Source organism: Pinus tabuliformis, chromosome 2_2, assembly GCF_031772625.1.
Source record: "Pinus tabuliformis cultivar Carrire ecotype Pingquan chromosome 2_2, CPIR1, whole genome shotgun sequence".
NCBI classification, from domain to species: Eukaryota; Viridiplantae; Streptophyta; class Pinopsida; order Pinales; family Pinaceae; genus Pinus; species Pinus tabuliformis.
In genome coordinates this window covers 277,061,733-277,133,821 of record NC_142300.1, presented here as the reverse complement: position 1 = coordinate 277,133,821, position 72,089 = coordinate 277,061,733, and the positions used below count along the sequence as shown (strand labels likewise).

The 72,089-nt window shown below is 39.4% G+C and overlaps 1 pseudogene; it reads right to left on the bottom strand.

The window, feature by feature from the left end:
• Positions 1 to 27,795: 27,795 nt before the first annotated feature.
• On the bottom strand, positions 27,796 to 63,185 carry LOC149192376 (WAT1-related protein At5g07050-like; annotated as a pseudogene).
• Positions 63,186 to 72,089: the final 8,904 nt, after the last annotated feature.

Sequence of the window (72,089 nt, the reverse complement as noted above, 5' to 3'; positions counted from 1 at the left end):
GGATCTAGTTCTGAGCTTTTAAGGGAGCTATAGCTCTCAGGTTAGGGCCCAACCTGAGAGCAATAGACCTCCTCTTCTTTGTAGTGTTATTTGCCTTTCTTTTCAACACTTTGTTTCTTTGTTTTGACATGCATTTCAAGAACACAGTCTGTTGATTTGATTCCTTTAATGAGATTGAGTAGGATTAGCTTATGGTTAAATCGCTTTCAGTTGCTTAGATTAGAATAGGAGGATTGTAATTCATTGGAGCTCCAAGAAAAGGTTGATAGTGCCTTCACTGCCATCTCTGTTTAGAGATTGGGGTGCAGTCTGTACCAACCACCAAAAAAAAACGCAGTCTTTTTCTACTTTTATGCAAGCTACAACACAGTCATTTTAATCATAGAACCATCCATGCACTTTGATCTTGAGCCATACTTCTTCATTACAACTCCATGCACGACTTCTCTTCACGATTTACATTGATGTTCATCGGTTTAATAGCACAGGTAGCATAGGTTAATGGATTCTCGTTTTTGGTGCAAGACATAAGCAATTTGTTTTATTTACACTGCTCAGTATCATTCCACTTCCTTTAACTTCTTCTTAACCACGCCTAAAGTCACCTACTCGACCTCTGTTCAGCTCGTTTACCTTCCAACTCTTCCATTGCCCACATAGCTCCATTTTCTTGACCTTTCGTTGCTTCCATCCTTCTATCCACCAACCAACTCCGTGCACTCTTTCTCCATCTTATTTCTCTACCCCTGAGCCATCACAAGCTCCATCTCCATCTTACCTATCCACCCATACTGCTCCATCACTTCACCATCACCCAAAACTCCCACGGTAGAACATCCTGTAGAAGTTAGCAGACTTCCTGTAGAATCCCTGAGTTTCCTGTAGGATCCCCTGCAGACATCCTGTAGAAGCCTGCAAACTTGGTTGCCGAGCACCTGAACGTTGTGGACTTCTGTGGACTGATGCTAGGGATCCTCTGGGACCTCTCCTAGCCCTCCTGACCTTTCCCAAGCTTTCTCTCCCTTCGCACCACCTCTGCACAGCCAAACCCTAATAAGAAACAAAACCATAATCACTCCAACCACTTAAGCAAAAATACAAAAACAATGTTCTTTTTAATGGAAGTAGTTTGAGTTCATGCATTTCACATCACTAGAAGTAATGGCATCATAGACGTTAAACTAGTCAGATTAGGGTTTACTAGGGTTTCCATGTTTTGGTTGGCTTTCAGTTCATTTTTGCAAAGTAGATTACTTTCCGTTGAGATAGCCTTCGTCCATCATTTAGAAAGCTTCTTCTGAGAACATATAGAAGTTGGCTTGAGCCCTAGTGGACTTGTGCCAGCTGACCAAGTGACAGTTGCGACAAGAGCTAGTACTTGTGCATACAGCACCGTCGCTTCCAAGTTTGTACGAACTACCGGGTTGATAAAATTAGAGATAGGAAGCCCCAGGAGTTGTAGCATTATTGCTACAATACTGGAGCCCACCATATACCTCATCCAATATCATTATTAGTCTCTCTAAATCATGATTATCAGTATCAGTTTCAACATAGTTTCTAGAAATCCTGATTTTAATTTTATAAAATACAGAATCACAAACTTGTTGGATGTCTCAATCAAAATCAACATCAGTTTTTAGATGCCTCAATCAATATCGATATCCACTTTCCATTTTTTCAGTTTTTCTTGCTCCGCCATGAGAATTTATTTCCCTGCTCCATTTGATGTAGGGAAAAATAGTTCATGATTTTTTTCCCCAAATTTTCTATTCCTTCAGTGTATCTTTGCACCTTTAGGGGAAATTGTTAGTATAATATTCTTTTGGGAGGTGTTTGAACTATTTTGTCATCTTAATGTCGACTAGAAATATTATTTTATTATTTTTGTTAGGGTTGATTAAGGGGTTAGGTAGAGTTAGGGGTTAATTAATTTATGGGCTTAGGGATAAGGAGTTATTAATGTTTAAGGGTTTAGGTGTTAGGGGTTAGGGTTTTAAGGGCTTAGGGGAATGGGGTTAAGGTGTTAGGGGTTTAGTGTATGTTTAAGGGGTTAATTTGGACCTAGAGGATTTAGAGGTTAATCATGGGTTTTTATGGAGCATTATTAATAAATTTTTAAAGTATATTATGCAAAATATGACATTAAGAAAGAATATGACATTATAATGATGAATGCAAAATAAGATCAATATGTTTTTTATTATGGTTGTGATTATATATCTTAGAAAGTGTCTCACATCCTACATGTCAACAAAAGTAACATCTTTCTTATATTTTTTCAACATATTCTTAAATATATTGATAAATTTCACAAGCATCATCATTGATTTTTTGTCTTTGTTTCTTGGTCTCACCTAATTAGTTGTCTTTCTCTTTGTCTTTGTTGTCTTTGTTTTCCTTATATATTATATTTGTAAATTGTTGTTATATCAACGTTTCAATATTTTTTATATATACTAATATTACTTTATTGATTGTAATTGTATAATATCATCCCCCTAGGCCATTGCTTGACAAGGAAGAGGTGGTTGTAGTACAAGCACCTGTTCAAGAACATGGAATGATTAATATTGAGGATCAAGCTAATGATCCTAGGGAATAATATAATTATGTTGATAACATAGTTGAAGAAGATGAAACAAATAGATTGATACAATATACATTTAATAATGTTGGAATGATTTATGATGACAATTAGTATGATGATCGCGCTTTTGATTTACCTGTACTTGAGATGGAAACTAAACCTTTTTATGCAGGCTCAAAAACATATCTTCTCTATGTTGTATTATTGTTGGTCAACTTAAAGGTGGTGGATGGTTTTTCAAACACATGTGTGACACAAATCCTAAGGTATGTAATATATTTTGTGACATTTAGTACTATATACATGATAAAGCAATTATATTTTTCATTGTTTTTAATGTTAGTACATTCATCTGCATCATTTCATGAATTTATAACATTTGGATGAATATGTATGACTAATTTTGTTGAGTACATTAACCAATAATATTTTTTTATGTTATAGATTGTTAGGAAAAAAAAAATTGCCAACGTCAAATGTTTTACCTCGTACATACTGAGATTTAAATGTTATTATAAAAGATATTGGAATGGAGTATCAAGCTACTCATGCATTCCTTAATGATGATATTCACTATTATAAAGAACATGTTTTGAAAGAAAAATTCCCAAAATGTGATGAGAGTATATATCAAACCGATAAAGTAACAAAAATTGGTGCCTTGCAAGGTTCTTCGTTATATTCCCATAATTTCACACCTGCGGCAATTGTTCACGTGAAAAAGCATAGCAAAACTTATGGACCTCCATGCAAGGAATAGAAGTGAATATGGTGTTATTCAAATGCGTGTAGATGGATATGCATTTATGAATATAGAGGAAAAGTGGCCATATCTTAAAAGAGAACCTCATAATCTTAGGCTTTCATTAGCAGCTAACCAGGTTGATCCATTTGGAGAGGCCAGATCTACTTACTTGGTGTGACCCATTTTTGTTATCAAAAATATCATTCCTCCATGGAATTCAATAAAGAGGGAGAACATAATGTTGACAATGATTGTTCCAGGTATTAATTTGTTAAGAATAATTTTTTTTACCACATTAACATCTCATTTATCTTGTTTGTTTCATAATTATGTCCTACTTTTTTTGTTAAGTTAGTCATATATGTTCAATTATGCCTTATAATTACATCTTATAAATTGTTTTATTTACTCATATATGTATTTATTATGTATTTCATGTTCAATCAATTAGGTAAGTACCAAGTCAAATATATGAATGTATATATCAAGCCTCTTATCTATGAGTTAGTAGAGTTAAGGAATGGTGTCACTATGTATGATGTCTCTAGACTAGTAGTTACACAAAGGTAATTTGAATTCTTGTATGGACAATTCAATATGCCCCAAGGCTAACACATTTTTGTGGTATGTTATAACGTTACACTGCACTTTAATAGTGTTTAATTTTATGAAGTTCATTTCAAGTATTTTTTTAAATAGTTCGACCTTCATTGTACATACTTAAAATAATTGATATAAAAATTATTCCATTTCTTGCAAGTCTTCAAACAAAGGGTAAATTTGCTTGCCCAGTTTGCAGTCCTAAGATGAAATCTCGTCATTCCAGAAGCTTAGGAAATGAGGTGTTTGATGAGTACATGCATTTTTTTTTCTAAGAACCATAGGTACCAAAGTACTGAAAAAACATATTTTCAACGGGAAAGAAGAGACTAGATTAATACCACGGAGAATGACACTTCGTGCATGGAAGTTGCATTATAATACGGTTTCTCAAGGTATGGATGGAATTGTCTATGTATCAATATACATGATATGATTGGATTATTTTATCTTTTTATGGAATTTTCTTCACTGTACTAATTGACAGGTTATATTGTTGTTATAATATATTTAACTATGATTCGCATTGTAGGTCATGGAGGCATTAATAATAGGTAACGTCCATGAGGAATGAAAAATTATCATGGGTAATTCAATAGACTCCCATACTATGAGAACCTAGAAAATGTTCATTTGTTTGATACAATGCACATCAGGAAGAATTTAACAGAGATTTTAGGGTGAATCTTGGATGGTAGGAGAGATAAGGAAAAATTGTCAAGATTTGTAATGACATTATGGAGGTTGGCCATGCATTGCAAAGTTTGATTCATTCAAATAGCAATGGAGATGGCCAAAATATAAGCACCCTTCCATGGTTATTGATAGAGCAGCAAAGCAAGCATGTTAAAGAGGTTATTGAAAAAAATAAATTTCCAATTGGATTTTCTTCAAACATAAAGAATATACTAACAAGAAAAGGTGAATTAGGTGGGGTAAAAACTCATGATTGGCATACGTTCATTAAGGTAATTATTTTGGTGTATATATATTTTATACATTGGTAAAACATCTTGTTAATTAGTGTTTTTTTTTCCTACTAATTTGGGAAAAATAATGATCAATCATTATTTTTGTTACAATATGTTCTACCTTTATCTCTCCTAGAAAACTTTGACAACAATGTCAAACAAGTTATATATGATCTTGGAAAATACATGAGGTAAGTGGAGATTTATGTGCAAAGTGTAATTTGTTCAATAAGTTGTTGTGTCACATATTTTTCACTGCATGTATTTTTCTTTTCATCATGTACTATATTTTTCTTTTGTTGAAACATGTGATTTGCTTGCTTCATTTGTAGATGGTTTTCATCTAAAGAAATTGATAAAGAATATATAAAGTATTGGAGAAAACAAATTCCTCATCTAATGTGTGAAATTCAAAAGTATCTACCTTCGACATTTTTCAATGCACAAGAACACTACCTCATACACCAAGTTGAGGAGATTGAAAAACTTGTACACACAAGATCAATGTGGATGGTTGAGAGGCACTTGAAATAACTGAAGGCTTTGGTCAGACGGAGAGCACGCCTTGAAGATTCTATTGTAGAGGGATATATGGTATATCAAACCATGGTTTATGTTAGTAAATATAGTGATGAAATAGGAAAAAGTATTAATGTATTGGATCACATTTGGGATGTCAACTCCATCGACAATTTTTAAGGGGAGCACCTATTGGGGAAAGTTAAAATGAGAGAATTGAGATGTAAGTAGATAATGGAGATTTATAGCACAATTGAATTTTTTGTCTTTATGTATATCGTACTTATTTAATTTTTAGTCTTCCTGCATAATCCATTATTATGAAATTTTAACATGGTAACTATATATATGTGGGTGTGACTGTGGCTATGGGTGTGGGTGTGTGTGTGGGTGTGTGTGTGTGTGTAAATTGTTTTATTTTAATATAGTTGGTCAAGAGTGGGATGCAATACATTATACATTACTAGCAATAAAGATTAGATGAAGGTATGGATTTAACGATGCAAACAAGCTAATAATGGCAGGTTATCATGGTTTGGTGTGTCTTCATTAGTCAAATAAGCTCAACGTAGTGTAGATACCAATTTTACATAGAGGGAAATTGATTTATCATATGGTTTAAAAGATCATCAAGCCAGCATATTCACCCATACTATTTATTTTTTACAATTATATTGATGCATATGGCATGTTTTTTTCTTAATTTTCAAGTTTTTCAAGTATAAATATGCATGATTATCAATTGATAATGCATATTTTATGTTTTTGATGTATTGTAGTTATAACACCACAACAAAATTTGGTGAAATGGTCACACATTTCTCATCAAAAGGTTGGATGAAAATATGAGAACTTTTGATAGTGGAATAACTATAGTATTTCAAGTTATCAATGTTTCCTCTAGAGGTGACAGATATCCAAACCTCTCTGAGAATTGATCTTATGGGAATTTTCATGATATACTTGAGTGTGACTTTGAATCCTTCAAAATAGTTGTGTTTGATGTCAAATGGTTTAGGCTATGAATCCATGAACATGACCCTGATTGAACTATTATTTAGTATGCTAATGGAGTTACCATGGTTGATACAAGGAATCTTGAGCCTAGATCTAATCGATATGTTCTTCCAAGCCAATGTGAATAGGTTTTTTATGTAGACACTCTAGGTAAAGAAAGTTGGTTATATGTTGCTATATATGATCCCAGAGGAAGGCCTGTAAAGTATAATGTAGTGGACGAATATGATGTAGATGATAAGGGGGTTCATGCACTGTCAGACAAAGATGTCGAAGAAGTTCAAGGAATATATGTTAATCGATAAAATGTTAATTTGGATGAACTATATGATATTGACATTGTGTCAAACGAAGAAGTTGAAGAAGTTGAACCAAATGTAGAAGAGCATGTTCCAAATGATGATATAGATGATGATGATGATGATGTTGATATGGTGAATCCTTTATACATGAATTTTGAACTAGATGATACAGATGATGAGATGGATGAGGAAGAAGATTAATGATATCAAAATGTTGAAAAGTACGAGGTATGTATTTATATGTTTTCAGTTGGTTTGTTCTCTTTCGTTCACCTTAAATTTTTATTTTCCTAGTTTTTATGTTTGAATGTTACTATGTTTCTTTCAAATATATTATAGTAGATATTGGTATCAGGAAGATGTGTGAAGTAATTTTATACCATGACTTCCCATGAACTTAGTTCCCACCATGGTGTCTCATAATGATTTTTAGAAATTTGACTAAACTAATGTTTAGTTGTTAAAATTTGATTTATAAGTGATTGATTATGCGACATGTACATACTAACAAATGCTAATATTTTGTTGGCATTGATGAGGTAATGATTTTTTTTCAATGATTTTCATAGCAGGGCGAATGTATGTGCCTTAGGCACGCCCGCATGAAGGCAGGCCCCCTACACGAAGGTGGGGCACCCGCCTGGCAGGGGCAGTCATGTGACAAGTTGGTGAGTTGACCCGACTTGGAAAGGGGCGCCCACACAAAAGAAGTAATGTCAGCCTATGACTTCCCATGAAATAAGTTCCCACAAGGGGGTCTCATAATGATATTTAGAAAATTAACTAAATTAATGTTTAGGTGTTAAAATTTGGTTTATAATTGATTGATTATGCAGCATGGTTCTAACAAATGATAATAATTTGTTGTGATCGTTGATGAGCTAATGATTTTTGTTCATTGATTTGCATAGTAGGGTGAATTCCCATGCCTTGGGTGTGCCCAAATTAAGGCGAGGCACCTGGATTCACATTAGGGCCTTACATGCTAGGCACACCAGGGAGCCATCTCGGAAAGGGCGTCCGAGCAATGAGTTGGTGGGTCGACCCAACCTAGCAAGAGGTGCCTGCGCAGAAGAAGTAATTTCAGCCCATGACTTCCCATGAACAGAGTTCCCACAAGGGGGTCTCATAATGATTTTTAGAAAATTAACTAAATTATTGTTTGGGTGTTAAAATTTGGTTTATGATTGATTGATCATGCAGTGTGGAAACAAAAATCATAATATGTTTTTGTCATTGATAAGCTAATGATTTGTGTTCACTAATTTTCATAACAAGGAAAACGTTCGCGCCCACAAGAAGGTTGGGCACCCGGGCACCCGCCTTATAGGGGCACCCATGCAACGAGTTGGTGGGTCGACCCAGCTTGGCAAGGGGCATGCACTCAAATGAAGAAATTTCGGCCCAAAACTACCCATGAACTGAGTTCCCACAAGGGGTCTCATAATCATTTTTAGAAAATTAACTAAATTAATGTTTAAGTGTTAAAAGTCGACATATAATTAATGATTGATTATGCAGCATGGTACTAAAAAATGATAATATTTTTTTGTGATCATTGATGATCTAATGAATTATGTTCATTTATTTGCGCATTAGAGTGAATTTCCATGCCCTGGGAGTGCCCATGGGGGCGTCACATATTGGGCACGCTAGGGCACCCACCCAACAGGGGCACTCATGTGACGAGTTGGTGGGTTTGTAAAAATTAGCAAGGGATGCCCACACAGAAGAAGTAATTTCAACCCATGACTGCCCATGCACAGAGTTCCCATAAGGGGGTCTCATAATGATTTTAAAAAAATTGACTAAATTATTGTTTGGGTGTTGAAAGTCAGTTTATAATTGATTGATCATGCAGCATGGAAATAACAAGTGATAGTATTTCGTTGTAATTGACGATCTAATGATTTTTGTTCACTATTTTGCACATCATGTTGAACACCCACGCCCTGGGCACACCCACACAAAGGCAGGGTGCCCGGGTGCCCATGGAAGCATCACGTGTTGGGCACACCAAGGCACCCGCCCAAGAGGGGCACCCATGTGACGAGTTGGTGGGTAATCCCTACTCAGCAAGGAGCGCCCACATAGAAAAATTAATTTTGGCCCATGACTGCCTATGAATAGAGTTCCCATAAGGGGGTCTCATACTGATTTTTAGAAAACTAACTAAATTAATGTTTGGGTGTTAAAATTTGGTTTATAACTGATTGATGATTATGCATGGAAATAACAAATGATAATATTTTGTTGTCACTGATGAGCTAACAATTTGTGTTCACTGATTTGCATAACAGGGCGAATGTCTGTGCCCTTCATGCGCCTGCACGAAGGCAGGGTGCTCTAGCTCCCATGGGTGTGTCACATGCTAGGCATGCAGCAAGGGCACTCATAGGATGAGTTGGTAGTTCGAACAGGTTGGAAAGGGGCACCCAAACAAAAGAAGTAATGTCAACCCATAACTTCCCATGAACTGAGTTCCCACGAGGGAGTCTCAAAATTATTTTTAGAAAATTGACTAAATTAATGCTTAGGTGTTAAAAGTCAGTTTCTAATCGTTTGATTATGCAGCATGGTACTAACAAATGATAATATTTTCATGTGATCATTTATGAGCTAATGATTTGTGTTCACTAATTTGCACAGTAGGGTGAATTCATGCACCCTAGGTGCACTCACATGAGGGCGAGGCACCGGGGCACGCATGGGGGCGTTGCATGCTTGGCACTCTAAGTGCCAACTGAGTAGGGGCACTCGTGCGATGAATTAGTGGGTCACCCAAACTTGGCAAGGGACATCCACACCAAATAAGTAATGTCAGGCCATGAATTCCCATGAACAAAGTTTCCATAAGGGGATCTCATAATGATTTTTAGAAATTTTACTAAATTAATGTTTGGGTGTTAAAATTTTGTTTATAATTGATTGATCATGAAGCATGGAAATAAAAAATGATAATATTTTTTTGTCATTGATGAGTTAATGATTTTTTTCACATATTTGCACAACGGTGTGAACGTGTGCACCCTGGGCGTGCCTGCACAAAGGTGGGGTGCTTGGGTTCCCATTATGGCATCGCGTGCTAGGCATGCAGCCAAGGCGCCCATCCGGCAAGGGTGCCCATGCTACAAGTTAGTGGGTCAACCCAACTTGGAAAGGCGTGCCCACTCAAAAGAAGTAATGTTGGCCCATGACTGCCCATGAACTGAGTTCCCACAATGGGGTCTCATAATGATTTTTAGAAAAATAATTAAATTAATGTTTAGGTGTTAAAAGCCAATTTATAATTGACTGATTATGCGGCATGGTACTTGTTGTAACATAAATGGTTCTGATAAGTTAGATATTTATAAAAGAGGGTATAAAAAAAAAGAAAAAAAAATAGATTGAAAGAATGAAAATATGAAAAATGTTGAAAAATTAATGAAAAGAACCCCATGCAAAGAAAAACAAGTGTATAAGTGAGCAAGCTCAAATGCCACTAGAAATAATTATTGTTTGAATCATATAATATAATCTTGATCAAACATGTTTAAATTTATGTTTTTAGAATAGGAAATAATTCAACCAAACTATTTAATCTTGGTTGAAATTAGTAGATAGTATAGATTAGAGAAAATATGACCAACAAATTTAAACTTCGTCAATTGCATTTTAGGCATTAGAATAGGGTTAAAAGTAACTTTAGGAGATAAAAAGAGGGTCTACTAGATTAAATGCGCCCTTAGGAATTTAAATCATGCTTTAGATAGATTAATTTTGGTTAAATGATGAACTAATCATGTCATTTAAACATGATTAACAATTTGTAATAAGCATTAAGCATTGAGGTTCTATTATAAGATTGAGAGACGACAAGATGTTTTGTTGGCTTCTGATATCGCAAAGGCACTTTTCAATGGCCATGATTTTCCCCACCTGGATCAATGGTGGGGAAACAACTTTGCACCCCCTCATCCTATTTCTCGTTAACATCAAGGGGGGGGGGGGGGGGGGGGGGGGGGGTAAAAAATGCGGTATTTATTTTCTCGAGCCCCACGCAACGTGGCGCTTCCTTGCGACTTCGTACCCCCTCGTCCAAAACCATATACCATCACACCTCCCCCTCCAAAATACGCCTATCACTCATCTACTCCCCGACATGGTGCCAATCTAATGTTGTCCTCTGAGATAATTCTAGGTTAATTAATTATGCCAAAGCATCTAAAATGTTTTGTTGTTTTAAAAGTTTTTGGAAGACCAGGTCAGAGTTAGAGTGAATTCAAATTGTAGATAGGATAGAGACTATCCTAGAAATCAAGAAGGTATTGTAGAAAAGGAATTTAATGACTTAGTTGGAGACTAAGTGTCAAGCTCTAGAAAATTTTGTCCAAAGATTTCATACTAAATTTAATTTGCTGAATCAAAGAGGATTTCCAGGGTTAGTAGCACCAAATAACAGATTAATCAGCTTGGAAGATTATTGTGAGACACTTTACACTATTGCAACAGATTGTAGAAATTTTGAATAATAAACACTTATTCACGGAGATTATCCTGATTATACACTATTGCGGAATACATGCATAATACATAACCTCCTCTACGTTGATCATCAATTTAGCAGCATTAAAAACAATGAAACATCAATCACATGTGCACATTAACACAGTATGTAACCCGGGGAAAGCATACAGCTGAAAACCCCACACTATCTGTATATTATAATGATTGAGAACATGTAACAATACATAGTACAATACTCCTCACAAGTACTCAGTACTATCTCCACCTGTTACACAAAATACAGCTCAGATCTGATCATCAAATCTCCCTCGCTGCTTTGCCTGCCTCCACTGCACAATCCTGCAAGAGAATGAATGAATCCAGACTCGTTCCAAGTTATATTTACCTGGAGAATCACTCACATTGGAAATCACATGAGCACAGGCTATATCACTGGGCATATGATGTACAATCCTCATGGGCATACTCAATACATTGCTTGTGCAAAGTCTCATGCACAACTATAGTCACAACTGATAGCAATCTCAACCTCTAACACCTGTCTCCACTGAACTGTACATGCAACTAAGTTAACTGATGTATTCTTCAGTTGCATTATGAGTTAATAATTAGCGAATTAATTAATAACTAATTCACACAACTCATCACTTAGTCTATTGGCCAGTTAGACTAAATACAACTAGTTCAACTAAGTCAAACTGAACACAACTCCATTAACTGCTCATCCAACTCCACAGAACTCAACCACATGAGTTCTAACTGATGTCCTACATGCAATAGCTCAATTGACCCACAAAGAAAGCATATTTCCTTCTGACAGTTACATGTGCCACATATGTAGCTCAAACTGAAGTGCTCCAAGAGGATAAGATAAAGTTTATAGTCTAAATATTATTATGAGACAATAATATTTGACTTTTCTATTTTTGACTAGCAGTCTAAAAATAGACTTTGATCACTTCTGCTGTGATCCATAAATAGAAGTCCATCTATTTTTCCCAACATGACCAATCATCCATAAATAGAAAACTGCAACTCATAGACCATGATCCATATGTCTAAAAATAGACTTTGCGCCAAAACTTACTTGCGAGACCACTTAGTGAAGGTGATTCCTTTCCACTAAGCTCCATCATCTTGTTGCATTCTCAAAAAGCATTTCTTGTTGCACACTTTTCAACACAGATACATCCAAGTTTGCAGGTATTAAAGGACATGTCACTGGTAAAGCTTTTATAGAAGCCTTGGTGTTTGATTTAACTATCAAACATGAAATCAAGCACATTTTCATCAACAAGCCCACTTTCGTGAAATATACTAAAGTAGATGAAGTCTATAGAAAGATAATAAATCTTTCTATACCCAAATATGAAAGGTGGGATCAGTTGTGTGATATTATTGAGTAAAAAGTTTGATCTCCAACATACAAACAACAAGCAACACATTTTGGGGCCAATTCATCAGCAATTTCCTCGAAGATAGTGCCAGCAACCTCAACAGTTTAAGCATTCCTACATTTGTGTACTATTTTTGTAATCAGTTAGATGTTTCTAGAATCCAAATATTTTTGTATAAATAAGTAGAAATTCAATGCATTAAGGGTTGAACCCTTAGATGATTTTTCTAAAGCATAAATGTGTCAAATAGAAATGGCTTCATATTAATGAAAGGATTCTAGATTTGCTTCAAGCAGCTTGTCACTTTGTGAGTTTTTCTTATGTTTTCACGTCATTTTGTTGTTCTACATGTCTTTAAGTTTTTATGAAGAAATTTGGGTAAGAGAAAACTGAATATCAATCTATCTTAAACCCCCTCTAAAGTGATAATATATTTTAGAGATTATTTTATTGGATTGTTTTTCTTTATAAGCTCCTCTACATTTATAAAATGTCAACCATCTTCATAAGATTAAATATATTTTGTTGGGCTGTAAACATTCTTTACTTGCATGCTTTCTTATGATTAACTAAAGATTCAGTTTGAATATTTACGAAATCATAGCCTCTTACATTTCTTCCTTTCCACACACTTTTTGATCCAGGTGGATATTGGTGGCCACCTGCCAAGTCCACTTGGACCCCCACCATTGTTTCTCTCAGCATTTTCAGTTTCCTTAATTGTAGCACAATTTACTATTTTTAGCAGTTTTTCGGGTCCTGAACTTCTGGAGCCATTTTGAGGCCCTAAACGACGTTTTTTGGGAAATCTAGGGGCAACATGGGTCCATGGACTGATATTGCCCTTCCCAAAGTTATAGTTCTCGGATAGATATTTCAAACGAGCTATTGTATGCATCAAACGGAGATTGGGTGCCAAAGTTACGACCCCGGGAAATCGATGTACCAATTTACCTAAACGGGGCCCACAATTTGGCGTCTCATCTTCTAGGGTTAGGTTTTGGGATGTTAAGGGTTTTCCATTATTTCTCAACAATAAATAGGTCTTCGAGCCTCATTGTAAGACAATGCAGAGGCATGTAGTTGCCACATCTCTTCTCAGAGATAAGCTAACATCACCCTAGCTGGTTTATTTCCACTACTATTTGTAAGCATATTTCAATATTTTACATTAATGAAATGAAGTATTATTTCCATTGCATATCTGTGTTTATGGTTATCTCTGTAATTCGTTGCATTCCTGTTTAAATCCGGATCAGTGGTATCAGAGCGGTCTACTTTTTTCTCTGTTTTTCTTTTCATGTCCCCAACGACGTCGGGATATAAGGAGTTAGGGCTTGAACTGGTCGAACCTTTGCAAGACCAGCCTCGCAAATCCCGACGGCCTCCCATGGTGGATGAGAAGAAAGACGAGGGGGCAGGAGATCATATCAAAATCTTGCTCAAAGAAGCCCTCGAGGGACAAAGGAACGCGATGATGAACAACTTTGCCCAGATCCTTCAGCGGCTACCCAGAAGCGACGCATCAACTTCCAGCAGCTACTCTAGAAATGCCACGCCCTTTAAGGTACAAGTTAATTTTGAAATCCCCATATTCGAGGGTCAGATAGACACAGATGCCGTAGATAAATGGTTAAATCTACTAGAGGGTTATTTTTCTATTCATGAATTTTCAATTCGGGAAAAGATTGTTTTCGCTCTTCTCAAAGCAGCCCCCCACGTCAAGGACTGGTGGGAAACCTACTGTGAGCAGAAGGATGAAAATACCGGCTCACTATTTTTAGCCACACCCACCTGGAATTCATTCTAGGATGCCATCAAGGAGCAGTACTACCCTATCGGAAGCTATGAGGATCAATACATAAACTATACCACGCTACGGCAGGGAAGGGACCAAGACGTGTAGGAGTTTACCAATCTTTTCCATACCCTTTGCACAAAGTTGGGTTTCAAGGATTCAGAGCAAAATTTGATACTCAAATACCACGACTGCCTGCACAAGTACATCCAGGAAGAAATAGAATTCCTGAACATCTCCTCACTCAATACAGCATACCGATATGCCGTCAAAGTCGAGCAGAAGTTTAAACAGAAGAAGCGAGATTTTGGATCTGCGAATCAGAAGCATGGGAAAGGTGCCCCTAAACCAGAGAACAAAGGACAAAGCCAAGGTGGGGCAGCCCAAGTGGTGGGCTCCAGTATTGTAGCAATAATGCTACAACTCCTGGAGCTTCCTTCTCTAATTTTATCAACCCGATAGTTCGTAACAAACTTGGAAGCGACGGTGCTGTATGCACAAGTACTAGCTCTTGCCGCAGCTGTCACTTGGTCAGCTGACACAAGTCCACTAGGAGCTTAAGCCAACTTCTATGAGCTCTTAGAAGAAGCTTTTTAATTGATGGATGAAAGCTAACTCGAAGGAAGCTAATCTAATCGCAAAAAGAAACTGAAAGCCAAAAAGAAACGCAAACCCTAATTCTACCAGCTAGTCCTACTGACGCAAAGGAGAGCATGCAAACTACTAAAAGAGATTCCATTACTTCTATGAAGGTAAAATACATGTGTCTAGACTACCTTTATCTAAAGAAAAAATCTTTTTGTATTTTTGTTTAAGTTGTTGGAATTATCATGCATGTGCTTCTAACTATTTTTTACTGTGCATAGGTGGATCAAGGAGGAGAAATGCTTGGGAAAGGTTGGGAAGGTTCAGAGAGGGTCTAAGGGGTCCCTAACACCCTTCCAGAGAGTCTCACAAAGTTTGGCTGCCAACAAACCATGTTTATGAGCTTCTACAGGAAGTCTGCAGGGGTTCTACAGGATGTTCAAGATTTCTACAGGATGTTCTGTAATTCTTCTACAGGATGTTTCGAAATGGGATTTTGGAGCATGGATGGAGGGAAAAAGATGGAGGAATGAGTATGGAGGTGAAATAGGGGTGTGAAGAGGTCTAGGACTTGGTGGATGAGGCTAAGGAGCGATTGGATTTGTTCAAGGATGGAGGAAGCGATGATGCACAAGAATGTAGGAATTAAGGCAAGGTGGGGAAAGTATGGCAAATGAAGGGTACGAATCATGGACTAAGGGTTGGAGCAGATTATCTGATGGATTATAGGTAGATAGAGAAGGATAACAAGTGCTCTGCAAGTTATTTTTCAGATTTAACAAAAGAAGACTTGGAAAATCAAGAACCTAATTACCTTGACCTAATCTGACCTAGATAATAGCAAAAGAAATGGAACAGAAGTTTATTTGCACAAAATCATATGAACTAACTATGCAACTAAGCAATCATAACCCTAATCATGCAGTCAAAACTGATATCAAGTTTGACAACTAAGAATCCAACATTAATACTTGCATGGTGAAGCAAAACAGCGTTTTTGTGGGCAGCAAGGTCACCTTTGTCCCAACTCACGATCCCACTGAGGGAGAGGTAAGATCAGAGGTGCTTGAGCCCCTTTTTCCAAGGATCCTTTATGTTATTATTCTATCCAAATCAATCTGAACATGAAAATCTACTTTAATCATCAGAAGCAACCTAAATAACACAACAAGTTTTAAATCTAAATAGCAGATTTTACTCTAAGAATGCAGCAAAGACACATGAAAGTAAACAAAGGAGGTACTGGGCGCTTGAGATGGGCCCAACCCCAAGAGCTACGGCCTCCTAAGAGAGATTTAAAGCTGGTGCAAAGCTGGATTCATATTTATTGATCAAGAAATGAAGAGTTACATCAAAACTGTCCACAAGGAGAACTTGAAAATGAGTTGAAAGCAAAGCTAATCTACTGCCTAAAAATCGAACTACAAAATGACTACAACAAGACTATGAAATGACTAACTACCAGCTAACAAAAATGACTAACTGAAATGAGGCCCTAAGCCCTCTTATTTATACAAATTGAGGACCCCAACAGTCCTCCTAAACTTTAGGGACTCGGCTGCCCAAAACTTGCAGTTAACAGCAGTCCTACTTGACTTGCTTGGCTTCCCTTGTGCTGATTGATTTGGTGGCCCTTGAACTCCGAGCTGATGGTGGAGAATTCGAGGTAAGGGCCCATAAATGAGGGGAACACCTTCCTAAAAATACTCTCCACGAATTTGAACAATGTAAACTTTGAAACGGGAACTATAAACTCAAAACGAGAACTCTGGCCCAAAAACCCCAAAAAAACCACAAAAACAGTGCTCAAAACGAAAAGTGTGTACACTGGAACGATGTTTTTTTTTTTAGGTGTCAATTTTGCGGTTGTTTTAAAAATGGCAGCGACTACGAAATTTTCTACGAAATTTTCCTGCAAAATATAGCTTCAGAACGAAAGTGTTGATATTGGAATAATGATTTTTTTTTTTAGGGTCAATTTTAATACTTTTTAAACAATGCTAATAAAACCAATTTTTTATGTCTCAAACAAAGTTAACTTTTAAGGAAAAACACATTAATGTTTCTGGTAGAATATCATTTTTCTTTCCTAAGTATAAATTTAACATGTTTTCAACCACAAAACTAAAAAAACATGACATTATGAACAAATTATATCACTGAATGAATTCAAAAGTCTTTATTTGTACATTGAATAAAAGAGACATTATATCTCTAATTTGATATTGCATTGTAGATATTTAAACAATAAAATTTATCATACTTAAGACATAATCCAACAACATAAAAATGCTTCATAACTTCTCATTTAACAAAATATGGAAAACATTAATTTTATTTGAAGATACGATGCATACATCAGTTATATAAACTGTCTTAAACAATTATTCAAAATCACTCATATTTTCTTGCACACCATCAGAATTCACATCTTCAGATGAGTGACTGGATGCTGACGAAGATGTTCCATATTCTTCTCTGTCATCAACTAGTGCCCCATCTGAGTCCACATGCATGCCCAAGATTCTAGGTTTCAAAAGTCTTCTAGATCTACGACTGGTTTCAGCAGAGTCCCATGTCAACACTGTTCCTTCTGGTAACAACCTTTTCATAATCTCTGTCGTCTTGAAGCGAAGAGTTCCTCTCTTTGTTAAATTGAAGTCATAAACAAGTATGTCAACATCCTTCAATTGTAATATGTCTGTGCGGCGGCGATTTATATTTGTACCCTTTCTTTTTCTTTTTCCACCATTTTTTTTGTCAACTACCATCTCTGGCTTATACACACCATTGAATGGGTGTGTATTTGTGGCATACCAATGTACTTCAACACCTGTAACATCCTCATTTTCTGTAAAGACCTTTAAAACTTTAGCAACCCAAAATGGATAGCCATTGGGATCTCCATCTGCTAGCACTGCAATCATGCAACCCTCCTTAATATCCTGTACTGAACCCCTATAAAGGTCTTCCATGGCTTCACGTTGTGCACGAGATCTTCTGGAACCTATATACATCTCTCTTTCCTCTGCCTGTGAAGAATTAATAATACCTTGAGATTGTTGTTGTTCAACAATGTTTACTTCCTCATGTTCATTTGACACATTTTGTGGCCAAATAAATGGATTTTTCAAAGGTATATCTTCATTTATTGTTGTCGAAATGAGATCACTTTGATTATTGAAAAACGACTCCCACCAAACTGAATCAGCAATGTCAAAGTACTCATATGTATATCTAATACATTTTTTAATTTCTTCCAGGCAATCAGAATAATTTATAGCCCTGTTCTGTCTACGTGCATTCTGAACTTCACCAACTGATTGTAATGACAATATTTTTGATGCAAATATTGGATGATCTAGAATGAACTTCAAAAATTGCAATCCTGATGACGGTGCCCACTCTGTAGTAGTTGAATACTTCTTGCCCCATATTAGTGTTTTCCCATCAATTTTTTTGATACGAAATTGATGTTGGAAGCTAATGTCATTAAGTTGTTCAATGCATTTCCCCTCACCATATGATCCCAGAATAAACCTTCGCATGTTAACAGTTTCTTCCAACACTTCAAAAGCAGGCTCTGGCATGTATGATTTCTTAATACATTCAATTAGTGATGGCAAGCTCCCAACTTCCTTCCTCCTCAATGTGACTGAAAAACGACTGAACATCTGATCAATATGGTCATGAGTGTGCCCAACAAGAAGGAAACCAACCTTTACCTTTTGAAAAATTCTCAATTCAACAAGCATGTTCAGATACCCAAAAACAATCTGATTTTTGTTTTCACGGCAAGTGTTGTCCAATTGTAGATACAAAACTTCAGGAAGATTACCAGACCAATGAGAAATCACATCATGAATTATGGTTATGGTCATATTTGCATCATTATGAATATTTGGAGCTGTGAAGTACACCCTTGGCAACATTTTCCCATTGAAGACCATACAACCGACCAAGTGAAACTGAATAAAATTTTCCTCTTGTAGATTTTTGGGTGTGCGAACAAAATATGGTAAAAGTGTTTTCTTCTGGTCCATACCATCAATTATCAAACCCAAATATTTATTTGGATTATCATAACACTTCTTTCGATGCTTGTACAACTTCTTCCTTTCATTTGTTTGTTGTTCGCGATGCTCCTGAAGTTCTTTGACAATTAAATCTACACAACATAAAAGAAATTCATTAAGAAATATGTTTTCATAGTTGATGACTATACAATTTTAAAAGTAAAAGTTATGAACACTTACCTCTTTCTGAGCCTTCACATTTGTCCCTTTTTGATTTAAGAGAAGCACATGTACTGCAAATCCCCATCCTTGTCTTCTTAGGAATACGAACATTTTTGAATTCTTTCTTCCATATCTTCACAAAATATTGATATGTAATAAAGTGGCCCTGTCCCTCAGCACTTTCTGCATATTCTTTGTATAAGTTGTAGATTTCTCGTCTTGAAAAATTATCTGGAATATGTATTGTCTCTCTATTTGGCATACACTCTCCATGCTTTGAAAATAAATCTTTCATCCATGACATTGCAGTATTTGATAATGGCCCAAACTGTCTTTTATAACGTACTTCTGAATAAAATGTGGGATCCTTTTCCAAATTTTCTTGAATTCTCGAGAGACGAAAATTCCCAATTGAATGAAACATTTTGAAAGCTTTTCTACACAATAAAAAATTCCTAATATGATAATCATAACCTGACAATGTAGATTGCATGCAGCCAACTAAATATGAGTTTTGCATGCTTTTATTCATTGACAAATATCTCTTCCTGCTTTCTAATGCAAATGTGAAATCCATACGTTTCAAGCAATTTTTTTGGCAACATTCACTTGAAATGAGAGCGCTGATATAACTTCTTCTCGTCAGATATTCTTCTCTACCCCTTGTATAACTAGAATAGCTTGCATCGATACGAAAAGGTCTACTCCTACTCCTCGATACAATATTTCTTGGCAACATCTCCATCATTGGATCATCATTTTTATAAGGACTTTCATCATCATTAAGAGGAACGTTATCCACACTATGATCTGCTCTAATTTTCAAATTTTGACTGAGAGGATACCCTTCATCTTCCCCTTCTTCAGTGCTACTATCATAGTCCTTAGAATTCAGACTAAATGGAAAATCTGACTCGATGTTTAATGGATATTCTTCCTCATGTACATTGTCAGTGCTACTCTCATAGTCCATAGAATTAGGACTATGTTGAAAATGTGGCTGTTTACTTATTGAAGATGCTACATCCTGTCCTTTGTCACTGCTACCTTTATACTGATTAGAATTAGGACTAACTGCATCATCCTGTTCTTCATCACTGTTGCTCTCATAGTCCTTAGAATCAGGACTAAGAGGACATTGTGATACTCCATGTTTTGAAAATCATCATCTCGCGCTTCATCACCGCTGCTCTCATAGTCCTTAGAATCAGGACTAAGAGGACATTGTGATACTCCAATCTTTTGAAAATCATCATCCCGTGCTTCATCACCGCTGCTCTCATAGTCCTTAGAATTAGGACTAAGAGGACATTGTGATACTCCAATCTTTTGAAAATCATCATCCCGCGCTTCATCACCGCTGCTCTCATAGTCCTTAGAATTAGGACTAAGAGGACATTGTGATACTCCAATCTTGTGAAAATCATCATCCCACGCTTCATCACCGCTGCTCTCATAGTCCTTAGAATCAGGACTAAGAGGACATTGTGATACTCCAATCTTTTGAAAATCATCATCCCGCGCTTCATCACCGCTGCTCTCATAGTCCTTAGAATTAGGACTAAGAGGACATTGTGATACTCCAATCTTTTGAAAATCATCATCCTGCGCTTCATCACCGCTGCTCTCATAGTCCTTAGAATCAGGACTAACTGGACACTGTGACACTCCATACTTTTGAAATTCACCATCATGCTCTTCATCACTGCTGCTCTCATAGTCCTTAGAATTAGGACTAAGTGGACACTTTGACACTCCATTTTTTTGAAATTCATTATCACATTCATCATCACTGCTGCTCTCATAGTCCTTAGAATTAGGACTAAGTGGACACTTTGACACTCCATTATTTTGAAATTTTCCATCATGCACGTCAAAACTGCTGCTCTCATAGTCTTCAAAATTAGGACTAAGTGGACATCGTGACCCTCCATTCTTTTGAACTTCACCATCACATTCTTCAAAACTGCTACTCTCATAGTCCTCAGAATTAGGACTAAGTGGACATTGTGACACCCCATTCTTTTGAACTTCACCATCATGCTCTTCATCACCGCTGCTTTCATAGTCCTTAGAATTTGGACTAAGTGGAATCTGTGACTCTTTATTAATTTGAAATTCTCCATCCCCTCTTTCATCAGTGTTGCTCTCGTAGTCTTTAGAATCGGGACTAAGTGGAAGAATTGACTTTCTATTCATAGTGGAAGAATTCCCGCTATATTCATCAATATGAATAGAGTTGTTACGCGATGAAGATGTTGATGGTGTATAAACCGAAACTTCACCATCAGAGCAATCCATCACTTTCAAATAGAAAATGTTGAATGATACAAATGGAGTCTCCTAAGAATATTATATAGCTTAAAGAATGAAATATTCCCTCCAAAGTTATTCCCTCCAAAAATTTTCGCGAAAATATTTCCCTCCAAAAGTTTGTTAGAGTTATTTACCTTTATTATTTTATTCTACAATTGATTGAAAAACGTAAACTAATTTATTTTTATGAAATAAATCACTAAAATTCAAATTGTAAATCACAACTTGTACATTAATTATTCTAATAGTTAAAGTATATAATATTTACTTAACAATTATTTTTTTCTAATTTTTATAATATATTCTCAAAAAAATTAATCCCACATTCAATCCGTTGTAAAACAACTCTACAATATTCTCTCTATAATAATGTAAAACAAACTATCCCACATTAATCGTATGGAAAAACATCTTCGTAATTTCACTTATATAATAAATTTCGCTATCACTATTACTCTCCTCACATCTAGGTTTTCTGAAGTCCCTTGAAAGACTCGTGAATTTGTGGAGCAGCGATATTGCTATCAACAATATATACAACAAAGAATTGTCGCAATTGAAAGGTAAGTACAATTATTTTTTCGAAATTTTCATATTAAATTACTTTAATGAAAAATATATTTTTTTTTTAAATTAAAAAAATTTCCAAGCCAATTTTTTTTTTTTTTTATACCACATGGTGAATCGGTAACTGTCTAGCCTAATCTTGCTATTTACCCCGCCCCGCCCGCCACACCTCCCCCCTTCTCCAACCCCTGCCCCCCTAACTCCCTTCCCCCCCCCCCATATTTTTTTTCAAATTAGAAAATTTTCCAGCCCACCCCACCCCGGGCCCACCTGGCACCCGTCGCCACCCCAGCCCCCTGCCCATCCCACACCCCACCCCGGGCCCACCCGGCACCCGGCCCCCCTGCCCATCCCACCCGCCCCTCCTCCCTCCCCGGCACCCCCGCCTACCCCACCCCCACCCGGGTCACGGCCCAACCCCGCCCGCCCCTCCCCGGCACCCCCGCCTACCCCACCCCCACCCGGCGCACGGCCCAACCCCGCCCGCCCTCCCCCTCCCCGGCACCCCCGCCCCCGCCCCCTCCCCGGCACCCCTGCCCGCCCATCCTCCACCTGGCGCACGGCCCACCTGGCGCCCACCCCCGCCCCGGCCCACCGGGCCGCCCCAGCCCCCACCCCCAGCCGGGCCGGCCACCCCCGCCCGAACCGCACCACCCCCCTCCCCTCCCCCTCCATCCCCCCCCCGGCCCTCCCCCGCCCGGGCCACCCCACCCCCCTCCCCCTCCCTCCCCCGCCCGACCACCCCCGCCCCCCTCCGGCACCCCCCCCCCCCGCCGGAGCCGCCCCACCCCCCCCCCCTCCCTCCCCCGCCCAGCCACCCCCGCCCGGGCCGCCCCCCGACCCGGGCCGCCCCACCCACCTCCCCCTCCCCCTCCCTCCCCCGCCCGGCCACCCCCGCCCGGGCCGCCCCCGCCGCCCCCCCCCCCCCCCCCCCCCCGCGCCCGGGCCGCCCCACCCCTCCCGCCCCTCCCCCTCCCCGGCCCCGCCCGCCCCTCCCCCCGGCCCGGGCCGCCCCACCCGCCTCCCCCTCCCCCTCCCTCCCCCGCCCGGCCACCCCGGCCCGGGCCGCCCCCTTCCCCCCCCCCCGCCCGGGCCGCCCTACCCACCTCCCCCTCCCTCCCCCGCCCGGGCCGCCCCACCCCTCCTGCCCCTCCCCCTCCCGCGCCCCCTCCCCGGCCCTGCCCGCCCCTCCCCGGCCCCGCCGCCCACCCCGCCCGCCCCCTCCGCCCGCACAGGGCCACCCCCGGGTCGCCCCGCCCTCGAGCGGGGCTGGGCGGCCCGGGGGTGGCCCTGTGCGGGCGGAGGGGGCGGGCGGGGTGCGGCGGCCTGGGCGGGGGTGGCCGGGCGGGGGAGGGAGGGGGAGGGGGAGGCGGGTGGGGCGGCCCGGGGGTGGGGGCGGGGGAGGGAGGGGGAGGGGTGTGGGGCGGCCGGGCGGGGGTGGCCGGGCGGGGGAGGGAGGGGGAGGGGGGTGGGGCGGCCCGGGCGGAGGGGGGCTGGGGCCGAGTTAGGGGGCGGCCCGGGCGGGGGAGGGAGGGGGAGGGGGGTGGGGCGGCCCGGGCGGAGGGGGGCTGGGGCCGAGTTAGGGGGCGGCCCGGGCGGGGGGGGGGGGGGGGGGGGGGCGGGGGGGTTGAGGGGGCGGCCCGTGCGGGGGTGGCCGGGCGGGGGAGGGAGGGGGAGGGGGAGGCGGGTGGGGCGGCCCGGGCCGAGGGGGGGGGGGGGGGGGGGGCGGCCCGGGCGGGGGTGGCCGGGTGGGGAAGGGAGGGGGAGGGGCAGGGCGGTGGGGCGGCCCGGGCAGGGGAGGGAGGGGGAGGGGGAGGGGGGGTGTGGCGGCCCGGGCGGGGGGCCGGGGGGTGGAGGGGGTGGCCCGGGCGGGGGTGGCCGGGGGAGGTGGGCGGGGCCGGCCCGGGTGAGGGGGGGGCCGGCCCGGCCGGGGGAGGGAGGGGGAAGGGGGTGGGGCGACCCGGGCGGGGGGCCGGGGGGTGGAGTGGCCGGCCCGGCCGGGGGAGGGAGGGGGAGGGGGGTGGGGCGGCCCGGCCGGGGGAGGGAGGGGAAGGGGGTGGAGGTGGGGTGTGGGAGGGGGCGGCCCGGGGGGGAGGGAGGGGGAGGCGGTGGGGCGGCCGGGGGGGCGGAGGGGCAGGGAGGGGGGGGCGGCCCGGGCGGGGGGAAGGGGGCCGGGGCGGCCCGGGGGCCGGAGGGGGAGGGGGGCGGGGCAGCCGGGCGGGGGGCCTAGGGGTGGGCTGGCGAGCGGGTCGGGGGAGGGGGAGGGCAATTTTGATTATACAAATAAAAAATTTATGGTATATTTTTGTTGTTAATTTAAGTTAATATGTTTTTTTATTTACTAATTTATGTGTTTTTTTTTTAGGAAAATGGCATCAAGGAAAATTTCTGCGAATCTTTCTGGAGCAAGGAGTCTTAAAGGTGTATCTTCAAAAAACGTTGGTGAACGAACTCCACCTGAGCTCATACCTACAAGTATGTCAACTGCTTTAAGTGATAAGAAGCTAATCTCAGATTGGAAAAGTTCAAAAGAGGTGAAATTTCCATCAAGAGCCTGGTATGTGAAAGAAAGAGAGAGCACAACTGTGAATATATATCTATACATTGATACACGCAATAATAATGAAAATTTGGAGGTGATGGGAAAAGTCATAGATATGTGTTCGGTACCAAACACTGAAGTTGTTTACGTACTTACAAAAGCTGCCAAGTCACATGAAAGGATTAAATACCAACTATCATATTCATTATATGACAGGAGAGAGGTATCTACAAAGTTGTGTAAACAAATCGTAAATGATATGACAGAAAACACGGTAAGTATTGTTATTTGTATTTTTATTTTGCGTTTTGAAAATGTCTCGCTATATTTTTTAACTTTGATTATATTAACATATGATATTTTGTTTGGCAGAATTTTGTTGAAAGCTGTTCAATTATGTTGGGAGGCATTCATTACATAGAGCATGATATCATGAAAGTTGTCAGCCATTTTTACTCAGTGTCAGAAGAAGATATGCAAAACATGGAAAATGTAGTAATTGATGATGCTACAAAACTACATCCAAAGAATCAGAAAAAAAGGCCTCTGGTGGATAAATCTAGCAAGGGTAAACAAGTTACTTTTGAGGACGATGAAGTTGAAATTGACAATGAAGCATATGTTGCCATTACTGAAGATGACATTGAAATTGTGGAAGGTCGTAAAAGACCAAAAGTAACAATGCCCAAGAATAGATCTCTTGAGAATGTTAAGACGAAAAAAGGTAGAGTTGAAGATCTTGAAGTAGTCATTACCAGTAGTCAAGAACCTAGTGAAACTTCAAAAGAAAGCAGATAAATCATTACACCAGGAGCTGATTTAGGTGATGGAATTATCAAAACAAAACAAAATGCCATTCGACAGAATTTGACAAAGAGAAACTTAGTTGATGGTGGTCATACATTTCAGTTAAATGTCACACAAACCTATAAGGCAAGTGAAGGACAATGCCAATATCAAGTCAGAAAGCCACATCATCTGCATGTTCACAACTTGAAGACATTGATGAGGTACAATCCATATGCTCATGTGGTTAGTTATGTGCTTCTTGTTGATCCACTTCAAGTTCCCAACAAAGAAGCATTTGATAAGTCAAAATGTTTTGAATACAATTATTATGTGCTTGGGGGGAACCATTCTGTTGAAGCTCAAAGACAATTGATGGAGGAATATCCTAATAACCCACGTTTTGAAACGATGAAATGTATCATTTATGCTGGTTTAAATGAAACAGAAGCAAAGTTAGTGGCATGGGATCATAATTTAGATAATGAATATAGGATGTCTATGACTTTGATCCAAAAGGTTAGATTTATTCATAGTGAATTCCTAGAAAAATCTGGTGGGGATAAGATCAATATTACTACATATTTCCGAAAGGAATGTTGTATGGAAATAGGCTATCAAATTGAAGATAAAGGCAATTCAAAAAATGGAAAAGACAACAGATCTAGCGATTTATTCAGAGGTGTTGATAACATTTTCCAATTGGCATTTAGAACTGGAGATATTTGGAATTTGATTGATGACATTTTTAGCATGTGGGAAGACATTCGCATTAAAAACCAGAGGGTCAGAAAGTCTAAGCCATTGATATGTAGCAACAATAAATCAGCGCCTGAACTGAAGCAACTTCCAGACGATATGACCATCACGCCTTGGAGGGCGATGCAAGGAGTGAAAGATGAAAAAAATTTCAAAACAATATTATCTCGTGTGAAGTTGGGGGAATTATCATTGGAAGAAATGTCTGAAGAATTTCAAAAGTAAGTTTGCTGAATTATTTTTACTTATTTCCAGGATTATAGTTATCTTTTAACTAAAACATGTTGTTATTGGTAGTATTTGTTATACATATCAGTATATTAACTTTTTCTTACTTTATCTATGCAGTCACAAAGTTTACATGAAAATTCAGGAACAAATGGTTAAATTGTTGAATGAAGATAGTTGGGATGATGTTGTATGCAACTATCCAGATTCAAGTTCTACATCAACATTGAAAGCTTTTTATCTTGCATTTAAAAAGGTAACTTGATTTATACATTCAGTTTTAATCATCTGTGTACTATTTTTAATTTAAAACTTACACATACATTTGTTTGTTTGGTAAAAGATGAAGAAAGAAGATAATGGAGCACCAGACAGTTTCAAGACTTTTATTGAAAAAATAAAGATTGAAAGACTGAGAAAGCAACGTATTAAGAATGTTGAACTTGATCCAACTCTTAATCATTTCATTTGGAATGGGCTAGACACTATTCAATATCAAGTAATACAAGGCGACTGTGAAGACATTGCGAAACTCGTACCAAAAAGGGATTATGCCCTAGTTATTGCCGATATTCCCCATGGTTTCAATATTCCAAACATTTGCTATGATATTGACCCTTATACTTATCAAGCTTTTAATAAAGTGGTGGCAGGATTTAAGGAAGTGACGTCATCACCATTATGGAGATTTGTGACATTTCATTCAGACACACAATTGGCAATGTTATTGTCAAGCTTCAAGGGGAAAACAAATTCAAGGATGCAGCTTACATGGTAAGATGTTTAAAGGTATATTTGATTAATGTTGAAAAATTAATTTATGTACAAGTTAATTGAACTTTTACTATTTTATGTTACAGGCAAAAGTCAAATCTTCTTGACAATGAAGATCAACAATTTATAAATGACTGTGAGTTCATTCATATTGATAGTTGGGCAAAAGATGATAGCCATATGTCTATGATTTTTAATCGGGTGGACAAAAAGAGTCATAGCCAAATACTGACTTATGATGTTGTTGTGAGAAAACTAACATATGAAGACAAAGAAATGAAAGGAGAGATAGTTAACATTTATCAGAAACCACAATTATTGATTAACTATCTTATAGACATATGTTCAAATGAAGGAGATTGGGTTCTGGATTTATTTTCTGGCTCAGGTACGTTTTGCCACATGGAATTGAATTTCAATATGTTCTTTTTTTTAATTAATATGTCATTGTACTAATTTACTTCATTATTTTTTTGTGCTTGATAATTAGGTACAACACTAGCATGTTGCCTTCAAAAAGGAAGAAATTGCATTGCAATTGAGAAAGATCCATTACAATGCAATTTCATTCAGCAAAGAATTAATGCTCTTCAATTTCTTCCAGATGCAATGCAAGAAATTGGGTTGAAGAAAGGGGACTTTAGTGAATCACGTGTGGCAAAAAAGGCAAAGGAACCCCAACCACCATTACATGGAATGTATGGAAAGACACATATTGGGGGATTTGCAGACATGAAAGACCCATTAGAAGAGGAAAATGAGCAAAATGAGCAAAATGAAACAGAAAATATTGTGGAAGAGGACAATGATGAAACTCTAGAGGACGAAGAGTTTGGATTACGTGACATTCTTGATTAAATTTAAGTTATGCTTGTAACTCAAGCTTTGCAATGTTTTGACTTTGACATTTTATGAGAAGAATAAACACTCAATTAGGGTTGTTATACGTTCAATATTGGTAATATGTGATTTTTGCATTGATTTTTAAGTTAATCATTTTTTTTTTTTAAAAAGTAGTTATTATTATCTTTTTGACATGAAATTCATAAAAAAAACTATTATTTGACCATTTTTAGTTAATATTTTTGTATAAAAATTGTGATTTTGACATGTTAATTCTAGCAAAAAATTATCAAAACGTTTAGTTTTTTTGTTATATTTATGTTAAAAATGGTTATTTTTTATGTCCATTGTTAAAAAATGTTGTTTTTTAGAAACAATTATTTCATGTGGATTGAAAAATTAATTAAGGATGTCTAAATATGTAGATTATCTAAAATTCAAACTATCGACTTTCTAATTTAAAAACGCAAAACAATAAAAACCCCACTAAAAAAAAAAAAAATTAAGATAGAGAACAAGAAAATATGAATACAATGACGACTTCAAAAACTATCAAATTTAGAAAATAATTTTTTACATTTCACACACGAGAAAATTTAAAGTCAAAAAATAGGTCTTTTAAAAAAGGGTGTGACGCAGAATACTCACTTTTTAAAATCAGGATGAAAATCACTACCATTCACTACCATTCTAAAACTTAATGCACATGAAAAAAATTAAAGTTCCAAAAACCATGTTCTTAAAAAAACATGTGTATTCTGCATCAACACTTTTGAAAATCGGATCATTTTTTTGCCACCTCTACAAAACGGGTAATAGTATCAGTTCCCGTTTCAAAGTTTACATTGTTTTTGGCTGCCAAGTGCTCATTTCAACCATTGACTTTGTCTCCAAATTGACCAAAAAGGCTACCCAAAGCACACATTAGACTTGTTGGCATAATGACTAACCCAATTCACTCTATTAGCATAAATATAATAAAAAACATGCAATAAACTAATGAGAATGGTGGATTAAGTCGAATTAGGAGGTTGAATGAGCCCAAATAATTATCCATTTTTGGGGCTCATCATCACCCCCTACTGAAAGTGTTGCTCATCCTCTGAGCAACCAATCTATCTCCTCATCTTTGATGGCCCTGGTGGCCTCCCTGTCATGCTAAGCTTCTGAAGTGATGTCCTCTTCTCTGTCATGAAACCATGCTTCTTTGCTTCTTCCCACTACTTGCTCCTTTTCCTAAAGAATTCTCAGCTTTGGTATGATTGTGCAAGTATATTCAATCTGATGGCAGCAATGGTGGCGAAAGGAGATGAAACCAGTGGAGGATGGAAGAAAAGAGTGGTTGCATGTCTCCTCAACAGTCTTCAAGCTTCAAATCCCTCTCCATAATTGATTCTAGCCTACCCAAAGGCTTCTACAGGATGTTTCTGGTAAAAATACAGAACTTCTTGTAGAAAGTCCTGTAGCTGAGTTCTGGCTTCCTGTAGAAACAGACAGCACCACTGTATCCTGCTTGGCTGTGGGTGATTTTCCTTTCAGCTTGGCTGTGGCTACCTTAGAGGTGCCCTCACTGACGTGGACTTTTTCTGTCCTTTCCATTCTACTCTGTAGTCTTTTCTCCCTTGGTGTTAGTGTGGTTTTGTCCCCCTCTGTTTTGGCAGCTTGGTTTAATGCCAATGTTCCAATCACTGATGTTGTTGGATACATCTGCAGGGTTGTGATTTTCTGGGCTTGTCACCAACTTGTCATCATTTGCCTTGCCCCATAGTACAATATACAGTCCTGTTATTACTAGAATTGCTCCCCAGCAGACTTCCCAGATAATATTTCACATGAAGGATTAGATGTTCCAACACTGCAACAATTATGGTTGAAGTTGGATTGAACATTTCAGCAAAGACAGGTCCCTTCAGACGGATACAGTAAGTCTGTTCAAAGAAGGCAAATGCAAAGCATAATACTCCCTGCATATTATGGGCCAATATGATCAATGACGATGTTAAGAATTTCTGCACATTATTAAAGCGAAGATGCGGTGCTCACAGAGTATATGATGCTGAGAAGCTGAATGTCCCACTTTAGCCTCCAAGCAGAGGCCTTTGGCTCAAAAATTAAAGCCACCACAGTGCACTGTAGAGTTCCTTGCAGCATCGTGAGAGCTGTTAATGAAATTTCTGCTGGATATTTCTTAACAACTGGAGCCTGAAAGGTAAGCCATCCAGACCAAAATAAACAGCCGGCAAACAGCATCGGTGCTCCAAGCAGCCATGTGTTATGAAGAACCCTATTGAGCCTAATGAGAACAGGGCCCTTGTAGAAGGTCATAATCATTGCACCACCCACACATATAATGGTTCCTACAACTTTGGCTTGGCCATATTTACTCCTGATATCAACTTTCTCCAGTCTAAAAGCTGTGGCCATCCCAAACGTGACAACAGGAACCAGGTTTGATGTTGTAGAAGCAAATGTAGCGGAGGTGTAATCTAGGCCAGCAAAGTAGAAATTCTAAAATAGAGTGGTCTTACCCAGCCAGTGCAAGCACAAAGATCTGCCAGAAAATGGCACAGGTCTTTGCAGGGCGTTGGTTTCTTTCAAGAAAAAAACAAAAGGAGAAATAACTACTATAGCAACAGCCAGGATATAAGCTACGAAAATAAAATGACTCGTTCCTTCATCCAGAGAAATTCTGGTAATGATATTCATGCCGGCCAGGCAGACTTGAACTGCAATCTCAGCTAAGAATGTTGCAAATGCAAATTAATCAGCGAATGGTGAGAGCATTTCAAGGATGAGTTCGATTGGCTGTTTATGGAGGCTTCCACTGATGGAGGGTGAGCTGGCTAAGTGCACGTTGGCCCCATGCAAACCATTGGTCCCCACTATAGTGTAATTATGAACTGTAGTTCTCTGCCTGTATTCACTTCCATCAATTACGTTGGATTTTAAACAACCACCACTACCTGTTTTCAATTTTCTTCTTGAGATGGCTGAGCACACGTGTTGATTTCCCCCACCGAGCGCTGTTCGAACTGGACGAGGGTGGCCAGTTAGCTGGCCACCGATTTTTTTAATCCCAACCATCTCATTGCTCATGCTGTTTACGAGTTACATTCATGCAAATAGAGGAACGAGTTTAGTTACGTACCTGCAAGTCGTGTGTGGTTGTTGTGAAGTGCTGAGATCCTTCATTTGCTGCATGCATTTGTTTTTGTGATTGCATGTGGCTTGGCTACTGATCTTTTGTTTTTTTTTTCTTGTGCAGGTGTCCTCTCGCCAGATCTAAGCTCTAGGCATTTGTTTCCACGTTCAAATCTGCACGTTCAAGCTGCTGCTGCTGAATTTTCACAAGATCAGAACTTGTTTTCGCCATTGCTCCCAAACGGTAAACCGGATCGATCTGAAACTTGTTGAGCACGTTCCTATCATCATTATGCATCTCCCATAGCAAAATCGTGATCAATGGATGCACATATTTCGAGAAAATTAGAAAATGGCTGAATATTTCAGAGATCAATTTCTCGAAAACCGTGCACCGGAATTGGCTGAAACTACTCGAGCATGTTTCCATCATCCCTATACAACTCTCTGTATAACAGTTTTTCAAATGGATGCATGGTTTTCAAGTTATGGCAAAAGCAAATTTTGTTCTATGTATTTTCTCTTCAAAGCATTTTGCAAGTTTTTGCATGGAAAGAAAAACTGAGCTTGGGCTGTGATGCAGGTATGGAGATGATGGAGGAGGAGTTTGAAGATTGCAGGAGGACTTCTGAACCCTTGAGGAAGCTACCATGTTCGCCAAACCACCTTTTTGAAATCCATTTCTAGCTTCCTACAATTTCTACAAGAACTTCCTATAGAAGCACATTGAAGAAGCACAATGAGGTGGAAAAGATGATGGAAAAGGGTGAGGAATGGGAACATGGATGCTTGCAGGCATAACCAATGGATTCCAAGCTTTAGATCCCCTTCCAAAATCGAATCTGGCTCGCTTGAAGGTTCTACAGGATGTTTCCTATAGAAATATAGAACCTCCTCTAGAAGGCACAAAAACTCCTTTGTCTTTGTTTTGAGTGATCCTCCTGACCTGCAATGTCATTGCTGCAACCTGAAATTATTCAATGGGAATTAGATTTATTTTTCTTTTTCTTTTTCTCTTTTTTTTTTTTTTGAAAAACAACTAGGGCACCTCATGGAGGTTTTCACCCTAATTGCCTGCCCTGGGCGCCTCCAAGGGAGGTTTTCACCCAGAGACCTTATTCTCTTTTCTCTTTTTTTTTCCAACCCATTGACCACCTCATGGAGGTTTTCAATCAATGAGCCAATCTAAGGCACCTCCGAGGAGGTTTGCACCTTAGATTTCTATTTTCCTCTTTTTTCATTTTTTTCTTTTTCTTTTTTCTCTTTTTTTCTTTTTTTTTTTTCTTTTTTCTACCCTACCCTACTTGAAAAACAAAATCGTTCTCAAGTATAAGAATACTTCCAATGGAGCCATGTGCACATCAAGATTAGAGATAAACTGATGTGGAGGCTTGAAATGCATGCTTTGACAACTACCCGGGTCTCAGAAACCAAATGATTTGACTTTGAAGGGATCAAACATAGCTGAAGAAGGGTGTACTGCTGCAACTTAGTGACCTTCTGAAACCATATCTCAATATAGCTCTGATATCCTTGGTCCTTTTGCTGATCTGGGTCATGTTTCATGTCACTTTCTACTATGACTTCCTCATCTTCCTCTTTTTGCTGATCTTTCTCTTGAATACATGGAAGATTTGATGGTAACCATGAAGGATATTTCTTTATCTCTGCTTCTGATGTCTTCTCTTCATCAAGTACAACCCATGGTTCTCTGATCTTTTCTTTTGAATCTTCTTCTGCTGGATTTGGTCCTTCAATGCTTGCAATATAGTTTCTTTTTTTCAATACTCTTCATGAGCTATGGTGAAGATCATTGAGCTCAAGAGGAGTTGTTCAGACATGTTGTGCCTCAACTTTGCAATTAGGTTGAGCTATTCCAATGTGCGGGTTTGGAAATGGTGGTATGGGTAGCTGAGTGGGGGTGTATATTTGAGATGGATGTGGATGGGATTGTGGTTGGGTAGGAATTTGGGGCTGCCTTGGTGGAGCAAGAGGTGATGGTTGTGGATGAGCAGGTGGTGGAGGAAAATGAGTAGGATCAGAGTTGTACTGGGGCCTCCACCCCTGATAAGGTGCATTCCACTGAGGTTGTGGCTGAGCATAAGAGTGAAACGAATGAGCAGCTAGTTGGGCATAATATGGATCTGTGAAGGAACAAGGAGGAGGTGTGAACCAGGAAGGATGAGTAGGGGGACCCCAAGAAGGCATGAAAGTGGCTTGATAAGGGTCATAATAGGTCTCGGATGTCCCTTGCAGTTCCTACTGGTAAGATCTAGGTCCATGTGGCCTCCTTTGGTTCATATAATAGAGTGATTCAGTGGCTCCTTTGGCTCTCTGATAGGCAGCTTTGATTCTGGGTAAGGAAGGGCACTGATCTGTAGGATGGTACTCTTCACATACAAAACACACTTCTATGGAGTACAATGGACATTCGTTCCTAGGATGCTTTCTAGTGCACCTAGGACAAAAAATGGCCAAAGCCCTCTTGGCTTATTCTTGCTTCTTTTGGATTCGCAAGGTATCCAGTTGCATGGCAAGAAACTGCCTCATATCACTCTTGAAATCTTCGATCTGATTTTCAAATTCGTCTTTGGACAAGGTGTTGCTCCCAACATTTCTGCTTGTAGCCATTTGCTCCAGAGGAATGGTTTCTTCTTCTTCTTCCCTTGAGGTTCTTCAAATATGTCTTGTTGTCCACCTAAGGGTTCTTTAATCACAACCATCGAAGAAGAGAGAATGTTGGCTGTGTGAAGCAGTGGGGGTGTTGTGCAATCATTTTTCTAACTTATCTCTACTCCTACAAGGCATGAAATGAAATCTTTTTGGTTGATTTTTTCTTTTTTCTACTTCTACTTGCAAAACTGAAATAGATTGAACTGCAACTAACTATCTTGCTAAAATGAAAATGCAGAATTGAAATGAAAGCAGGAAAGGACTAATCTATTTTGCTCAAATGAAATTGCAGGAATGAAATTCTAGTCTACGCTTGCGGAATTGAAATGCTAATCTACGCTTGCAGAAATGAAATTGCGGAATTGAAATGCTAATCTATGAAAGCGGGAAATGCTAATCTACTTTTGCATAAACGAAATTGCATAATGGAAATGAAATAAACTACTTAGCAAAAGATTGTAGTGGAAAATAGAAGAAAAGCAGCAATCACCAATACTCTGACACTTCCCTAGCAACGGCACCAAAAAGATGGTGGGCTCCAGTATTGTAGCAATAATGCTACAACTCCTGGAGCTTCCTTCTCTAATTTTATCAACCCGGTAGTTCGTAACAAACTTGGAAGCGACGGTGCTGTTTGCACAAGTACTAGCTCTTGCCGCAGCTGTCACTTGGTCAGCTGGCACAAGTCCACTAGGAGCTTAAGCCAACTTCTATGAGCTCTTAGAAGAAGCTTTTTAATTGATGGATGAAAGCTAACTCGAAGGAAGCTAATCTAATCGCAAAAAGAAACTGAAAGCCAAAAAGAAACGCAAACCCTAGCAAACCCTAATTCTACCAGCTAGTCCTACTGATGCAAAGGAGAGCATGAAAACTACTAAAAGAGATGCCATTACTTCTATGAAGGTAAAATACATGTGTATAGACTACCTTTATCTGAAGCAAAAATCTTTTTGTATTTTTGTTTAAGTTGTTGGAATTATCGTGCATGTGCTTCTAACTATTTTTTACTGTGCAGAGGTGGATCAAGGAGGAGAAATGCTTGGGAAAGGTTGGGAAGGTTCAGAGAGGGTCTAAGGGGTCCCTAACACCCTTCCAGAGAGTCTCACAAAGTTTGGCTGCCAAGAAACTGTGTTTATGAGCTTCTACAGGAAGTCTGCAGGGGTTCTACAGGATGTTCAGGATTTCTACAGGATGTTCTGTAATTCTTCTACAGGATGTTTCGAAATGGGATTTTGGAGCATGGATGAAGGGAAAAAGATGGAGGAATGAGTATGGAGGTGAAATAGGGGTGTGAAGAGGTCTAGGACTTGGTGGATGAGGCTAAGGAGCGATTGGATTTGTTCAAGGATGGAGGAAGCGATGATGCAAAAGAATGTAGGAATTAAGGCAAGGTGGGGAAAGTATGGCAAATGAAGGGTACGAATCATGGACTAAGGGTTGGAGCAGATTATCTGATGGATTATAGGTAGATAGAGAAGGATAACAGGTGCTCTGCAAGTTATTTTTCGGATTTAACAAAAGAAGACTTGGAAAATCAAGAACCTAATTACCTTGACCTAATCTGACCTAGATAATAGCAAAAGAAATGGAACAGAAGTTTATTTGCACAAAATCATATGAACTAACTATGCAACTAAGCAATCATAACCCTAATCATGCAGTCAAAACTGATATCAAGTTTGACAACTAAGAATCCAACACTAATACTTGCATGGTGAAGCAAAACAACGTTTTTGTGGGCAGCAAGGTCACCTTTGTCCCAACTCACGATCCCACTGAGGGAGAGGTAAGATCAGAGGTGCTTGAGCCCCTTTTTCCAAGGATCCTTTATGTTATTATTCTATCCAAATCAATCTGAACATGAAAATCTACTTTAATCATCAGAAGCAACCTAAATAACACAACAAGTTTTAAATCTAAATAGCAGATTTTACTCTAAGAATGCAGCAAAGACACATGAAAGTAAACAAAGGAGGTATTGGGCGCTTGAGATGGGCCCAACCCCAAGAGCTACAGCCTCCTAAGAGAGATTTAGAGCTGGTGCAAAGCTCGATTCATCTTTATTGATCAAGAAATGAAGAGTTACATCAAAATTGTCCACAAGGAGAACTTGAAAATGAGTTGACAGCAAAGCTAATCTACTGCCTAAAAATCGAACTACAAAATGACTACAACAAGACTATGAAATGACTAACTACCAGCTAACAAAAATGACTAACTAAAATGAGGCCCTAAGCCCTCTTATTTATACAAATTGAGGACCCCAACAGTCCTCCTAAACTTTAGGGACTCGGCTGCCCAAAACTTGCAGTTAATAGCAGTCCTACTTGACTTGCTTGGCTGCCCTTGTGCTGATTGATTTGGTGGCCCTTGAACTCCGAGCTGATGGTGGAGAATTCTAGGTAAGGGCCCATAAATGAGGGGAACACCTTCCTAAAAATACTCTCCACGAATTTGGCTGCCAAGTGCTCATTTCAACCATTGACTTTGTCTCCAAATTGACCAAAAAGGCTACACAAAGCACACATTAGACTTATTGGCATAATGACTAACCCAATTCACTCTATTAGCATAAATATAATCAAAAACATGCAATAAACTAATGAGAATGGTGGATTAAGTTGAATTAGGAGGTTGAATGAGCCCAAATAATTATCCATTTTTGGGGCTCATCACCAAGACAACCCGCCAAAGTTGCAAGCAAAGAACAGCGCCACGAAGCCAAAAAAGGACACATGAAAATGGTGTGAGTTCCATAAGAGCTCCACTCACAACACAAGTGAGTGTCGGGCCAAGCAATCACTGGTCGCTGAGCTAAAGGTTTCAGAATCAGATGCATGTTCGGACTCTGAGTCAAAACCTGACAAGGGGAATGACAAAGGGAAGCAAATTATCGATGTGAAGCCCAATGCCACCATTACCACCACGAAGATACAGAAGGAGGAACTCGAAGATCCAGAGGAGGAGGAGAGTCTCTTCCACTCCCAGATGTGGGTAAAGGGCTCCCCGCTACAGTTCATTGTTGATAGCGAGAGCCAAAAGAACCTCATTTCGGTAGAGGTCGTGAAGCGGTTGGGCTTACTGACCACAGCACATCCACAATCGTACACCATCAGGTGGCTTCACCAAGGACGGGATCTTCGCGTGAGCCAACAGTGTCACCTTCCATACAACATCAAGCCCTTCATGGATAAGGTATTGTGTGACATTTCTCCCCTTGAAGTTTGTGATGTATTATTTGGACAACCATACTTGTGGAAGCGACATGCTATGTATGAATCAAGGCCCCATGTTGTTATTGTTACACTGGGAAATAAGTTGTACAGGATACCAGATATAGCACCACCTACTGCCATATCTTTGGTTATTGCAAAACAATGCAGTAAGCTCATTTCCAAAACCGAGAAATTTGTTTTCCTGATGATACGCCCTCAAGGAAAGAAGAAGACGATGGCCACGACCTCCAAACAAGGCCCCTCCACACGACAACTACAGATGGACAAGGTCATGGAGGAGTATGAGGACATCTTCACCTCCCCCGCAAGGGTTCCTCTATACTGTCAAGTCAATCACTCCATCGATCTAACCCCAGGTGTTCCACTACCCAATGGACCAATCTATCGGCACTCTGTTCTGGAGAACGATGAAATCAAGAGGCAAATTCAGGAGCTACTACAGAAAGGTCACATCCGTCCGAGTTCATCGCCTTGTGGGAGCTCGATCGTGTTGGTACAGAAGAAGGATGGGACTTGGAGACTCTGTATTGACTATCAGGCACTGAACAAGATCACGGTCCGTAATAGGTACCCGATCTCGCGGATTGATGACCTCCTAGACCAACTAAAGGGGGAAAAATATTTCAGCAAGATCGATCTAAAGTTAGGATATCACCAAGTACCAATCCAACCCTCTGATGTGTGGAAGACTGCCTTCAAAGCCAAGGAGGGCCTTTTCGAATGGTTGGTTATGCCTTTCAGATTGATGAATTCTCCTGCAACCTTCATGAGGCTAATGGATGACATCTTGTGGCCATTCACCAACTCATTTGTAGTGGTATACTTGGATGACATTCTGGTCTTCAGCCAGAGTTGGGAAGAGCACCTCCACCACATTCGACAGGTTCTCCAAACACTGCAGCAACACAAGCTATGTGCCAATTTGGAGAAATGCGCTTTTAGCATGAACCAGGTTCAGTATCTGGGATACATTATTGATGAACAGGGGTGCTTGTGGATCTAGCCAAGATCCAAGTCATTCGAGATTAGCCATCTCCAACCACTTTGACAGAGCTTCGCAGCTTTCTAGGTCTTGCCAACTTCTACTGCAAGTTCGTGTTAGGGTTTTCTCATATCACTTGGCCCTTGAGTCAAGTCACCAAGGGAGGAGCGAAATCAAAATTATTTTGGTCTAAATCTCAACAGAAGGAATTCACAGAGTTGAAATATCGCCTCTGCACAGCACCAATGCTCGCGTTACCAGATTTGCAACAACCATTTGAGGTCGAGACAGATGCCTCTGACTATGCTATTGGTGCAGTCCTTACTCAACACGGGCATCCAGTGGCATATCACAGTGAGACACTTTCAGACATAGTCTGGAAGTATCCCACTTATGACAAAGAGATGTATTCCATTGTGCAGGCCTGCCGACAATGGAAGCATTACATTTTGTGAAAGGAAATGGTCATCCACACAGACCATCGACCCTTGCAGTTCATACAGACCCAAGGGAAATTGCAGAATGATCGCCATTAGAAGTGGTCTACATACCTGCAACAGTTCCATTTGAATATCAAGTATAAGAAGGGCAACACCAATAATGTTGCAGATTGCCTCAGTTGACCACCGATCATGGCGTTAACCACCATGCTCAACTCTTGTGGGCACGAGACTTCTGATTGGCCACTTCTCTACAAAAGTGACCCAAAATTCGGCCACACATACCAGACACTCTTGGAGGGTCGGCATGTTCTAGATTTTCACCTCCAAGATGCCTTGTTATGCCACATGGGTCACCTTTGTTTTCCTTCAAGTGAGCATGCCAAGATGATTTGGGAACCACACTACATTCGGACTGGTGGGCATTTTGGGGTCGAGAAAACAGTGGCAATACTGCAAAATTATTTCTATTGTCCAAATCTCCTACAAGATGTCGGGAAGTACATCAGATCATGTACTACCTGCGCCATTGCCAAACCGACCATCAAGAAGCAAGGCCTCTATACCCCACTGCCTACCCCTAGTCAACCTTGGGAATCCATCTCCATGGATTACATGTCAGGCCTTCCTTCCACTAAGCATGGAAATGACTATGTTTTTGTGGTCGTCGACAGGTTCTCGAAGATGGCCATTATGGCGGCCTGTAAGAAGCATATCACAGCAGAAGCCACTGCTAAACTCTTCTTTGAACGAGTGTGAGTGTACTCTGGGATCCCATAGTCTATCATCTCAGATTGGGACAGTCGGTTCCTCAGTACATTTTGGTCCAGTCTCTGTTCAATACTAGACACCAAACTCACTAAATCCACAGCCTTCCATCCTCAAACTGATGGCCAGACAGAGGTTGTCAATAGGATGATTGTACACATTCTGTGAATGTACAACTCAAAGCATCCACGCACATAGGACGAGAGCCTCCCCTATGTTCAGCACAGCTATAACTAAGCTCGTCACAGCTAGACTGGCCACAGCCCTTTTCCAGTGGGCTTGGGATTCCATCCACTATGCCCCATTGATGTGGCCATGCCACTTGCAGCTACTCACAAAGATTTGGCTGATGTCCAGTCCGAAACAAACAAGGCAACCAGCTTCATTGAGAACATCCAATATATTCGCCAGCAGGTCCATGACATTCTGGAGAAATCAAATGCCAAGTACAAGCATCGACCTGATCAACATCGGGTGCCACACAAGTTTCAAGTGGGCGACAAAGTCTGGTTGCATTTGTAAAAGGAATGCCTTACTGGAGCCTCTTAGAAACTGAGACCAGTCCGATATGGTCCTTACACCATTACTAATGCAATGGGAGACAATTCATTGGAGCTCAGCATTCCCCCATTCCTTGGCCTACACCCAGTGTTCAATGTGGACCGCCTTCGGCCATACTTTCCACCATTACTAGACACATCCAACATTGCAGAACAGCTCACACCCATAGAATTAAATCCAGATTGCATGGAACAAGGTGCAACTGTTCGGATCATGGACACACTGATCAAGAACACTCACCAACAGAATATTCAACTGTATCGAGTTGTGAAAGTAGGCCAACTCCTTCACCAGGGTAGGTGGCTCACCAGGGACCAAGTTCAGCAGAAGTTTCCTCATCTCATGGAGGAACTCAATGCAATGGGGACCATTGCTTCCTAAGGGGGGAGGAATGATCCAGGTGGATATTGGTGGCCACATACCAAGTCCACTTGGACCCCCAACATTGTTTCTCTCAGCATTTTCAGTTTCCTTAATTGTAGCACAATTTACTATTTTTAGCAGTTTTTCAGCTCCTGAACTTCCGGAGCCGTTTTGAGGCCCTAAACAACGCTTTTTGGGAAATATGGGGGAAACATGGGTCCATGGACCGATGTTTCCCTTCCCAAAGTTATAGTTCTCAGATAGATCTTTCTAACAAGCTATTGTACACGTCAAACGGAGATCGGGTGCTAAAGTTACGACCCCGGGAAATTGATGTACCAGTTTACCCAAACGAGGCCCACAATTTGGCGTTTCATCTTCTAGGGTTAGGTTTTGGGATGTTAAAGGTTTTCCATTGTTTCTCAACAATAAATAGGCCTTCGAGCCTCATTGTAAGACAATTCAGAGGCATGTAGTTGCCACATCTCTTCTCAGAGATAAGCTACCACCGCCCTAGCTGGTTTATTTCCATCACTGTTTGTAAGCATATTTCAGTGTTTTACATTAATGAAATGAAGTATTATTTCCGCTGCATATCTGTGTTTATGGTTATCTCTATAATTCTTTTCATTCTTGTTTAAATCTGGATCACTTTTAAATCAAATTATTGTTCAGAGGTAAAGAATCAACCCTTTCTAAATTTAGTATTAACAAGGTTTAAGTGCCCGCCTTAATCTTCTCATAACATTGGTCATCCAAAAAAAATTAAAACAACAAAACATTTTAGATGCTCTGGCATAATTAATTAACCTAGAATTATCTTAGAGGACAACAATACTAACAAATGATAATATTTTATCATGATCATTGATGAGATAAATATTTATGTTCACCAATTTTCACAACAGGGAAAATTCCCATGCCTGCGTGCACCTGCATGAAGGCAAGGCACGCGAGCACCCATGGGAGAATCACATGTTGGGCATGCTAGGGAATTCACCCAGTTGTGATTCCCATGTGACAAGTTGGTGGGTCGGCCCAACTTAGAAAGCGGCGCCCACATAGTAGAAATAATTTCGGCCTATGACTACCCATGAACAGAATTCCCACAAGGGGGTCTCATAATGATTCTTAGAAAATTGACTAAATTAATGTTTGGGTGTTAAAAATCGATTTATAATTGATTGATCATGAACCATGAAAATAACAAATGATAATATCTTGTTGTCATTGATGAGTTAATGATTTTTTTTCATTAATTTTCATAGCAAGGTGAATGCTCACTCAGTGGGAATGCCTGCTTAAAGGTGGGGTGCTCGGGCACCCATGGGAGCATCGCGTGCTAGGCACACAGCCAAGGCGCTTGCTTGGCAGTGGCGCCTTTGCAACGAGTTAGTGGGTCAACCTGGCTAGGCAAGGGGGCACCCGCACCAAAGAAGTAATATTAGCCCATGAATACCCATGAACTGAGTTCCCACAAGGAGGTCTCATAATGATTTTTAGAAAATTAACTAAACTAATGTTTAGGTGTTAAAATTTGTTTTATAATTGATTGATTATGTAGCATGGTACTAACAAATGATAATATTTTGTTGTGATCATTGATGATTTAATTATTTGTGTTCACTAATTTTCACAGCAAGGCGAACATCCATGCCTTGTGCACACCCACACGAAGGCAGGGCACACAAATGCCCATGGGAGCATCGTGTGCTAGGAAAGCCAAGGCACCCGCCTAGTAGTGACGCCCGCATAGAAGACGTAATTTCGGCCCATGTGATCTAGGTGGATATTGGTGGCCACCTACACCTCCATTTGGTTTCATTTTTTTCCTTTTTTGTTTCAACATTTGCTATTTTTAGCATTTTTTCAGGTCCAAAACTTCCGGAGTAGTTTTGACCCCCTAAACGACATTTTTTTGAGGTCCGCAGTAGGCATGTAACCCTTGGTGTTACATCTCCAAGGGTTATGTTTTGGTTGTTTTCCCTTGTTGTTCAATAATAAATAGGCCCTTGAGCCTCAAAGGCATGTAGCCGCCACATCTCTTATCAAAGATAAGCTACCATCGCCTGAGCTAGTTTATTTCCATTTTGTTTGTAAGCATATTTTAGTATTTTGATATTAATGAAATGAAGTGTTATTTCTACTATATCTCTGTATTTATGGTTATATATATTTTTCATTGACTTCCTGTTTAAGTTTGGATCAATGGTATCAGAGCGTTCTTGTCTTCCTCTGTTTTTCTTTGCATGTCCCCAACGAGGTCAGGTTATAAGGAGTTAGGGCTCGAACTAGTTGAACCTTTGCAAGACCAGCCTGTTGGCATTATGATTCAAGTGTTGTCCTTGATGGCAACTCACTCAGAGGATGGTACAGGTGCTCAGAGGTTGGTACAGGTGATGGCAACTTAATCAGAAGACAGATCTTAGTACAGCATGCCAAGGAAGTTCATATACGCATGTTCGTTAAGCCCAAGTCGCGTGTACACGCTAGTTGGATTCAGAAAAAGCGCGTGTATGTGGAAAAGTATCTTTGGTCCATGGTGGTTAGTCCTTGGAAGTTGTGCCTATGATTTCGGATCATTGTGTCTCGACGGGCGTGTCGATCCCTAGTTTTGAAGTTGATGGTATTGTGTTACTATGGTTTTGGCTCTTGGTATTGAGCTAGGCCTAAGACTATATAAGGAGAAGAAGATCATTAGGCAAGATTATCTTTTGACAAGGCTTGAATATCTAAGAGAGAAAGAGATCTGATATGCAGGTTCTGGGTTGCTTGATCTAAGCCAAGGAGAGATCACATCGGTTGATGGAAGACTAGATCTAAGGATAGATCGGGATCTAATGGTTTGAAATGCACTATCATGATATGGTTGATTATGCGTATTTCTAGATCTGCATATTGTCGCAATGTTATGTTCTGGGTCTAACTAATGTCTGGTACAGCTGCAAATTGAGAAAGTTTATTTTTAGATCTGTACGCGGGTTGGCTTCGGTAAAAGCGCGTGTATACGCGGGTTTTGCTCATTGAAGTAGCGTATATCTTTTGAAGCTTGATTTTTGGTTTTACAGTGGGGTCTGACTGTTATTGCAGAGTTCTGTAGTCTGCTCTGTGTTCTGGTAACTGGTGATTGACAGGGTTCAGTGGTTCAGTGATTCAAAGTTTGGTTGTTTTATGCTTCAATGATCTATTGTGGAAATTGAATGAATTGTGGTCTTCAGATTGTAATGTTGTGCTTCAGGAATATCCAAGTCTGAAAATGTATGAAAAGTGATACCTGAAAGAAAGAAGATTGTAGGTCAGCACCTACGTACTAGTATCTTGGCTAGTACAAGAGCAAAGGGGGTTGGAGCTCCCTTCCAAGGAAGTTTGGAGAACGAGAGAAGGTTGTAGCCTTCTGCAGGTTGTAGCCTGCGTACTGGTATAAGGCTGCACCAGTACAAAAGATTGTAAACTGAAGTTTCATATTAAAGAAAGATAGAGACAACTTGCAGCAGGTGGTTTTCACCCACATTGGGTTTCCACCTTATATCTTGGTGTTCATGTGTGTGGCTTTTGATCTGTTCTGTTATACTGCACATGTTTACTGTTAATGTGGTGAATAATGTCCTGATGCACTTAACTGAAGAATAAGCTAACTAAATTGTGAGTTTTCTTCTTATACACTGTTTTACTTAGTCACAGTAGCGTGTACACGCTGGTTCACTTAACTGAAGTAGCGTATATGTTTCTGAGCATTGAAAAAGTTTGATTGATCTGATAATACTGATTCACCCCCCCCTCTCAGTATTATTTCCAACAATTGGTATCAGAGCAGGTCCTTCAGAGAAGCTTGATCGCTTGAAGGTAGATCATTCATCATGAGCAACTACGAGAAAGAAGCATCAATCAGGCCACCGGTTTTTGATGGAACAAATTTCAATTATTGGAAGGTAAGAGTTACTGCATATCTTCAATCTCTTGGTACAGAAGTTTGGAACATTGTAGAAACAGGCTATGCTTTTCCTTCAGCTACTCCTACAGATCCAGCTGAGAAAAAGGCATATGAAACAAATGCAAAAGCAGTCAGTACTCTATTAGGAAGTATATCCCAAACAGAATTCATGAAGGTCATGCACTTCAAATCAGCAAAAGAGATATGGGACAAAATGATCACTAGCTATGAAGGAGATGAACAGGTAAAGCAAGCTAAACTTCAAACTCTCAGGATTCAATATGAGACTCTCAAGATGTATAATGATGAAAGTGTGGCTAATTATTTTCTTCGGGTAGATGAGATTGTTAATTGTATGAAAAATTTGGGTGAAGAAATAAAAGAGACTATAGTAGTTCAAAAGATTCTAAGATCATTATCCCCCAAGTTTGAATCTAAAGTATCTGCAATAGAAGAAAAGGAAAATCTCAAAGTTCTCACTATGTCTCAGCTACATGGAATTCTAACTGCTTATGAAATGAGAAAGGGAGGTCCATCAGACAGAAGGGAAGCTGCTTTTAAGGCATCAGGAAAAGAAGATTACTATGAAGCAAGCCATGTTCCAGAAGAAGAGGAAGAAGAATCAAATTTTGTCAGAAATCTTCAAAGGGGTGCTGGAAGGTTCAGAGGTAAGCTACCTTTCAAATGCTTTGCTTGTGGAAGAGTAGGTCATTATGCTGCAAAATGTCCTTATAAGGATAAAGGAAAAGAACCTGCTAGATGGAACAAGAAACAAAGTGCAAATAAGAAAAGCTACTACACCCATGAAGATAGTGATGGCTTATCAAACAGTGATGAAGATGAACAAGGTAATAAATATAAGCTGTTAATGGCATTTGAAGATGATGATTATGAGGATGCTGTAGATGTGGATAATCTCTATAATGAAATTACTAGACTCAAGAGATGCATAGAAGAAAAGAGTGTGATCATTGATACTTTGCAATTTCAAATTGATGAAAAAGAAAAACATCTTGAAAAACTAGAAGGTGAAATTGTTGGTCTCAGAAAAGAAATTGAGAAAACAAAAGCTATTAATCTTAAGTTTGTCAAAGGATCTGAAACTTTGGATGAGATTATCAATGTGCAGCGGTCTCCTCTAAACAAGACAGGTTTGGGCTATAATGGAGAAACCTCTCAAGCATCCACCTCAAAAAGTTATCTTGATGCAGCAAGAAGAAATGAGCAGAAGAACAATGAAGATAATCAGGTAAAGCAGGGACGAATTACAAACAGAAACTATCAGGGACAATCCTTCTTAAGGGTGAACAAAAGCTACAACCAACCACAGGTAAAATCTTCTCAGTTTGGCACAAGAATAGATGAAAATAGAAATTACAATCAGTTGGCTGGTAGATTCAATAACCGCAGAAGCTTCTTCAATGGACAATGCTTTTCTTGCCATAACTTTGGTCACAAAGCAGCTCAATGTGTTGCATATAAAACAATCATGACTAGGGAAGCTCAAAAACAAAGAAGTATGACAGGGATTACAAAGAGGACCTATAACAACTTTTCGGTTCTTGAAAATGAAGTTGAATGTTCTATTTGCAATAATTTTGGTCATAAAGAATCTGAATGCAGGAGCAGGTTTCAGGAGAAAAAGGAACAAGCCACGAGCACCAAAAAATGGAGAATAAAGGAACCTCAGACAGAAAGATGTGGGATAGCTTTTTATGCAGAAGGACAGGAAAATCTATGGTACATTGACAGTGGATGTTCGAAACATATGACAGGTGATAAAGAAAAACTTGAATCTTATTCTACTTTAGAAAAGGGAAAGAAAGTTTCTTTTGGAAATGATACTCCTGCAACTATAAAAGGAAAAGGTATTGCTCCTTTGAAAGAAAAGGTCAAGGTTGGAAATGTTTTGTATGTTGATGGATTGAAGCATAATCTACTAAGTGTCAGCCAGATGTGTGATAAAAAAACCGAGGTTATTTTCAGATCGAATGGATGTCTTGTTCGTGATCTTGATACAGGTAAAACAGTTCTCAAAGGCAAAAGAACTCCAAATAATCTGTACATATTTGAAGAAGGACAACAACAATGCTATCTTAGCAAGGATGAAGAGCACTGGTTATGGCATCGAAGGTTGGGACATCTAAGCTTCTCACAAATAAGAAAAGCATGCAAATATCAGGCAGTTCGCGATCTTCCAGATATCAAAATTCCAGACAACACCATATGCAAATCTTGTCAGTTTGGAAAGCAAACCAGAACTAACTTTCCAGAGAAGGAAGGATCAGCTAGCTTGCCTCTTGAGCTAGTCCATACAGATGTATGTGGTCCATTTAGGAAAAGGACACCTCGAGGAGAAGAATATCTGATATTATTCATTGATGATTTCTCAAGGTTTGTTTGGTTAGGGCTTATGAAGCACAAAGATGAAGCATTCGAAAAATTCAAATCCTTCAAAGCATTGGCTGAAAATGAATCAGGACACAAAATTAAGTGCCTCAGATCTGACAGAGGTGGGGAGTTCACATCAAATGAATTTTTCGATTTCTGCGATGAACATGGGATAAGAAGAGAATTCTCTACAGCTAGAACTCCTCAGCAAAATGGGGTTGTGGAAAGAATGAACAGAACTATCCAACAAATGGCTCGTGCTATGCTCGATGAATCAGGTACTCCTGCAACCTTCTGGGGTGAAGCTGCACATGCTGCTGTTATCATTCTTAACAAAACAAATGTCCGAGTAAACAGCACTCAAACACCTCATGAGCTTTGGAGTGGTAAAACTCCTTCCGTGAAGCATTTCAAAATCTTTGGGAGCAAATGTTATATTAAGAATACTGATGAGCAACTTGGCAAACTTGAACCTAGAGCAGATGAGGGCATTCTTCTTGGTTATTCTCCACATAGCAAAGCATACAAGTGCTACAATAAAAGACTTGGCAGAATTGTTGACAGTATTGATATAGTGGTTGATGAGAAGGGATATATTCCTAGGCAAGTTCATCATGAAGACATTGAAGAAGATGAAGGTTACTCTCAAAGGCAAAATGATGAAGAAGAAGAACCTCAAGAAGAAGAAGAATCTCAAGAAGAACCAGAGGAGCAGACAAGAATAGAAGAGAAGACTCCATCCAGATATGTCCAAAAAAATCATCCAGAAACTCAGATTGTGGGGCAGAAAGAAGCAGGAGTACAAACAAGAAGGACACTTGCAGAAGCTTCAAGCTACTTGGCACTACTCTCCTCCATTGAACCACAAAATGTGAAAGAGGCATGCAAAGATGAATGTTGGGTCAAAGCAATGGATGAAGAACTTGAGCAAATCGAAAAGAACAACACTTGGGAATTAGTTCCTAGACCAAAAGATAAGAATGTAATAGGAACAAAATGGGTCTTCAAGAATAAATTAAATGAAAATGGAGAAGTAATTAGAAACAAGGCCAGACTTGTTTGTAAAGGGTATGCACAGCAAGAAGGAATAGATTTTGAAGAGACCTTTGCTCCTGTGGCAAGACTAGAGGCCATCCGAATGTTCCTTGCTCTCTCAAGCTTTCAAAACTTCAAGGTATTTCAAATGGACGTGAAATCAGCCTTCCTGAATGGAGACTTAGAAGAAGAAGTATATATTGAGCAGCCAGATGGTTTCATTCTTGGTAATGATCCAAACCTTGTATGCAGATTGAAAAAGGCACTCTATGGACTCAAACAAGCTCCAAGGGCTTGGTACTATCGGTTGGACAAATATCTTCACCAACAAGGCTTTTCAAAAGGATCAGCAGATAGCAATCTCTATATAAAAGTTGAAAATAACAAATTGCTAATTCTTGTTGTTTATGTAGATGATATTATTTTTGGCAGCAATGAAGAGACTATGAGTCAAAACTTTGCCTTGGTTATGCAGAAAGAATTCGAAATGTCACTTCTTGGAGAATTGACATATTTTCTTGGATTGCAAATCCAACAAAATGAAGGAGGTATCTTCTTGTCTCAAACCAAATACCTCAAGCAGATCTTGAAGAAGTATGGCATGGAAGAGTCAAAGCCAGTATGTACACCCATGGTTACAGGATGCAGCCTCAGTGCAAATGATGAATCAGCAGCAGTTCACCAACCCACTTATAGATCCATGATTGGGAGTTTGCTTTATTTGACAGGTACTCGACCAGATATTACACATGCAGTAGGAATGGTTGGAAGATTTCAAGCCAACCCAAAGGAAACTCATCTTCAGGCAGTCAAAAGAATCTTCAAATATCTTCAAGGGACCCAAAACTATGGCTTATGGTATCCTAGAAATACAGATCTCACTCTTCATGCTTACACAGATGCAGATTGGGCTGGAAGTGTGGATGATAGGAAAAGCACAAGTGGAGGTGCTTTCTTCATGGGTTCCAGATTAGTATCTTGGTTCAGCAAGAAACAAAGTTCGATTGCCTTATCTACAGCTGAAGCAGAATATGTGGCTGCAGCATCTTGTTGCACACAACTTCTTTGGATGATGCAGACCTTGCAGGACTTTCAAATCACTTGCACTCCACCTGTCTCTATCTTATGTGATAATACAAGTGCAATCAGCATTTCAAAGAATCCAGTCATGCACTCAAAGACCAAGCACATACCAATCAAGTACCATTTTCTTCGGGAACAAGTGCTTGAGCAGAAGGTCAAGTTGGAGTATGTTCCTTCTAAGGAGCAAGTTGCTGATATTCTCACAAAACCACTGCCCAGGGAAACTTTTGAATATCTCAGACAAAAGCTGGGAGTAGTTGATGCTTCATCCTGTTGTTAAAGTTTGTTTGCTCTACAGAAAAGTTGGTATACGCAGGTTACGGAAGGGATATGCGCGTATATACGCGGATTCATGATGGGTAAGTCGCGTGTATGTTGGACGCTTGTTGCAGAAAGTATATCCGCGTACATACGCTGTTTTATACAGGAAAAATCGCGTATATGAAGTTCTGAACAGCAAGGGAAAACTCTGGAGTTCTGAACAGCAATGGGAGTGTCAGAATTCTTCAGGCACAGTTTCAGGGAGTGCAACAGGCACAGGTTCAGGGGGAGCAGCTTAAAAGTCTCATAAAGCATTGTTGGCATTCAGATGTTTTGGTTGTTGGTTTCAGGAGAAGGAGCTCAGAAAGAAATCCTGGTTGCTGATCTAACAAGATGTTTATCAGATGCTACTGGTGCCTTTCCTAAGTCTTGGTCTAGATCTGTTGTCTCTATGTCATGTATCTCTCTTGTCATATCTCTTTTATGGTGTCAAGGTCATGTAACGGCCTATGTTGGTTTCCCCACTATGCCTGGGATGAATGCTGTAATATAATTGGTTGTTTCTGATATGTCCCCTCTTGGTAGGGAGTATGGATGTATGTATTGAGTCTTTTGGTGATAGGACGGTCCCTTATGGTGTATAAGTCTTGGTTCTTGTTGAAGAACATCTTTTGCAGATCTGGCCTACTGTCAGGGGGAGCACGAGTCAGCACAGCCAAGCAGAGGTATCAGCATGTCCTCAGGGGGAGCACAGCCCTTTGCCCTTGATGTCAAAGGGGGAGAGTGACTTGGTGTGGTGGTTGCCATCAAGTCCAAAGGGGGAGATTGTTGGCATTATGATTCAAGTGTTGTCCTTGATGGCAACTCACTCAGAGGATGGTACAGGTGCTCAGAGGTTGGTACAGGTGATGGCAACTTAATCAGAAGACAGATCTTAGTACAGCATGCCAAGGAAGTTCATATACGCATGTTCGTTAAGCCCAAGTCATGTGTACACGCTAGTTGGATTCAGAAAAAGCGCGTGTATGTGGAAAAGTATCTTTGGTCCATGGTGGTTAGTCCTTGGAAGTTGTGCCTATGATTTCGGATCATTGTGTCTCGACGGGCGTGTCGATCCCTAGTTTTGAAGTTGATGGTATTGTGTTACTATGGTTTTGGCTCTTGGTATTGAGCTAGGCCTAAGACTATATAAGGAGAAGAAGATCATTAGGCAAGATTATCTTTTGACAAGGCTTGAATATCTAAGAGAGAAAGAGATCTGATATGCAGGTTCTGGGTTGCTTGATCTAAGCCAAGGAGAGATCACATCGGTTGATGGAAGACTAGATCTAAGGATAGATCTGGATCTAATGGTTTGAAATGCACTATCATGATATGGTTGATTATGCGTATTTCTAGATCTGCATATTGTCGCAATGTTATGTTCTGGGTCTAACTAATGTCTGGTACAGCTGCAAATTGAGAAAGTTTATTTTTAGATCTGTACGCAGGTTGGCTTCGGTAAAAGCGCGTGTATACGCGGGTTTTGCTCATTGAAGTAGCGTATATCTTTTGAAGCTTGATTTTGGGTTTTACAGTGGGGTCTGACTGTTATTGCAGAGTTCTGTAGTCTGCTCTGTGTTCTGGTAACTGGTGATTGACAGGGTTCAGTGGTTCAGTGATTCAAAGTTTGGTTGTTTTATGCTTCAATGATCTATTGTGGAAATTGAATGAATTGTGGTCTTCAGATTGTAATGTTGTGCTTCAGGAATATCCAAGTCTGAAAATGTATGAAAAGTGATACCTGAAAGAAAGAAGATTGTAGGTCAGCACCTACGTACTAGTATCTTGGCTAGTACAAGAGCAAAGGGGTTGGAGCTCCCTTCCAAGGAAGTTTGGAGAACGAGAGAAGGTTGTAGCCTTCTGCAGGTTGTAGCCTGCGTACTGGTATAAGGCTGCACCAGTACAAAAGATTGTAAACTGAAGTTTCATATTAAAGAAAGATAGAGACAACTTGCAGCAGGTGGTTTTCACCCACATTGGGTTTCCACCTTATATCTTGGTGTTCATGTGTGTGGCTTTTGATCTGTTCTGTTATACTGCACATGTTTACTGTTAATGTGGTGAATAATGTCCTGATGCACTTAACTGAAGAATAAGCTAACTAAATTGTGAGTTTTCTTCTTATACGCTGTTTTACTTAGTCACAGTAGCGTGTACACGCTGGTTCACTTAACTGAAGTAGCGTATATGTTTCTGAGCATTGAAAAAGTTTGATTGATCTGATAATACTGATTCACCCCCCCCCCCCCCCCCCTCTCAGTATTATTTCCAACACAGCCTTGTAAACCTCGATGACCTCCCATGGTGGAAGAAAATAATTATGAGGGGGTAGGCAATCTGTTCAAAAATTGCTCGAGGAAGCTCTTGAGTGACAGAGGAACATGATGATGGATAACTTTTCTCAGATCCTCTGACAGCTACCCATAGGTGACACATATTCATCCAGCAGCCACTCTGGAGGCGCCACTCCTTTTAAGGTACAAGATAGCTTTTATATTTCCATATTTGAGGACCAGATAGATGTAGACATCGTAGATAAATGCTTGAATCTATTGGAAGGATATCTTTTAATTAATGACTTTTCTAATAGAGAAAATATTATTTTGCACTTCTCAAAGCCACCCCACACATCAAGGACTGGTGGGAAACCTACTCTAGGCAAAAGGTGTTGAGAAATGGAAACAAGAAATTCCAGTTTAATTTTTCCTTGAATTAACCTGAGAATGAAAATCAAATTCTATTCTCATATCCACTTGTAAATAGTTAATTGAGTTTAATAAACTTAATTAGCTTAGGAATTTAGAGTTGGAAGTCTTTCTGTAGTCATGTATATGTTCTCCCTAAGTTTTAGGGGTCCAGTATGAGTTTAAATTGAGTTGGAAATTAGATCACTTAGTTTACTGAGTTAAGTTCAGTTAAATTAGTTCTAAATTGTTTTTGGAACTAATAGAGGACTAACAGCCATTTGGCGCACTAGTGCATCCACTAGTGCTACTCCAATTAACTGAAGATTCCCTCATGACAAACTCGTGCATGTTAGTTCATAGAAATACCCAGTTGAGACTAGAGTAAAAGAACAATGTACTATCATTGGTATTATTTACTGGAGTGTAAATATCATGCATGCATCATAGATTGATCCTGTGTTTGGATTGCACAATTTTGGAAGCATGAATTCCCTTTAAATACAAACTATTAATCCTAGGAATTACACAAGAGATTAGGGGCATGGAGATGTGTTGAATAGGCTAAGTATTTGGCTTGAGCTAGCTTTTGAGCTGAGAGAGTTGAGCATACTTGTGTGGAATTTTTCTACTGAAAAAAGGCTTTGTATCTTCACTCATATTTTTGATATATGAGATACAGATAGCGGGGTGTTGAGTAGTGGATTTCCCTAGATACAGCTTGCGTTATGTGCCATTGATTTATCTTGTTCTTGTTCATATTGTTTTCATCAATCTATTGGCTTCCGCTGGTTAAAAGTAGAAGTAGATTCTTGTCCTAACCTTTAGTAAATTGCATGAGCTTGTGAATCTACAAGATTTTCTACATGGTATCAAAGCTGAGAATAGTATACTGGAGGATATTTCAAAGTTTTGAGTTTTAGGTTATAGGTGAAGCTCGAATTTGTAACACATACTTCAGAATCGGTAAACGGCGTTCTACGGTGTGCGGCTTGAGTATACCTTGGAAGGTAACTCAAATTTATATCCTGGAGGGAAATAATGGAGGTTGTGCTAGAGGATAATGGCTTGAAAGAATTCTTTTATCAAGAAATTCCTAATCCAGCAACATCGGATGCAGAAAATTTGGTCGAATGGAAGAAGTGTGTGGAGAAGGCAAGGCAGATAATCATTGAGTGAGTTCGAGACCACATTGTCTCGATTCTCCATGGCAAGGAAACTCCATATGCTATCTGGAAAATGTTGACGGACTTTTATCAAAACAATAGTGACCAAATGAAATTCACACTGAAGGACAAACTTCTAAAAATCAAAATGGAGAATGGTGACACTATTCCAAAATACTTAACCAAGTTCACTCAATGTCATGATGAACTTGGAAGTGTTGGAATCACGGTTGTCGAGGATGATATGGTGATTCTTTATCTTCTAGGACTCCCAAAGAGTTGGAATAGTTATCAGGACTTTGTCAATGGTTGGGAGAAGCTACCAGATTGGGAACAATTGTGGTTAGATTTGATGCAAGAGGAGATCAAGAGGAACACCAGGGATGTCTCTTCATCAAAGACTGATGATGAAGAGAATTATGCCTTAGCGATTAAGGTGAAGTAGATGAAAGGGAAAGCTTCCCCTTCCAAATCGGATTATTATCATGGAGGTAAGAAGAAAGACATGAAAAAAGCTAAGTGCTTTTATTGTCATGAACTGGGCCATTTTGCTACAAATTGTCCACTCAAGAAGTCCAAGAAGAAGTCCTCAGGAGGAGCAGTGAGTGAGGCTTTGGCCTCTTAATTTGAATTGGAATTTTCCCTCATTGCATGCATGGTGTCATAAATGATGGGAAGCATATGGTACTTAGATAGTGGAGCTTCATTCCACATGACTGGCGACAAAGAGTTATTCCATGACCTGGAGGAGAAATATCTCTAGATGCATATCAAGATGGGTGACGGTAGGAATTATAGTGTTACTGGATTGGGCATGATTAATTTTTAGAGGGAGCATGGGCTCCACTCACCTTGAATAATTTTATGTATGTGCTTGGGCTGAAGAAGAACTTGGTATCCATTTCCATGCTTGAGGATAGAGGCTATGATGTCATCTTATCGAAAGGGAAGGCATTCGTTCGACACATAGCCACAAGTCAAGTAAATAAGATAGGGATTCGGGTGAAGAATATCTATAAGTTGGAGGTAGATGAGTGTGCTTCTTTGATCACAAAAGTAGAAAGGCTTTGGAGCCGAGACGTTGGTGATTTTTGGCACATGCAATTCAGCCACTTGGATTATGGACCTTTAAAGATATTGAGCAGATATTTATCGGTGTTCCCAAAGGTACGCTTGAGAAATTTGATACATGCAAGGGGTGTACTTTGGGAAAATACACGAAGTCTTCCTTTCATGACAGAGATAGTCGAGCAGAGGCTATTCTAGAGTGAGTCCATTCAAATGTGTGTGGACCATTCTTGACAACATCCACATCCAAACACAGGTATTGTGTTATATTTGTTGATGACTATTCTCATAAATGTTGGATATTTTTCATGCAAAAAAAGGATCAAAATTTCTCAAAGTTTTATGAGTTTAAAGCATTGGTGGAGAAAGAGTCGGGAAAGAAGGTTAAATCTCTACAGAGTGATAATGATGGTGAGTATGTCTCAAACAAGTTCAATAACTTCTATGTAGTGGAAGGGATTAAATGGGAGTTGATGACACCCCATAACCCTCACTAGAATGGGGTGGCCAAGAGGTAGAACAGAAGCATAGTAGCGGAAACAAGGGCATTGTTGCATGACCAGGGCCTACAACTACACTTGTGGGTTAAGGCATGTAACATAATTATTTATGTTTAGAACCATAGCCCACATCGAATACTTGAGATGAAGACACCAGAGGAGGCTTAATATGGTAAGAGGCATAATGTTGGTCACTTCAGTATTTTTGGGTCATCAATATATTTCCATGTGACCAAATATGCATGGAAGAAGCTTGAGTTGGCAGCAGAGTTGGGGATATTTATGGGGTACACTGATAGACCTCACAACTATTAGGTGTACTTGTCAACCAACAGGATGGCAATGGTTCGCAGGGATGTCAGATTTGATGAGGAGAAGGCCATGTGAGTTTCCCTTGAGAGGTAGCTTGAGATACATGCAGATGAGGAGATTTTATCTCCTAAGGTTGAGGAGCCTAAAATTGATGTGGAGTAGCCACATGTATAGGATCTAGGAGTGGATACATCCACTCATGCAGAGTCTTCTAGAGAGGGAAGAAAGAGCACCAGAGAGGTTGATAGATTGTTGGATGATGCACAGGACAATGTGGGAGAACCCACTTCTCAGTGCAGGTAGAGGAGGTCACCTGAGAGGTACACTAGATGCATGGCTCTTATGGGTGAATGTTTTTTGACAGAGCCATCTTCCTTTAGGGAAGTAGTGTAGCAGCCAGTTTGGGTTGATGCCAAGATGCAGGAGTATGACTCCATACTTCGTAACAGTGTTTGGGATGTGGTACAAATGGTAGTGTGGAGAATCATAAGGCTAGATTTGTGGCATGTGGCTTTTCACACGTAGAGGGGATTGACTATGATGAGACCTTTTCTCTTGTTGCAAGGTAATTGTCGATCAAATCTATATTGGCACTGTCAACGCAGATGGGTTGGAAGATACATCAGATGGATGTAAATACAAACTTCCTTAATGGAATGATTGAGGAAGATGTGTACATAAAGCAGCCTGAAGGTTTTGAGATTTTTGGCCATTATTTGCATGTGTGTCAGCTCAAGAGAGCATTGTATTGGATGACGCAAGCACCCCATACTTGGTACACTAGGATAGATAACTACTTCACCGAGTTGGGCTTCACGAAGAGTGAAGCGGATGTGAACCTGTACCACATAGTGGTGGAAGGTAAATTGTTGATCATTGTACTTTATGTTGATGATCTCATACTAATAGGTGATGATCAGTTGATCAAGTTTTGCAATGATAACCTTGCAATAGAGTTTGATACGAAGTACATTGGGCTCATGCATTACTTTCTTGGCATGGAGGTATGGGAGAGAGATCAGAATCTTTTTTTTTCTTAGGGAAAGTATGCCAACGAGATACTCAGGAGATTTCACATGGAGAGCAGTAAACCCATGGAGACTCATTTAGCAGGTAACTGGAGGAAGGAGGATGCTACTTCAGGGGAAGTAGTGGAAGCTATTGATTACAAGCATCTTGTGGGTTCACTCATGTACTTGGTGAACACACGACCAAATATGTTCTATTTAGTTAACTAGCTTATTCAAGGGATGGTTAGGCCTACCAAGCTATATTAGAAGGCGAAAAAGCATGTGTTGAGATACCTCAGGGGTACTTCTTAGTATGGAATATGGTATAAACAGATAGAGGGTGTGAAGCTTCAAGGCTTCAGCGATGCAGATTGGGCAAGGAGTCCATCTGACTGGAAAAGCACATCAATAGGGATCTTCAGTATTGGGCCAATGAAATTTTCTTGGTACGGCAAGAAACGGAGATCAGTTGCACTCAGTTCGGAAGAGGTATAGTACATGGCTGCAAGTCAGGCAGCATGTGAGGTCATCTAGATGAGGAAGATCCTGGTTGGTTTGTTTGCTCAGCAGATGGATCCAACAATGATTTATTGCAATAATCAAAGTTGTATCAAACTCTCTGAAAATCCAGTTTTTCATGATCGGTCTAAGCATATTGATATCTGATATCATCGTCTCAGAGACTGTGTATTGAGGCAGATTATGTTGTTAGAGTACATTCCCACGAAGGAGAAAGATGTTGACATTTTGACAAAGGCATTGCTAAGAAGTAAATTCGAGTTTCACAGAGATAGGATCGGGGTAGCTGATAATCCCTTTCTTGTTGAGAGGGAGTGTTGAGAAATGGAAACAAGAAATTCTAGTTTATTTTTTCCTTGAATTAAACTGAGAATGAAATTCGAATTCTATTCTCATAGCAACTTGGAAATAGTTAATTAAGTGTAATTAACTTAATTAGCTTAGGAACTTTGAGTTGGATGTCTTTTTGTAGTCATATATATGTTCTCCCTAAATTTTAGGGGTATAATATGAGTTTAAATTGAGTTAGAAAATATATCACTCAGTTTACTGAGTTAAGTTTAATTAAATTAGTTCTAAATTGTTTTTGGAACTAATAGAGGACTAATAGTCAGTTGGTGCACTAGTTCATCCACTAGTGCTACTCCAGTTAACTAAAGATTCCCTCATGAGAAACTCATGCATGTTAGTTCAAAAAAAGACCCAGATGAGACTAAAGTGCAGGTACAGTGTACTATCAGTGTTATTATTTACTGGAGTGTAAATATCATGCATGCATCAGAGATCGATCCTAATTTTGGATTTCACAATTTTGGAAGCATGAATTCCCTTTAAATACAAGCTATTCATCCTAGAAATTACACAAGAGATTACGGGCTTGGAGAGGTGTTGAATACGCTAAGGATTTGGCTTGAGCTATCTTGTGAGCTGAGAGAGTTGAGCATACTTGTGTGGAATTTTTCTAGTGAGAACAAGCTTTGTATCTTCACCCATATTTCTGATATATGAAATACAGATAGCGGGGTTTTGAGCAATGGATTTCCCCAAATACATCTTGTGTTATGTTCCATTGATTTATCTTCTTCTTGTTCATATTGTTTTCATCGATATATTGGCTTCCGTTGGTTGAAAGTAGAAGTAGATTCTTGTCATGTGCTATAGCAAATTTCAAGAGCTTTTGAATCTATGAGATTTTCTATAAAAGGATGAGAGGGAATCCTCACTATTTGTAGTCACACCCACTTGGGATTCTTTCTGAGACACCATCAAGGAACAATATTACCCTATCAGGAGCTATGAATATAAATATATAAAGTGGACCATGTTATAGCAAGGAAGGGACCAAGATGTGTCGAATTTCACAAATTTTTTCCATACCCTCCACACAAAGTTGGGTATCAAGCATTTTGAGCAAATTTGGTACTCAAGTACCGCGAATATCTACACAAGTACATCCAAGACGAGATGGAGTTCCTAGATATCTCCTCGCTTGGCATACCATTACACTCTCAATATTGAGCAGAAGTTTAAATAGAAGAAGCGATTCTTTGGGTCTGCGAATCCGAAGCAATAAAAAGGTACCCCCAATCCATAGAGCAAAGGCCAAAGCCAAGGCGGGGCGACCCAGGACAACCCACCGAAGCCGCAAGAAAAGAACAACACCACGAAGACAAAGAAGGACATAGGAAAATGGTGTGAGTCCCATAAGAGCTCCACTCAAAACACAAGTGAGTGTCGGGCCAAGAAGTCACTGGTGGTCGAGTTGAAAGCTTCCGATTTAGACGCGTGTTCTAAATCTGAGTCAGAACCCAACAAGGGGAAGCAAATAATTGACGCGAAGCCCAATGCCATCATTGCCACCACCAAGATCTATAAGAATGATCCTGAAGATCCCGAGTAGGGGGAACACCTCTTCCGCTCACTGATATGGGTGAAGGGTTCTCCACTGTAGTTCATTGTCGACGTTGGGAGCCAAAATAACCTCATTTCAGAAAAGGCCGCAAAGTGGCTAGGCCTACCATTTGATAGCATATTTGAATCCATACACCATTGGGTGGCTTCACCAAGGACGAGATCTCCGTGTCAGCCAGTAGTGTTGCCTTCCCTACAACATCAAGCCCTTCACAAATGAGGTATTGTGAGATGTTGTTCCTCTTGAAGTTTTTGATGTATTACTAGGACAACCATACTTGTGGAAGCGACATGATGTATATGAGTCTAGACCTTGCTTTGTGATTATTGCTTTGGGAAATAAGTTGTACATGATATCGGAGGTAGCCCCACCTACTGCCATCTCTTTGATCACTGCAAATAAATGCAGTAAGATCATTTCCCGCACTAGGAAATTTGTTTTCCTTATTATTCGCCCTTAGGGAAAGAAGAAGGTTGTCACCACGACTTCCAGACAAGGCTCCTCCGCACAGAAGCAGTAGATGAACGAGGATGTGGAGTATAAGGACATTTTAGCCTCACCTATAGGGGTACCTCTGCACTGTCAGGTCAAGCACTCCATCGATCTAACCCTAGGTGAGCCACTACCCAATGGATTGATCTATCGACGCTCTATTCTCGAGAATGATGAGATCAAGAGTCAAATTTAGGATCTTTTGCAGAAAGGACACATCGGGCCAAGTTCATCACCTTGTGGGAGCCTGATTGTATTGGTACAAAAGAAGGAATGGACCTGGAGACTCTATATTGATTATCGAGCGTTACACAAGATCACTATCCATAATAGGAACCCAATCACACGGATTGACAACCTTCTGGACCAACTCAAGGGTGCCAAATATTTCAGCAATATTGACTTGAAGTCTAGTTATAACTAGGTTCCTATCGAACCCTTCAATTTGTGGAAGACTGCCTTCAAATCCAAGGAGGGCCTTTTCAAATGGTTGGTCATGACTTTCGGGTTGACGAACTCCCCTTAAACCTTCATGAGAATGATGGATCACATCTTGCGACCCTTCACCAATGCATTCATCTTGGTGTATTTAGATGACATCTTGATCTTCAGTCAGAGTTGGGAAGAGCACTCCCACTATATTTGATAGGTCCTTCAAACACTACGACAACACAAGTTGTGTGCCAAATTAGAGAAATTCACTTTGGGCATGACCCAGGTCCAATATCTGGGGTACATCATTGATGAGAAGGGTGTGCATGTGGACCCATCCAAGATACAGATCATTTGGGATTAGCCAGCCCCGACCACTCTAACAGAGCTCTGTAGCTTTCTGGGTCTTCCCAATTTCTATTGCAGGTTCATGTTGGGGTTCTCTCATATCACTTTGCCTTTAAGTTGAGTCACAAAGGGTGGAGCAAAAGAAAAGTTATTTTGCTATGAAACCCAGAATTTGTTTTCCAAGTTGAAGCATCGTCTCTACTCTGTGGCAGTTCTCACATTACCATACCTGCATCAACCATTTGATATTGAGACAAACGCCTATAACTATGCTATTGGTGTCGTTCTTACTCAGTAGGGGCATCCAGTGTCATACCACAGTGAGACACTTTCAGACACAATCCAAAAGTTTCCCACTTATGACAAATAAATGTTTTCCATTGTGTAGGCCTGCCGTCAATGGAATCATTACATTCTGGGGAAGGAAACGCTCATCCACATAGACCACTAACCCCTGAAGTTCATATAGACACAAGGGAAGTTGCAAAATGATCGACATCAGAAATGGTCCACCTACCTGCAACAGTTCCATTTGAACATTAGGTACAAGAAGGGCAGCAACAATAATTTTGCAGACTACCTTAGCCGACCACCAGTCATGGCATTGATCACTATGCTCGACTCCTTTGGGCACAAGACTTCAGGGTGCCCACATCTTTACCAGTGCAATCTAGAATTCGATAGCACATACCCGGAACTCCTTGAAGGGAAGCAAGTTCCAAATTTTCACCTTCAAGATGCACTGTTATGCCACCTGGGACACATCTGTGTTCCTTCAAGTGAGCATTCCAAGATGATTTGGGAGGTGCACTATTGTGAGGTTGCTGGACATTTCAGAGTAGAGAAAATAGTGGTAGTATTGCAGAAGTATTTTTATTGGCCGAAACTTCATCAGGATGTTGCGAATTACATTAGATCCTACACCGCTTGCACCATTGTCAAACCAACCATCAAGAAGCAAGTCCTATATACTCCTCTACCTACTCATATTCGTCCTTAGGAATCTATCTCCATGGATTACATGTCGAGCCTTCCTTCTACTAAGCACAACAATGACTACGTTTTCGTGGTCATCGACAAATTCTCTAAGATGGCTATCATGGCGGCCTGCAAGAAGAGTATAACAGTAAAGGACACTACTAATCTCTTCTTTGAGTGAGCGTGGGTACACATTGGGATCCCACATTCCATTATCTCAGATCAGGATAGCAGATTCCTAAGTGAATTTTGGTCAAGTCTCTGGTCGATGTTGGATACCAAACTTACTAAGTCCATGGGGTTCAACCCCCAAACTGATGGCCAAACATAGGTCGTCAACAAGATGAGCATACACATTATGCACATGTACAACTCGAAGCATCCATGCACATGGGATGAAAGCCTCCCCTATGTCTAGCACAACTACAATAGAGCTCTCCATAGCTCAACGAGCCATAGCACCTTCAAGTAGGGTTGGGATTTTAGCCTTTATGTCCCATTTATGTGGTCATACCATTTCCAACTACTCATGCAAATTTGGCTCACATCTAGTCTGAAGCTAAAAGGGATAATAGCTTCATTGAGCGTAGTCAACACATCTGCCAGCAAGTCCATGATATATTAGACAAAGCCAATGTTAAGTACAAGCAGCTCTATGATTAGCATCGAGTGTCACACAAGTTCTAGGTGGGCAACAAAGTTTGGCTACATTTGCAGAAGGAACCTCGCTGGACCCCTCTGCAAGCTTTACTAGCTTTGATATGGTCCATACACCATCACCAAGGTTGTAGGTGACAATTCCTTCGAGCTCAGAATCCCATCATTCCTTATTCTGCTCCTAGTGTTCAATGTAGACTGCCTTCAGCCATACTTTCCACCATTATTAGACACATCCGACATTGCAGAACAACTCACACCAATAGAGCTCAACCCAGACTGCATGGAATTAACCACAACCGATTAGCTCATGGACACGCTGACCAAGAACACTCGCCAACAGAGGATCCATCTATATCAAGTTGTCAAAGTAGGTCAACTCCTTCACCACGACAAGTGGTTCACCAGGGACCAAGTTCAACAGAAATTTCCTCATCTCATGGAGGCTTTGCACACAATGGGGGCCATTAATTCCTAAGGGAGGGGGGACTAATCTGGGTGGATATTGGTGGCCACCTACCTATTCCACCTAGACCTTAATTTGTGTTCATTTGTTTCCTTGTTTATTTTAGCATTTGGTATTTTTACCAGTTTTTCGGGCCTTGAACTTTTGGAGCAGTTTGTACCCCCTAAATGACGTTATTTTGAGGTCTACAGAAGGCCCGTAGCCATATGCATGGGATTGCTAGCCATAGGCATGGGCCTTCCATAAATTTTGTAGTACTCAGAGAGACCTTTCCAACAAGGTATCGTACGTGGGAAACGGAGATAATATGACCAAGTTACGACCCCGGGAAGTTGGCTTCCCAACTAACCCCAACGAGGCCCACAAATCCTTGGTGTTACATCTCCTGGGGTTAGGGTTTTTGTTGTTTAGGGTTTTCCCTTGTTGTTCGATAATAAATAACCCCTTGAGACTCATTGTAATATAGTTTAGAGGCATGTAGCCACCACATCTCTTATCATAGATAAGCTACCATCACCCGAGCTAGTTTATTTCCATTTTGTTTGTAAGCATATTTCAATATTTTGATATTAATTAAATGAAGTGTTATTTCTGTTGCATATCTGTATTTATGGTTGTATCTATATATTTTTTTTGTTCCTATTTAAGTTTGGATCACCATGACTACCCATGAACAGAGCTCCCACAAGGGGGTTTCATAATGGTTTTTAGAAAATTGAATAAATTAATGTTTGGGTGTTAAAAGTTGGTTTATAATTGATTGATCATGCAGCATGGAAATAAAAAATTATAATATTTTATTGTCATTGGTGACATAACTATTTGTGTTCACTGATTTTCACAGTAAGGCGAATACCCCCACCCTGAGCGCGCCTACACGAAGGAAGGGTGTTCGGGTGCCCATGGGGGCGTCGCATGCTAGGCACGCGACCAAGGCACCTGCCCTACAGGGGCACCCATGTGACAAGTTGGTGGGTTAGCCCGACTTGGAAAGGAGCGTCGACAAAAAATAATTAATGTTGGCCCATGACTTCCCATGAATAGAGCTCCCACAAGGGGTTCTCATAATGGATTTTAGAAAATTAACTAAATAAATATTTAGGAACAATGTAAACTTTGAAACAAGAACTATAAACTCAAAACGGGAACTCTGGCCAAAAAAACCCTGTAAAAACATCAAAAATAGTGCTAAAAACGAAAAGTGTTGATGCTGGAATAACACCTTTTTTTTCTAGGGTAAATTTTCAACATGGTTTTTTTTTCTCAATTAGTCTACTCCTATATTCATACAAAAAAGTTACAGCGAGGCTGGCCTCGAGATTTCATGCCATGAGGTTGGCATATAGCAAAAACTTGACATCCTGACTGTAGAACCGTCAAAATGACTTACATCAGTGAGAATAATTTCCAGGAACATTGAACATACCAAACAGACACAAAAACTGACCCAAACAGCAATATCGGACTGAGTGAAACACTGTTGTTTCAAGGATCGATTTTTACATAGATATAAGCATAAAAAGACCCTGACCTGTGTCATAAACAAAAGCCTGAGACAGGCATGAACCCTGTGGATCAAAAAGGAGGAGAGCTTTAACTTCGGAGGCAAAACCATAGAACCAGAGGCGCTGACTGTCTTAATCTTCATTTGAAGTGGATGGCTATTCCTCTATAACCCTGCACCCAAAATGACTGGAGTCAATGGAGTCAGAGGAGCGGATTGCGGAGCTGGAAGGCTCTCCTCTCGTGCTTGGGCCGATGTTGGCCTCAGAGTGCGTGGTGGGCATGCTTCCGGTGCCTTGGCGCGGGGTGGCAGTTTGACTTGCCACCTTCTGTTCCTCCGTAGCCCTCTGATGAACAGCACCCGGAACCGAGTTGTGCTCACATCTTTCAATGGTTACAGATACGATGAAAGAGGAATTTTCCAGTGAACAAGGAATGCGATAGCGGGCAGTGGGATGCACATGATGCGGACAGGCTTCACCTCTATCCTGCCCTTGACCTCGGCCTCTGCCACTTCTGGTTGCTGGGTAGGCCAACGCATCTTCAGAGGGGTCCAGAGAGGTGGAGGTATGTTGGGCGGTGGCTCGACCATGTGAACTGTCGCGCCTGCTGATCATTCTCAACCTTTCTTTTGGCATGATTATGGGATGGGAACAATTAAACGGAGGAGGGAAGGCAGATGATCGACTGTGGGACGAAATCACTGAGAGAGCAGGAAACTGAGCCCGAGAAAAATAGAAGGCTTTAAGAATAGGAGTTGAAGGGAGGCCAGAGAATATGAAGGCGTAAAAAGCTCTGCAGAGCAAGACCAACTGAGAGGAATTCTTGGCATTCACCAGTGCCGAAAGGGAGCAGGCAGGCAGACTTTCGCTTGGAGAGAAGCCCAAGACCGCGACCTGGACTGAGCCGAAAGCAAACCAAAGAACAGCAGCAATGAGAATGAGACGGAGCGCCATCATGCCTATGACCAAAAACAGGGTGGGCAGAGTTAATGCAGCCTTAAATGCATATGTGCGAGGCCTGTCATCCATGCCAAGAGTCATACGCCTCACCCAAATGGGCTGCCACTTGCCCATCTCGCGCGCCTCCAACGTACCCTTGTAACTAGCAATCACCCGCATCTGGGAAATTTTCAACATGTTTTAAAAATGGCGGTGAAAACCAATTTTTTGTGCAAAAATTGTCCAAAAAACACCCTCAAAATGAAAAGTGTTGATGTTGGAATAACACCTTTTTTTTTCAAGGGCAAATTTTCAACATTTCGAAATAATGGCGTAAAAGATTTTATTATGACTCTGAAAAACATTAAAAGTTCAAAAGAATAATGAAAACATAAAATTAAAAAATAAAAAATAAAAATATTTAAAACAATGAAAAAACACAAAACAAAAAACAAACAAAACAATTAAAAAATAACGAAACATAAATTAAAATATATATTAAAAACAAAACAAAACAAAAATCAAATATATAAAACAAAAAAATCAAACATAAAACAAACAAACAAACAAACAAAAAATCAATCATAAAAATGTTTTTAAAAAAAAACAAAATTAACCTATAAATAAATAAGAATTAAAAAACTAAAAAAAAACAAATAAATAATAAGAATAACATATTTTAAAAAAATGTAAAAAAATATATATATATATATATCTTATAAACCATAATAAAAATATGGAAAAACAAAAAAAACAAAACAAAAATATGGAAAAAAAATAAAAATAAAAAATAAAAAACTGTAAAATTAAGTAAAAATAAAAATAAAAATTTTAAAAACATTAACAAAATACTAAAAAAAAATAAAAATTAAAAACACAAAACAAAACAAAGAAAAAAAACTAAAATTAAGATTAAAAATATTATAAAAAATCCCAAAAAACAAAAATACACACAAATTAAAAAAAAAAAGCAAAAAAACAAAAAGCAATTAAAATTTAAAAAATATATATGTATTTTCAAATTTAAAAAAAAAAAAACAAAAAAATAAAAAACATTTAAATTTTACTTTTTTGTTTAAAAAAATAGAACTATTTAGAAATTTTAAACCATTTAAAAACAACAATAATAATAATTTAAAATAAAATAAGCAAATTATTAAAACTTTTTTAAATAAACTTTAAAATTAATTTTTTAAACAATTTTTTTTTATTTAAAAAAAAAAAAATCGACTCTCTCGGCTGCCCGTGGTGGCGCAGCCCTAGGCGAAGGAGGCTGCATGCAGCCCCTCCACCCAGGGTCGTGCCACCACAGGCAGTCAGGCAGCGGTGGGTCGATTCTGGGAATCAACTATCACCGCCCGGCCACCTCTAGTGGCGCAGCCATGGGCGGAGAGGTTGCATGAAGCCTCCTCCGCCCAGGGTCGCGCCACCACGGGCGGCCGAGCGACGGCAGGTCGATTCCTGGAATCGACCCGCCGTCTCCCATGGTGGCGTGACCCTGGGCAGAGGAGGCTGCATGCAGCCCCTCCGCCCATAGCCGCGCCACCACGGGCGGCCAGGCGGCAGAGGGCGTAGATTCAATTTTTTTTGCTTAAGCTATTTTTTTTAAGTTTTATTAAAAAAAAAATGTATATAAATTAATTAAATTTTAATTTTTTGTTCTTTTAAATTTTTATTTTTTTTTAGTTTTATGTGTTTAAAATAATAAAATTCTATTTAGAAAAACAAAAATATATGTTTCCTATTTTTTAAAAAAGCACAATTTTTTTGTTTTGTTTTTTTTAAATAAAAAATATTTATTTTGTTGTTTAAAATCAAACATACATATATATATATATATATAATATTAAATTGTTTTGTTTTTAAATAAAAAAACTAGGATTTGATAAAAAAAATTAATTTTTTTTTAATCAAAAATAGATATTTGTTTTTAAATTTTAAATGTTTTTTTATCAAAATATATATATATTAAATTTTCATTTTTTTGGGTTTTCTTTAATTTGAGTATATTTTTATATTTTTAGTTTTTTTTAAATGTTTTTAATCTTAATTTTAGTATTTTTTTTTTTAATTGTTAATTTCCTTTTTTTTTCTAATTTAGTTTGTTTTTTATTTTTAAATTTTTATTTTCTAGTTTTGGTTAATGTTTTTTTTAATTTATCTACTTTTATTTATTTAATTTTATAGTTTTTTTAAATTTTTTTTTTTTTTTTTCCAAATTCTTTTATGGTTTATGAGTTAATTGTTTTTTTTTTACATTTTTTATGTTTCTTTTTTGTGTCATATATATATATATATATATATGATAAAAAAAAAAAAAAAAAAAATTTAAATCAAAAATAGATATTTGTTTTTAAATTTTAAATGTTTTTTTATCTTATTTTTTTTTAATTTAAAATATATATATATATATATATATATATATATATTAAATTTTCTTTTTTTGGGTTTTTTTTAATTTGAGAATATTTTTAGTTTTTTTAAATGTTTTTAATCTTAATTTTAGTATTTTTTTTAAAAAATTGTTAATTTTCTTTTTTTTTAAATTTAGTTTTTTTTTTATTTTTAAATTTTTATTTTCTAGTTTTGGTTAATGTTTTTTTTAATTTCTCTACTTTTACTTACTTAATTTTATAGTTTTTTTAAATTTTGTTTTTTTTTTCCAAATTCTTTTATGGTTTATGAGTTAATTGTTTTTTTTTTACATTTTTTATGTTTTTTTTTGTCATATATATATATATATATATATATATATATATATTTGCTTTTTTAAGTAATCAACATTTAAAAAAAGTGAAATAAAACAACTTGAAAATTGGTTAAGTAATCATGATTTCAAAAAAATTGGACATAATAAATTTTAAAATGTCAAAAATAAGCCCTCTAAAAAAAAAAGGTACGCTGCATCAACACGTTTCAAAATCAGCATGAAAATCACTAACATTTAAAAACAAATATTTATATTTGATACATAAGAAAATTTAAAGTGTCAAAAATATGCTCCGGAAAACGGAAAAAAATAATAATAATAATAATAATAATAAAATAAAATAAAATAAAGAAAAATAAAATAAATAATAATAATAAATAAATAAATAAATGTGTGTATTATGCATCACCACTTTTCAAAATCAGGTCACTTTTTTGCTACCTCTACGAAACAGGTAATCGTATCGGTTATTTAAAGTGCTAAAAACTATGCTCTAAAAAAAATATTTGTGTTCTGCATCACCCCTTTTCAAATTCAGGTGATTTTTTTGCTATCTCTACAAAACGGGTAACAGTACCAGTTCCTGTTTCAAATTACATTGTTTAGGTGTTAAAAGTCAGTTTATAATTGATTTATTACGCAGCATGGTACTAAAAAATGATGATATTTTGTTGTGATCATTGATCAGCTAATGAATTTTGTTCACTGATTTACACAGCATGGTGAACGCTCGTGCCCGGGCGACCTGCCTCTGGTGCCCAAAGGGCGCCACGTGTTGGGCATGCTAGGGCCCCTACTCGATAGGGGCACATGTATGATGAGTTGGTGGATCAGCCTAACTTGGCAAGGGTCGACTGCACAAAAGAAGTAATGTTGATCCACAACTTCCTATGAATAAAGTTCCCACAAGGGGGTCTCATAATGATTTTTAGAAAATTAACTAAATTAATGTTTCAGTGTTAAAAGTTAGTTTATCATTGATTGATCACGGAACATATAAATAAAAAATGATGATATTTTATTGTCATTGATAAGCTAATGATTTGTGTTCATTGATTTACACATCAGGGCGAATGTCTGTGCCCGCACGAAGGCAGGGCACCCATGGGGGCATCGCATATTGGGCAAGCAAGGGCACCCAACGCCGATGGGGGCATTGTGTGCTTAGCAAGCGAGGGTGCCTACTTGGCAGGGGCACCCGTGCGACAAGTTGGTGGGTCGACCCAACATGGCAAGGGACGCCCACATAAAAGAAGTAATTTCGACCCATGAATACCCATGAACAAAGTTCCCACAAGGGGGTCTCATAATGATTTTTATAAATTAACTAAATTAATGTTTCGGTGTTAAAAGTCGGTTTATAATTGATTGATCATGTAGAATGGAAATAAAAAATCATGATATTTTGTTTTCATTGATGAGCTAATGATTTGTGTTCACTTATTTGCATAACCAGGTGAACATCCACGCCCGCACAAAGGCGGGATGCTTGAGCGCCCATGGGGGCATCGTGTGTTGGGCACACTAAGGCACCCACCCAATAGGGGCACCTATGCAATGAGTTAGTGGGTCAACTTGACTTGGCAAGGGGTTCCCACACAAAATAATTAATGTCGATCGATGACTGCTCATGAACAAAGTTCCCACAAAGGGGTCTCATAATGATTTTTAAAAAATTAGCAAAATTAATGTTTCAGTGCTAAAATTCAGTTTATAATTGATTGATCATGCAACATGGAAATAAAAATTGATAATATTTTGTTTTCATTGATGAGCTAATGATTTGTGTTCACTTATTTTCACGGTAGGGAAAATGCCTGTGCCCTGGGCACGCCCGCACAAAGGTAGGGTGCTCAGGCTCCCATGGGGGCATGCCAGGGCCCCTGGTGCCCATGGGTACGTTTCGTGTTGGGCCCACCAGGGCACTCTCCTGGTAGGGGCACCCATGCAACGAGTTGGTGGGTCGACATGACTTTCGGCCCATGACTGCCCATGAACAGAGTTCCCACAAGGGAGTCTCGTAATTATTTTTAAAAAATTGAATAAATTAATGTTTCGGTGTAAAAGTCGGTTTATAACTGATTGATGGATCTATGACTTCCAATGACTTGAGAATGGGGCCAACATTGAAATTTTTTTAGTTTGTGCTTGTATGCACTGAAATTTGATATGGTTATGGTAGATGCATGTATTGATGATATGGGAGGGTTTTGACACTCAAATACGATTCAGAGAAAGAATTCGACAATCAAATGACAAAATTATAACATATATAAATTTCAAGGAGATGAAATTATGTATTACTATTTACCATTTGTGGGATTATAATGTGCTTCATAGTCTAGACGTTGACAAAACTCCTTATTCTTCCATTTGATAAAGATTCTTACCCTTCATCATCATCTTTGTCATCATCGTCATCATGAACACCATTTTCATAATCACCATCATCTTTTTCATCTTCATCAACATCATCATCGTCATCTTCGTCTTCATCATCATCATCGTCATCGTCGACATTGACATCATCATCATCGTCATCGTTGACATTGACATCATCATCCTCAACATCATTTATATGAAAAGGAATGATGCCTCAATGAATCACACATAATTTATTATATGTCTCTCTTATGCTCCTACTTCCAATATTTAAGGATATGAGTCGTGCCATGAATGTAAAAATGATGGCTATCTAGGAACCAATTATCATTGGTGTCAAGCTTATTGTTACTTGTTGCGGGCCTACCCCTAAGTACCAATCCACCACTTAACATTTACCAATTAGTTGAAATTATGCTTTAATTAATTGACCCCACACAGAGTGACTTGTGAAAGGGGTCAACATTGAAATTTTTTTTAGTTTGTGCTTGTATGCATTGAAATTTGACATGGTTATAGTAGATACATGCATTGACACAATGGGATGGTTTGAAGACTCATATACGAATCTGGAAGGGTTTGGGAAAGTTCATAAGTTAATAATATGTTTTGAATTATTATTATTTTCTAAAACGAGTTTTCACCAAGTGGATAAAATGAACAATATGTTTTGAGTTATTATTGTTTTCTTGTATATATTAAAAAATTAGTCCAAACATGTTTCATTCCATTCATCATGGTGTTAAGTATTTTTGAATCTTCTCTTCAACCCCATATATCCTATTCTTTGTTTCTACTTCTTTTGGTTTCATGCCCACTTAAACATTTTTTTGACTCAAAAGGTTGCTTGAAGTCTATCCTCCACCCTTATAGCTTTTATCCTCTCTTGGTTCTCTTAGTCATTGGGTAAACCTAGAAAACTTATATTCCTAATACCTTTTTATATATTGAGTTCCATAGGCTCAATTCTCACCCAAACACACATGCACTTTATGGTTTGTAACTCTAACTCCCAACTCTCTTATGTCACATCACCTTATATATCTCCTATACACTTCACCCTCTGATATCAACAATTCTATATTTGGGTTTCAAATGATATTTAACATTTACCCTAGCCATTTCTCCACCTAGGATTTAATTTTCAACATTTACCCACCTAAGATTAATTTTTATATGTCTATGAAAGTATCTTGATTTTCTATTTCTTCATGCTTTTGTGCAATGATGACTTTCCAAATGAGGAAGAATGTAGCCTCTTTACTATCATTTAGTTATTTTTCAATGCATTGATTAAGCTCTACATTGACAACTTGGGAGTTCCACCCTAACTTCAAACTTGATACTAAAATTTCCTTATCCAAATATGATGGACAAATGCATAAACATGTTTTGGATTATTGGATTTGTATCTTAATACTTTCTTTATAGACATACATAAATATAATCGATTGACATTTGTTTCTTGCTAGAAACTACTTAAATTATGTTTCCACCTTTCTCTCTCTATGTCTTTCTTTTTACCTCGACCCTCTCTCCCCCCTCCAACTCCATCTCTTTCTCCCCCTCCCTCTCTCATTCTCTCTCCTCCTTGCTCTCTCTCTCTCTCTCTCTCTCTCTCACTATTTCCCTCCCTCTCTCCTTCTCTGCACCCCTTATCTCCATATCTCCCTCTTTGTCTCTCTATATTACCCCCAAACATACATACTTTCTGATCTCCATCTCTCACTTATCACTCCCTCTGTCTCTTTCTCCACTTTTCTCTCTCTATGTATTTCTTCTTCCATCACTCTCTCCCCCTCCAACTCCATCTATCTATCCCTCCCTCTCTCCTCCTCTCTCTCAAGTGCTCTCTCTCATCCTTCCTCTCTTTCCCTTTATCTCCTACCTCCCTCTCTCCCCAACCCCCCTCTCTCTCTCTCTTCCCTCAAACCCTATCACTAACTCCCTCCATCTCTCCTTCTCTATCCCCCTATCCCCCCCATCCATATTTATGTCTCCCTCCCTCTCTCTCTTAACCTTCTCTCACTCTCTCACTCTTCTCCTTTTCTATCTCTCAATTCCTTCTCTCCCCTCTCCTTCACTGTATCTCCATCTTTCCCTTGTCATTCTCTCTATCTATCCACCTCTATATCTTTATTATTCCCTCCATACATACATACAGTTTAATGTATCATTATATATTAATATATATTATACTATGACAAATTTAATATTGTATTTAATTTAATATTGTGTAAAAATAAATAAAAATTAAAAACAAAAAAATTAAAGAAATTAAAAAATTAAAAACAAAAACAAAATAAAAATCAATGAAACACAACACATAATAGCCATATATATAAGATAAAAATTAAACAAAATCCAAATCCTTATTAACTTGTCACACAAGCCCTTACCCTATCCCAAGTCCACCTTCCAGTTGCAAGAGGAAATCCTCCACCATCGCGACAGACGATCCCTCATCTGCCTCTTCCCACCTCTAATCCGTAAGAGGAAGCTAAGCCTCCGTTATCACCCCTCGCCCGCCTCAACCCACCTTAGAGCTGAAAGAGGAAGATCTTGTTCATTTCCACAAAACTTGCCTCTGCCCACCTCTGAGTTGAAAGAGGAAAGGCTTCACCATCGCGAAAATCGAGCCCTCACCCGCCTTCACTGATCCAAAATGGATCCAGTTTTTCCTCCAGATCAAAGTCTTCAAATGCATATGAAAGTAGGATCAATTCGAAGTTTTTGTCAATACGATTCCAATGGTGCAAATGGCGCGCAAATCCGAGTCCGGATGAAGAAGTTAAAGCCAGACAAAGTTTTTGGAAAATTAGGGCAAAAAGTCAAAAAGTCAAAGGTCAACAAGATGATGTCAGCAGGACATGTGTCGTCCTGGGCCAATCTGGTGCTGACATGTGGCAGCCCAGATTTTTCCCAATGTGGCCTTATTTCCAAAATTTTTGGGATCAGGGAGGATTGAACCCTTGACCTCCCAAAATGGCGAAGTCTTCACCGAAACTAGCTCACT